Consider the following 72089-nt stretch of genomic DNA (forward strand, 5'->3'; position numbering starts at 1 on the left):
CACAGTACATCGATGTTGTCGCCAGTGGTCGGCGGAAGGTGCACGTGCCCGTCGACCTGGGACCGGACCGCAGCGACGCACGGATGCACGCCAAGACCGTAGGATCCTACGCAGTGCCGTAGGGGACCGCACCGCCACTTCCCAGCAAATTAGGGACACTGTTGCTCCTGGGGTATCGGCGAGGACCATTCGCAACCGTCTCCATGAAGCTGGGCTACGGTCCCGCACACCGTTAGGCCGTCTTCCGCTCACGCCCCAACATCGTGCAGCCCGCCTCCAGTGGTGTCGCGACAGGCGTGAATGGAGGGACGAATGGAGACGTGTCGTCTTCAGCGATGAGAGTCGCTTCTGCCTTGGTGCCAATGATGGTCGTATGCGTGTTTGGCGCCGTGCAGGTGAGCGCCACAATCAGGACTGCATACGACCGAGGCACACAGGGCCAACACCCGGCATCATGGTGTGGGGAGCGATCTCCTACACTGGCCGTACACCACTGGTGATCGTCGAGGGGACACTGAATAGTGCACGGTACATCCAAACCGTCATCGAACCCATCGTTCTACCATTCCTAGACCGGCAAGGGAACTTGCTGTTCCAACAGGACAATGCACGTCCGCATGTATCCCGTGCCACCCAACGTGCTCTAGAAGGTGTAAGTCAACTACCCTGGCCAGCAAGATCTCCGGATCTGTCCCCCATTGAGCATGTTTGGGACTGGATGAAGCGTCGTCTCACGCGGTCTGCACGTCCAGCACGAACGCTGGTCCAACTGAGGCGCCAGGTGGAAATGGCATGGCAAGCTGTTCCACAGGACTACATCCAGCATCTCTACGATCGTCTCCATGGGAGAATAGCAGCCTGCATTGCTGCGAAAGGTGGATATACACTGTACTAGTGCCGACATTGTGCATGCTCTGTTGCCTGTGTCTATGTGCCTGTGGTTCTGTCAGTGTGATCATGTGATGTATCTGACCCCAGGAATGTGTCAATAAAGTTTCCCCTTCCTGGGACAATGAATTCACGGTGTTCTTATTTCAATTTCCAGGAGTGTATTTCTTCGTTATTAGAGACTTGTAGCAATTATCAGGTTTACAGAAAGAATATATCGTCAGCAAGGCCTGTTGGGTGAAAGGTAATGTCTAACTTCTCAGCTAATAAACAACATATTAACTTAATGCAAGGGCAATAACCAACAAGAATTAACCCAGGTTATGCTTCAAGCCAGCCAATGAAAAGACGTTGCCACACTGAAACCACCACAGGCTCGTTTGTAGGAGGCTGTGGCTTAAGTACATTTCTGATAACAAAACACTGACATACTAGCAGATACACATACCAACAGTATTGAAACAAATGAGACTGTAGTAACAAGTTAACCGGTTTGGATAAACATGATAAACAATTGGACACAGTGAAAGAAACAGTAGAAAACAGAACAACTTAGGGATGACAAGAAGGAGAGTACTGACACGTTGACAGCTATACTTTTTCATTGTCGGACAAGAGGAAGACATCTGGGATAAGCAAATAAGGAATACTACATTCAAGATAACAGGAAAGGTTTGAGTTTCGTTTTGTTCCACAGGTGTACGACTGAATGGACAAGATGGAGAAAGATTTAGTATTCATCTAGATACAGCCAATATGCTGAATGTATCAAATTTGCATTGCAGTTATGTAACCAGATTAGACAGGTAGGGGTACAAGGTGAGTATTTAATAATATAATAGCATGACATTATAAATAAACGTTAACTTCCCTAACAGCTCTTGTGCTTCATGTACACATATACACTCAACATAAAATGTAATTAAGTACCTACCATAAAGTGGTATTATTTTATGCCACTTGTTGTCAGAGTTAAAAAAAGTCATGTAGTGCATAATTGTTTTGTAAAATGCTTTTTGAAAATGAATCTCAAATATTCTGAAACAATGTGAAAAAGTGTAGTAAAAAGGCATCAAAGATATATTTTTGAAATGTTATATCGTTACAAAAAATACCAAGAGTGTGGTACTTTTCACTGCTTAATATAAACATTATTTTAAACAGGATAATTTCTTGGGGCAATGTTACCCGCATTAAAATTTATTGTGTTACGATATAGGGCCATAGTAAACCACCATAAGTGTATATTTCAGGAATTAAATGGAAAGTATAATAAAAATTTACAATATTGCGACTTTTTTAACATGTGAGAAAAAAATCAAACAAAGGTAACCATGTTGGTATGTCAACATGTAAATTTGTGTAAAAATGGGTACTCATTTCACCTACAAATGCACAAATACAAATGGAAAATCTGATATTACTTTCTACAGGTAAATGCTTTAGCTAAAATACTAGTTTTGTTTAAATATAGAATATTCGTTTCATCTTAGTTGCTGACTTTTACGTTTACAATATGTAGTTTCACGAAAGACAATGCAAGGAGAAGTTTGTGAGTCAAGTCTTTGCAACTAAATACATCACATAAGTCCAATACTGCACCGTATGTTCAGAGCGTTTCCTCAGAGCTCAGTTAGATCAAAGTTCAGTGTCATCTGTTCACATCAGACACGTGTCTGCTCAAGGACTTGACATTGTGTTGTCTTCATCATTTCATCCTCTTTGACTCACAAGTAGACGAAGTGGCATCAACTAAACGACTTACACCAGGTGATTGGCCTACCTGATGGGAGACACTAGCCACACGCAATTTCATTTGCTCATCGTTTCTCTTATACACGCAGAATGTAATTTCCACTAGATTCTTCATAAATTATTGTAATGTTTAAGTGTATGATACATATGTATTTGATGTTAGACATATTTTCCTTTTCTGTATGGCAGCTTGAGTCGCAGCAGGTGTTTATGCAGTTTATATTTAACTGAAATGATTACAATGAGATAATCAAAAAATTGTTCAAATGGCTTTGAGCACTATGGGACTTAACATCTGAGGTCATCAGTCCCCTAGACCTTAGAACTACTTAAACCTGACTAATCTAAGAACATCACACATATCCATGCCCGAGGCAGGATTCGAACCTGCGACCGTAGCGGTCGTGCGGTTCCAGATTGAAGCGCCTAGAACCGCTTGGCCACACCAGCCGGCTTGAGATAATCCAGTGAATGAATTTTGGGCTAGGCATGAAACTGTTTGTTTAAAATTTTAAACATATTAATTCTTCTTTCAATATATATGAATATTCTGGCTTGTGCTAATCGTCATGTTGAAAGAGTTTTCTTTATTTTGGGAACTGCTACTCCAGAAAGTCATAATAATTTATGAACATCAAAAGGTTTTGCACATAATGCAAATTTTATGCATTTATTTGTTTTAAAGTGTTGCAAAAGGATGTTCCCCTCCATCCAGACCCCCACCTCACGACACTGTTGCTCATATCAGGAGAAAGTTGTGCAGTGTGTGTGAAGTAAATGTGCTAAACAGGAAAAAATCAAGCTTCTTCGACACCCAAACTGTCGCCACAAGCACCAGAGTAGTCATTGTAATCATATGATGAAGACCTTGCAGAAGAATAACTACATAGATGAAGAGTACTTTAATGCTTAACAGTGTGTCCAGTGTAGCCTCAAAAAAATTGTCACATCAATTCACCAAGACGACATACGACATTCTAGGACAATAAATTGTAACAAGGTGGGGCACCAGGCTTCACAAGTGACATTATATGTATGTCGACAAAATTCCATTGACTTAATGGTTAGTGAAATTATAAGTAACTGTTTAAACAACGCATTATTCCTGAACTTGAGTGCTCACATGAGAGTTCACTGGTCACTTTGAAACGTCCGCTTCAAAAAATTTATGGATTACTGTGCTGATAAACCTCTACGTTATTTGATTTTCAAACAGCTGAGCAGAACTGAACGTACTCAGACATTTCTCTCTTTACTTATTCTGATCAACACTAAACTGACACATAATATTTTTAGCATAACGCAATCTGACTTTTAAAAATCCCTACAAAAGAATGGCCCTGACTAACAATAAACTATACCTTTCATGAATCACTTACCTCACAAAAATCTTCGTTACTCGAACTACTGCAATCACAGCGAGTGCCAATACTGCCAGCTAAATAAAAGATTCTAACTACTGAAGGCACTAACTTCTGATAGGCATAGTTAGCAAATGAAAGATTTTGATAGAGAACAAACAATGTATTTACCTTAATAATATTCAAAAGTCATCATATATATATATATATATATATATATATATATATATATATATATATATTCATGTTACACAGTATTACAAACTTACACTTTTTGATGGACACATGTCCAGATCGTCCGCTCTCAAAATTCTGTCATCTCTCTCCCCACATCCACCACTGCTGGCGGCTCATCTCCAACTGTGCAACGCTACATGCTGTTCACATCGAACTGCCCAACTCTACAATAGCGACTATTCCAACAATGCCAACCAGCCACAGGCTTTATACAGCACAGTCAGTGATTTTCATGTAGAGCGCTACGTGGCGTTACCAACATAAAAACCTAAGCAGCCTACTTACAACTTAGTAATCACTTTGTATTACAGTCTAATAAGGTTCATAAGTGAGAATGCTGAAAGCCTTTTTCTCGCACAATCAAAAGTGAAAGCGAATACAGTAGATAATTATTTTTGAAGGACAGTGAACTAGATTTGAGATTAAATACATTGGTTAATATGTTGGGAGTTTCTTTTGTTTGGAAACGGAAAATTAACCACACTGTGGTTCAGGTCGAAAAAAATCGATTTTCGGTTTTCATCATATTTCGATGGATTAAGGTTTTATTTAAGTGCTCTGAAAAGGATTTTGCTGAAAAAAAATTTTCGAGCATTTAAAGAGCATTTTCCTACCATATGTGTTTATGTGCCACACCCACTTTTCTGTCACCCACTTTTCTGCACGTATTTTAGATCTCTATATCCCCTGCATTGCATGTTATAGATTTTTTTTACTCCCGAGTGTGTTGGTTATTCTTGGAATGCAACGGTCGGTATTCTTTTGTTTCTGCTATTTGTAAACAACACGCTTGAAAACACACGGTTAGTTTTGTTAAGTGTGATTGCAAGTAGTTGTTATACTTACGTTTGCAGTGTTTGTTTTCGTGTGTTTTGTTGTGTTTATTGAAGATGACGGATCATAAAAGCATTTTCAAGAAACGACAATTTAAAGGAAACAAGTTTAGAAAGCTTTCTGTACAAGAGGTTATGTCATCTGGCAACGATGTTTCTAACTGTAATTCTTCAACAAGTGCATCATCAAAGAAGCTCTCACCATTTCAAGAGAGTTACAATGAATTTACTGTACGTGACAAGGGGTGCAGTAACATTATTATAAATTTGAGAATACTATCAGATGTAATTTCTAAATTTGTACAATGTAGACAGTGTGGTAAGTTACAGAGTATGAAAATTTGTGAGAGTGTCAGTGGGAGAATAGGCCTAGCAGTTGCTTTGGATTTAATTTGCACTAAATGCTTAGCTGTGATTTCATTTATGAGTTCTTCAAAACCGGATGCAAGTGTCCCTTATGAAATCAATACTAGATTAGTTTATGCATTACGATACATTGGCAAGGGCATGGCTGCAGGGAGATCATTTTGTTCAGTGATGAACTTACATCAACCACCAAATAAATTTGAAAAACTGACTCCTATATTAGAGAAAGCTGAATGTGAGCTCATTGAGGAAAGAATGAAACTGGCTGCTTGGGCAGCAGTGGAAGAAAATGATGGATGTTTGGATATTGCAGTTGCACTTGATGGAAGTTGACAGAAAAGAGGACATACTTCTCTGAATGAAGTAGTGACTGCCACGAGTGTAGACACCGGTAAAGTGTTAAATGTGGAGATAATGTCTAAATATTGCAAATGTTGTAAAGTCAATGAATATAAAGAACACAACTGTGTGGCTAATTTTAGAGGAACAAGTGGTGGTATGGAAGTTCATGGAGTACAACAAATATTTCATCTTTCTGTATAAACAAGAGGTGTACGGTACACCAAATATTTGGCTGATGGTGACAGTAGGGCATACAACAATGTGGTGAACTCTAAGCCATATGGAGATGCCATTATTAGCAAAAGAGAATGTATAGGCCTTGTTCAAAAACGTTTGGGAACAAGACTGAGAAAACTAACTGTTGATATGAGAGGAAAAAAATTATAAGATGGAAAATTGTTGACCGGACAGGGTCGGTTAACTAAAACTGAAATAGAAAACTTGCAGGTAATTAGTAGAAATAAAGAAAATCTGGAGGCAATGACGAGAGATGTTTGGGCCATATTCTTCCATAAGTTCTCTACTGATGATAAGTCATGTCATGGATTATGTCCACCAGGAGAAAATTCGTGGTGCAAATACAATACGGTTGAGGCAACTGGAGAATCTTATTCTCACCAGCATTCTCTTCCTAGTACTGTTATTACAGCAATTAAAACTATTTTCAGAGATTTGGCTCATCCTGACCTTCTAAGGAAATCTCTGCATGGGCAGACACAGAACCCAAATGAATGTTTCAACAGCATAACTTGGAACTGCCTTGCTAAAACTGTATTTGTAGGCATGCATACAATGAAACTAGGAGTTCACGATGCTGTTATTACATTCAGTTGTGGTAATACTGGAAAGTGTTGGGTACTGAAAAAGCTGGGAATTAATCTTGGTGAAAATATGATCACTGGGCTGAACACTGCGATAAAATGAGGATAGCTGATGCAGACAGGTCTGCATCTAATATGGCCAAGAAAGCAAGACAGACACCCAGGAAGGTGAAAAAGAAGCTGGAAGACCTGCTAGAGGCCAAAGAAGTGCCATCATATGCAGCAGGACAGTTTTAATTAACTGTAAGTAACAAATTTCAAACGTTTTTTTCTTTAAAGTCAATTTCCTGCAAACTAAAATTTTCAGTACATATGCTCCATTATATCAGAAACTATCATAGATAAATGATTGAAATTTTCAGAGGCTCTGCATAACATAAAAACCCACATCTGGTACTACATTCATTAATATTCCTCCATTAGGAAGTTCGTAGAAAAATATTTTCTTCAGAAAAACCTAATATTTTTTGTTAATAAATTTAAAAAAGTATTTCTTAAAAACTATCATATGGATAAAGTAGATTTTAGTACAGTTGACTCTATTAGTATCATGTAACATACAGTAAAAATATTAAGGTCCTGCATCAAATAGTTTTTTCAGAAATAGGTCAAATACTTGCCTAAATTAACATGGGTTAGATAGGCAGGGTGTGGTCCCCTTAAATGAATATAACTGATGGCGAGAAAGAATAAACTCCACACTTGCAAGGTAACTTAATATAGTTACACTAAAGCTAAGTTACAGACATGGTGAGTTAGCGGCAAATCATATCGAGTGCATGTAGGAGAACAATAGAGTAAAGAAGTACATACATAAAGATAAAATACACTGAAACATATCACTGCAGTTTATGTCACTGATCAATATCACTTGGGGCTACACTAGCCCCCATTTCTGAAGATCTGTGCCCCAGGTATATTGGGGTAATGCTGGTGAACAGTTCCGCCTGCCCGTGTGATCACTGGAGCTATAGGTGGAGGATCTGTAGGTGGTAAGATGTGGTCTGTAGTCCAAGGTCTGTGTAGCCCTTGAAGGTCGTGGTTTGTAGCTCCAGCACTCGAAGTCTCGTTCTTATGTGCGTCGACGTAAGCGGGTATTAGCCACTCTATGGAGGCCGTTTCATGCTTTCCGTTCCAATCTATGACGGAGCTGTGTTTCTCAGATGGTAGGATTGTAGGTTTGTCGGTCAGTAGATCAGCAATTAGGCTTAACTTTTCCCCAAACACGAACTCTGCCAATGGACGACCTACATCTTCTTTCACCGCTAATCGAAGGCCAAAAAAAATCAAGGGCAAAGCTTCCGCCTTTTAGAGCTGTGTGCCATTAACGCAGCCTTCAGAGATTGCTGAAACCTTTCAGCTAACCAGTTGCTTTCTCGCGAATGTAAGTGCAGCCACATATCTGTAGCAGCTCTTCAAATAGACAAGCCTTCAAATTGTCTTCCACAGTCAGGTGTGATCATTTGCGGTATACCATAGTGAGCAAACCAGTCTGCCATTAGTTTTGTAGCCACATGTCTACCGAAATATTGGATGTAGTGAATGCTTCTGGCCAAAGGGTAAGCCTATCCACCACCATCAACACGAAGTTATAATTTTCGGAACAGAGAAGTGATCCCATGAAAACGGTATGTAGGTGCATGAAACGGGCTGTAGGCTCAGTGAACGTTCCCATAGCAGCATGCACATGTCTGCCAGACTTACTCTTCTGACATTGTAAGCAACATTGAGACCAGTGGCGGGCATCCTTTCTTATTTCGGGCCATATAACGTATTTTGCCAGCCGTTTAGTTTTAGCCCTGACTACAAGGTGTGCTAAATTATGAAAGATATAGAAAACATCTTTCCTGTATTTCAGTGGAATGTAAAACTGTGAGAATGATTAGTCAACAACGGATCCAACTCAGAGTTTTTCTATTGATCAACCACTATTTTCTCCCAGCAGACTGCCTTGACGCTGGCGCAGCTACACGATAAATACTCAGCCTCAACATGCCGCTTGTGTGTATAATGCCTGTGAAGTAGTGTGCTATCAAGTTCGCTGTGCGACATTGACAGGGTGATACTAGGTCTGTGCTCTTGGAAAAGAATGCTGTAAACGGTGCATGATCTGTATAAATTGTAAAGTGCTTGCCTTCTAGGTATTCTTCGAAGAATTTAACCGCTACGTGACTGGTTAATAATTCACAGTCCTTAACGCTCCATTTAGGCTGCGCTTGTGTCAAGAGGCGGGAAAAAACGACAAGGGTTGACAATCACATTTGATTCTCTGTTGTAATGTCGCATCGACTGCCTCCTGGCTGGCGTCGACCATAAATGCCAGTTTTGGCGTTCTGCATAGGAAGGCTAAATAGCACAGCCTCTGCCATAGTATCCTCAACATCCTTAAAGACCTCCAGTAGATTCTCATTCTAGGGTACCTTCTTGTTACCTTGGTGAACTTACCTTTCAGAAGTCCAGTCAAAGCAGTCTGTTTCACAGCTGCCTGTGGAAGATAGTGTCAGTACAAATTTATCATTCTCAAGAATCTTCGTAATTCCTTGAAAGTCCTCAGAACCGAGAAGTCACGATCGAGCTGTACTCTTTCGGGGTTTGAAGATAGACGTTTTGTGGAAACGACGAACTGGAGAAACTGTACGCTATCTTTCCAAAACAAGCACTTGTCTTTGCTGATTACCTCTAAAAAAGTTCTCAGGTTTCTGGAAACGGGTTCATAGGTGCTCCTTACGTTGTTCTATAATGCCGGAGAAGATGAGAATGTGGTCCATGAAACAAAACAGAAATGGAAGCCTTCTAAGAACCTGATGAATAAACCTTTGCCATGATTGTGAGGCATTTTTAAGAGAAAAGGGTATAAAAATGAAATGGAGCAAACCAAATGGAGTAGTGATAGTAGTCTTCTTCCTGTCGCCCTTTGTGACCGGAAACTGTACACACAACTTGCGGCAGTCGATAACGCTGAAAACTTTAGCTTCTGCTACTTCATTGTTGCAGTCTGCCACCTTAGGTAACGAATATTTATCAGGAATGGTACGGGAATTTAGGACTCTATAATCTCCACACATTGGCCAATTTCTACCCTTTTTCTTGACTAGGTGAATGGGTGACGCCCACTAACTATTTGAGGGAAACACGATGCCTTCAATAATCTGTGAGTCTGTGTCAGTTGTTCCCAACCTGTGGTTAATTACCCCCTGAAGGATAAAATCAAATTTTCTGAGGCATAAAAATTAAATGATTCCATTCTGTTTCAGTTATAAAGCTACATTATTTTCGAAAGAGCATTATTATTAACACAATTTTGCAAGACTCTCATACTGATTATATAAGTTATCAATAATTACTTTTCCTCAGTTATTAGCATTAATGTGGTGGAGGTTACAGGTTGCTCACATAGTTGTGCTTCTATCCATCGCTGATGATAAAAGTGCGACATATATGTAACAAATGCTAAATATCTCAAGAAAATGTCTTCTCCAAGTTACAGATAGAACCTGCAGTAGTCCAGAAACTGCTTCATTACTCGTTTCAGAACAGATAAAGGAATTAATTGAGAGCATGACACAGCAGTAACTACATAAGGGCTACTCTGGTGCTGTACACAGTATTATTATTATTACCATTATTATTAGAGTGTTTAGGCACAAAGAATTAACAGCCTGGAATTGTCCAATTTCTGCCAGTTCAGAAGTAAGGAGTGTAACAATGAAGTGATTTATGAACTGTAAGTATAGTGCACACATCTGAACTTCTGTTTTTTTAATTGGGTTTGCAGTGTGCAGGTCAAGCAAGTGTGGCAATGGAGAGGAGTATTGCAGGGAAACACGTTTAGTAACAAGTGTGTAACCTCACAGTGGATAGTTAGCTTTCTTTTCTAAAGAGTTGTCGGTAGCACTTGCAATGCACAACAGATTCCTTGGTCGCTCATTCAAACACACACACACACACACACACACACACACACACACACACACGCTCACACATACTAAATGTCATTCATCTTTCATCATTTTAAAAAGATAAGTGTTCCAAGAAAAGTCTTTCATTCTACAGTTTAGTTAGATGCTAAAGGTGGTGGGGGAGAGTGTAGGGTGGGCAACATATGTCAGGGGGAAGGGGGAGAATGCGGTGACTAGCTAATGTTTGATTGCACTCATGGGTAATGGTCTAAGAAAGGTTGGGCACATCAGATGTCAGATATTAAATATGTTCACCAATAGCGTGGTACTGGAACCTGAACAACAACACAAAAGATTTTTTCCTGGAAGGAAAGACACTTATATCTAACATAAATTATGAATTGTGGCATATTCATTAAATGCCAAATAAAACTATACATTTATCAAAACCGACCGTCTATTGAAATGGCGCAGAAATATCAGCACCACTGCGCTCACTTTCACAGAACCTCTTCGTCCCAACGAAGTCTCCAGCGGCGCTCCACAGATTTGGAGCCGAGTACCCTGCCGAAACTCTGTATGGCTCTGCATTCCATCACCATCGTTTTACGGAAACAAATCTGCTGAAATTCGAATAGATACCAGAGAACAAACATTTTCCGGAACCATCCAGGAACTGCAATGAGTGCCCCCCCCCCCCCCCAGTGGAATCGATACAAGCAGATCTAAACTACACAGTAAACAATTGATTTACATAGTTTGCAAGATGCTCGTAAATTCTTCAATGATCCTGAGACATTTTTCAAGTCCAACTAGAGACAGGCATCTCGTGACAGATTCCCAATTGATATTATCGGCAAATTAATTTTTTCTTTCAATTTAAATAACTCCCTTGGACTCAAAACTAACAACAAATATGAACAAATCTCCCCTTCGTTTAATTCTGTGCAGTGAAGCTGCGTGCACAAATCGTTATTCCATACAACAATAAATTATTCCCCCAAAATATTCTCAGATAAGTAGATAAACATACATCTGTCTTCACAGTTAAGCGTTATTAATTTACATTTTTCAAATTTCTCTGACCTCCATGCATCCAAATTGGCGTGACCAGAACTAATAATTTGGAAATTATAACTAACATAAAAACATCCACAAACTTAAGTCTAACACATACATACACATAAATAAATCTCTCAAATACCCCAAAAACCTAATTTATATAGATACTGTGCACTGATTTTTGACTTGGTACCATTCACCAAATAATTGAATTCTCTGACCTCCTCGCACCCAGATGTGGACTGTATAACCCATTATGACAAAAACATGATGCTAACAAATTTTAAATTCGATGGTTGGATGGCGTGAGGCTAGCTTGCAGTAGTTAAGGTGTGGGTTCGATTCCCGCTGGGAGTACCAGTTTTTAACAGCCACAAACATACCCTCTTCACCTCCATAAATGCCAAGTAAAGAACGCAGGATGGTGCCATGATTCTAAATCAACATTAAGCATGTCCACTTGGTACTGACTGGAAGAGAGTTGGATTAGATTTGGCAGAGGTGGAAGTCGCTACTTGCACAATCTCTGTCTCTAGTAAGCTTTCTTAGACTAGTAATGTTATTTTAGTTCACAAACTAATTGTCACTTAGTGTCATAGGACCTTCATTTCTTATGTTAAGTGACCTTGAGATTTTGAAAATATTATCTCTGGACTGAGATTCGAGTTCCAGTTCCAGTTTTTCTCTGGTTTTGAGCACTTCGAGATGATAATGTCCCATCATTTCATTGTTTCCTGATTATGTCAAACTCCTCCAGGTCTCTATGAATGGTGTGATCCTAACTATTAGTGAAAAGGAATTTGATAGTTGTCGCCTCTTCATGTAGAGTCAACAATGACGATGTGCACGGGCTTGGAGTCCAAGGTAGCACAGAACGATTCATTGTGTGTTACCTCTAGCCGAACATGTGCACCTTTCGCAACTGGTGAGGAAACAATAACTATTTCATGTCTCATCGTATCTTCGAGACAATCACGAAAGGTGCAGAGTTTAAATCCCTCCAAGGAAAAAATCTTTTGTGTTGTCGTTTCAGGTTCCAGTACCACGCTATTGGTGAAAATATTTAATATCTGACATCTGTTGTGCTTAGTTCACAATTCATATAGGTACTCTGTTCTACTCCCCGTCCATGACCACAACTTTAATTCATGGCGTCACTCTTGTGTGTTGCACTTCGCTATATACCTTTCGTTCTTACTTCTCAGGGAAATATAAGCTTCATGCGGTCGTGGTAAATATATTGTCATTTATTTCCAGGTTCAAACATTCGGCCTTGTAAACTTATACTGGTGTAAACTTCGATATTTTACGTCTCTTTATGCCTAGTAGAGATGGGCAAACTGAAACACGTAACTGTTTCGAAACAAATGAAACAGTACAATGTAATGTTTCGATACGCTGTTTCGAAACAGTGAAACAGTTTGTGTTTTGTAATTTAATAAACCTACACATTTTATCATCTTGAATGTCTACTGTATAAGTATGTCCATATAAACACGAATGAGGTGCGAGATCGCTAATCATATCGCAGGAAGTATGAAACTATCACTTAGGCGTCTTGGCAGTTTCGTATTTCATGCATCAAATGCGCTACATTCGTGTCGTGTGACTTTCATACTTTTCAATTGGCTGAGGACAGCCATAGCTGAAGACAGAAGAACCACCACGAACGGAACTGGAGGTGGGAGCAAACTGCAGAAACAACGGATATGCTACTGGGATTCCCACATTCCGTTAGTATCGGTAATATACCCATCCTGCTAATTTCCATGCACACAAAGGGGATCATTGTGGATAATAGGCACAGTGACTATAGCCTTACAAATCATGCCAAATAATTCGAATAAATAACAAAATATAACAGAAAAAAATTTTTGTCTTTCAAGGTGTTTCGAACCGTTACTATAAATTCACCATGCTTCCCAGCCCTTCCCGTTCACCATTACACTACCAGTGATATGTCAAACAGATTGCTTGCAATTATACCTACATCAAATTTGTATATATGTCTAACAACTGTCACTCTACGCCTTTTTTTTCACAATGTTGTAGGCTTACTTGCGCTTCTTAATATGATTACTGTACATGAACAGAGAAGCGTATGTTATAAAAAAAGTGTAATTTAACTGAATGATTTTCACATATTTATTATTTTGAATGTGAATAGTATGCATTGTTTTATTGTTTGGTTAGTGTTTATAAAGCAGATGTTACGCCATTTCGGGATAGGACAGTCAGCTAGAAACGAAGCTTTATTTTCGAATATCTTAAGCTTCATGCTATTGCTTGTCAAAAAGATTTCGACACTCTTGAAAGTGTTTCACGAAGTGTTATATTGTGTTTCAGTACCTGTGCCGAGCCCGAATCTCGTCCGACACAGAGCGGAATGAAACATCACTGTTTCGATACAATTAGTCCGTTCCAAGCACAGGTGGACTGAAACAGCCCTTATTTTGAAACAACGATACAGTTTCTGTGTCTGGCTCGAGATCGAATCTGGTCCGGTTATCCGAGACAGGGGCGGAATGAAACACCACCTTTTCGAAACAGTGAACCACAACAGTTCCGAAACACTGAAACAGTTCCACGTATCGATACACTGCATCGAAACATAGAAACAGTGGCCAAGTCTAATGCCTAGTCGACTCTCGAGCAGACACACAAGCTCTGTTTGGTTAACAGTGGGTTCAAATTCAGATCGGGAACAAAAATTAGTCACTTCTTTAATGAGCGTGATAAGACTTCTGAAGTGCCGCTTATTGTAATGAAATTTCATTTACAATCGTTATGGACTGTCTCATCTGTAATAACGTGTTTTCTGATATTGGTTATATAGTGATATTGATTTACATCTGGACTGGCTGCCATAAAGAGTAGCGTTCTCTAGTAGTCTGTTGTGGTAACCATTGTGTTTAGTCAAACGACTGTACTGCAGCGGGTTTAGAGGATTTGCAACACAACTATGCTGTGTTGTTTCCATACAGTCAGATGCAGCCTCTATTTTGGAATACAGGTATGGCATCCTTTTTTGTGCTGCACATACTATGATGCAACTGTGGGTTTAACAGAGAGGACAAGTTTCACACATGTTTTCAGGAAGAAATACTTGTTTTCTTCTCAACAAGATGGCAGATTGCCCCGCCTCCTTGCTTTAGCCAGTGACTACTCTCAGCATCGGCACAGCAAAGGAATGCAGCGATTCGTCACATGCGATATCGCCTGTAGTCTGTCACTCGTCTGTACACCCCACGCACAAGCTACATTACAAGCAATTTAAATTAGTATTTTGTGCGCCACTATGTCAAGAAGTTCTGCTCTGTAAAATGAGCTGCAATATTTAGCAGCCATTGCAGTTGCCTTTCGTATCCCCACGAATACTTGAAAAATATACATTTAAAATACACGAGAATTACAATTTATAAAACACATTTGGGAGCTCTTCTCTTGGGAGTTAACGGTTACTTTACAAAATATATTATCATACGTGTTCACTGATGCCAAGTGGGTTGTGTACATTTTTTGAGGGTGCTAATACAATAAATTTTACTTTTATACATCCTAAGTTCCTTTTTTATTCATTAGTCTTATAGTTCAATTGTAAGTATTTACACAATTTGTTTGCAACCACGATGTGTCAATAGCAGCACTGCTGATTTTCATACCTCTGGTTATCAGTTGCATGAGGGAGAGTTAGATTATATGAAATGACAAGGGACATGAGTATAGCTATATAATAGATTTGCCCTGAATATTTGAATTAAAATTTCCTCTTAACATTACACTAGCTGTTCCATTTACAAGTTAAAAACTTCAATAACGTGTGTATTTGATGCATAACTTAGAATCAGAAGATGAAGCATCTTGTACCAGGACTATTATTATGAACTTTCCACAACTCTACTTCTATAGCACAACCTTCAAAATTATGACATCTTCACAGAAAATCAATAGCCATTGGGTTCTCAGACCAGGGTATGCAGCTCCTATTGTGAAATGTTATTACTGAATAGGATGTAAAATCTACTTAATCTGAAATCAAGAGCCTGGTCAATAAGCAAAAATTGATTATTTTAGAACATTCTTCATCAAACACATAAATTGGAATGATTTAAACAGTTCTAATGGCATGAATAAAAATACAACACTTTTATTAAGAAAGTACTTATCATATTAGAAAACAGTTTGTCCCAGAAAGTAACCCACGTTAGACCAAAGTCTACAAGGAAACCATGGTAAAAAAAATCTGTGGAAAGAAATACACTCCTGGAAATTGAAATAAGAACACCGTGAATTCATTGTCCCAGGAAGGGGAAACTTTATTGACACATTCCTGGGGTCAGATACATCACATGATCACAGTGACAGAACCACAGGCACATAGACACAGGCAACAGAGCATGCACAATGTCGGCACTAGTACAGTGTATATCCACCTTTCGCAGCAATGCAGGCTGCTATTCTCCCATGGAGACGATTGTAGAGATGCTGGATGTAGTCCTGTGGAACGGCTTGCCATGCCATTTCCACCTGGCGCCTCAGTTGGACCAGCGTTCGTGCTGGACGTGCAGACCGCGTGAGACGACGCTTCATCCAGTCCCAAACATGCTCAATGGGGGACAGATCCGGAGATCTTGCTGGCCAGGGTAGTTGACTTACACCTTCTAGAGCACGTTGAGTGGCATGGGATACATGCGGACGTGCATTGTCCTGTTGGAACAGCAAGTTCCCTTGCCGGTCTAGGAATGGTAGAACGATGGGTTCGATGACGGTTTGGATGTACCGTGCACTATTCAGTGTCCCCTCGACGATCACCAGTGGTGTACGACCAGTGTAGGAGATCGCTCCCCACACCATGATGCCGGGTGTTGGCCCTGTGTGCCTCGGTCGTATGCAGTCCTGATTGTGGCGCTCACCTGCACGGCGCCAAACACGCATACGACCATCATTGGCACCAAGGCAGAAGCGACTCTCATCGCTGAAGACGACACGTCTCCATTCGTCCCTCCATTCACGCCTGTCGCGACACCACTGGAGGCGGGCTGCACGATGTTGGGGCGTGAGCGGAAGACGGCCTAACGGTGTGCGGGACCGTAGCCCAGCTTCATGGAGACGGTTGCGAATGGTCCTCGCCGATACCCCAGGAGCAACAGTGTCCCTAATTTGCTGGGAAGTGGCGGTGCGGTCCCCTACGGCACTGCGTGGGATCCTACGGTCTTGGCGTGCATCCGTGCGTCGCTGCGGTCCGGTCCCAGGTCGACGGGCACGTGCACCTTCCGCCGACCACTGGCGACAACATCGATGTACTGTGGAGACCTCACGCCGCACGTGTTGAGCAATTCGGCGGTACGTCCACCCGGCCTCCCGCATGCCCACTATACGCCCTTGCTCAAAGTCCGTCAACTGCACATACGGTTCACGTCCACGCTGTCGCGGCATGCTACCAGTGTTAAAGACTGCGATGGAGCTCCGTATGCCACGGCAAACTGGCTGACACTGACGGCGGCGGTGCACAAATGCTGCGCAGCTAGCGCCATTCGACGGCCAACACCGCGGTTCCTGGTGTGTCCGCTGTGCCGTGCGTGTGATCATTGCTTGTACAGCCCTCTCGCAGTGTCCGGAGCAAGTATGGTGGGTCTGACACACCGGTGTCAATGTGTTCTTTTTTCCATTTCCAGGAGTGTATTTTAAAAAAATTAGCAGCACACAAGACAGATACATAGACCTATGAGAGAAGAAACAGAAGACACACTTCTGTATCAAGTAATGGGATCAAAACAGCCACAAGATGAAAGAACAGAAGAGGAAACTTCACTATGCTCTGCAAAAGAAGGAAGGTGTTATCACCAGCAGCAACAGCAGCAGCAGCAGAAGAAGAAGAAGCTATGTCATCACTGGCAGAAGAAGAAATGTCATCACCAGTGACGAAGCTGTCTCATCACCTGCAGAAGAAGAAGCTGTGGCAGAGACACCACAGTCAATATTTGGGAGAAGAGAAAGAAAACGAAGCAAAAACATCTCAAGGAGCAGAACTTTTTTGCACCATCAGATAAAAAGAAAGAAGCCATAGAAACCCAGAACATTAACAAAAATATTTCTAATACATGGATCTTGCAGCAGAATGTACATCATGCATCCGGTAAATCAGAGCAGGTATAAGTACTAATGACTGTAGAGTTATCGCATATATTTATTACTTCAGAACATGGGCTAAAGGGAAATGAAATTAATGTTTGCAACATACAGCAATACACATTGAAGAGCTAAAGAAACACCTACCTAATATCGTGTAGGGCCCTCCCGAGCACGCACAAGTGCCGCAACACAACTTGGAATGGACTCGACTAATGTCTGAAGTAGTGCTAGAAGGAATTGATACCATGAATCCTGCAGGGCTATCCACAAATCCGTTAGACTACGAGCAGGTGGAGATCTCTTCTGAACAGCATGTTGCAAAGCATCCCAATTATGATCAATAATGTTCATGTCTGGGGAGTTTGTTGGCCAGCGGAAGTGTTTATACTCAAAAGAGTGTCTGTGGAGCCACTCTGCAGCAATTCTGGATGTGTGGGATGTCGTATTGTCCTGCTGGAATTGCCCAAGTTCGTCGGAGTGCACAATGTATATGAATGGATACAGGTGATCAGACAGGATGCTTACGTACGTGTCACCTGTCAGAGTCATATCTAGACATACAAGGGGTCCCATATCACTCCAGTTGCACATGCCCCACACCATAATAGATCCTCCACTATCTTGAACAGTCCCTTGCTGACATGCAGGGTTCATGGATTCATGAGGTAGTCTCCATATCTGTACACGTCCATCTGTTCGATACAATTTGAAACGAGATTCGACCGACCAGGCAACATTTTTCCAGTCATCAACAGTCCAATGTCGGTGTTGACAGGCCCAGGCGAGGGGTAAAGTTTCGTGTCGTACAGTCATCAAGGGTACACGAATGCACCTTGGGCCCAGCATTGAAACATGCAGCAATTTGTGGAAGGGTAGCACTTGTCTGACGTTGAACGATTGTCTTCAGTCGTCGTTGGTCCCATTCTTGTGTGATCTTTTCCCGGCCGCAGCGAAGTCGGAGATTTGATGTTTTACCGGATTCCTGATATTCACGGCACACTTGTGTAATAGTCGTACGGGAAAATCCCCACTTCATCGCTACCTTGGAGATGCTGTGTTCCATCGCTCGTGAGGCGACAGTAACACCATATTCAAACTCACTTAAATCTTGATAACTTGACATTGTAGCAGCAGTAACCGATATAGCAACTGCGCCAGACACTTGTTATCTTATATAGGCGGTGCCGACCACAGCGCCGTATTCTGCCTGTTTACATATCTCTGTGTCTGAATATTCATGGCTATACCACTTGCTTTCGCTTCATTGTAAAAAAGTTGTTAATTCCTTCAGATCTGAACATAAGGGCAGAATGGTGGCAATCTATGTACACAGTAAAATAGTAGGTATCGTCCCATGGTCAGTAGACAACTGTACAGAAATGCTGTTTGAAACTGCGACAATTCAGACAACATAGACTAGAGAAAAGTATGTGATAATAGGGCTCTACAGATCAACACTCAGATAAATGGATTTCTGAAATAATTAGAAGTCCTGTTAGCTAAGGCTAGCAGGGAATTTCCTTACATAATTTTAGCAGGTGATCTAAATATTAACAGACTAAAAGACAACTGTTATACAAGAAGTTTTCAAGACACAATTAAAACTTATGGACCTAATTTAGCAGTAGACAGTGCCACAAGGTGCTGTAAAAATACAGAACATTAATAGATCGTGTAATCACTAAAATACCACAGAGTAGACAGACAGTACAGGTCATATATCGAACCACTGCAGACCACTATGTGGTATTAGTTGAAGTAGCAGATTGCATAGGAAGGTCAGAGAAAATATTTAAACAGTTTAGACAAACTAAGCAAACAGACATAGAAAGGCTACAAAGGCTATTGGAAACCTTAGACTTTAGTGAACTATATTTAATAGAAAACCTAGATAACAGATGAGAACCATTCTGCAATACTTTAGGCCATTACATAGTTGTTGCATGTCCATTAGTATGCAGGAAAATAAATTAGAAGTACAATAAAAACTGAATCACAGTAGAGGTAAAATGAAAGAAGGAAGTAGTGAAAAGCATGCATGAAAATTATCAGCTAAGGCCGACTCAAGAAAATAGGGATGCATATAGGGAAAAGAAGAAATCATACAACAAAACCAATAAAAGAAACTAAATCGACATATTATGAAAACAAGGTAGCAACCTCAACAAATATCACTAAGACCATATGGTCTCTCATAAATGGAGAGAGGAACAGTGTAGGTGTGGAAACATTGATAACATAATATTTTAGGTAAACTGGAGGGAACTCAGGGATGCACAAGATGTCAGCAACACTTCAAACAAAAATTATATTGAAGTTGTGGATAAATTCATAAATAAGATTTATACTTCCAAAATAAACACAATAAACATTCAATCTGAGACAAAAATGCTTATTTCTGATTGCAACATATGAATCAGAAATTGTAAAAATACTACATAATCTACAAACAAAAAACACTGAAGGACTAGATGGTATAACTACTCAAATATTTAAATGCTGTTTGCAGTGGTTAGTGAAGCCATTAACATGTCTGATAAAACTTATCTATAGAAAAAAGAATATTTCCAATGTGCCTGAAAAAGAGTAAAGTAATCCCTATATGTAAAGGAGGCTGCAAAAAACACCCAGGCAAATACAGATCTAGAACTATTAGATCCGTACTCCCTAAAATAATAGAAACCATAATGAAAGACAGAAATACGCAATATTCTCAACGATGAACAACATCAGTTCAGAAAAGGCAAATCTACCAAAACAGCAATAGATGAATTCATAACACTTGTAACTGAAGCACTTGAACAGAAGAAAGTCTGTGGTATATTTCTTGACCTATCTAAAGCATTTGATTGTGTACACTACGACAACCTATTAGAAAAGCTTCATTGTTATGGTATTAGGGGGAAAGCAAAAGACATCATTAAAACGTTTTTTGAGAGTATAAAGCAGTGGGTAGAAATAAAGCAAAAAGTGAAAAATAATATTGGAAGTGTCTTTTTAAATTTTGAAAATGTGAAATATGTGGTTACTCAAGGGTCCATCCTTGGTCCACCACTTTTCATTATGTATGTCAATGATATGATCAAAACAGTATCTGATAGTGTAATTTTGTATGCACATCCCACTTCATTCATTATTATTAGTTCTACAACAGGTGGCTTGCAAGAGAAGGCTTCGCTAAATATCGAAAGTGAAAACAATTATTTCAGTGAAAACAATTTTTTATATATGGTAACAAAACAAAATATATGCAGATTTATGAAAACAAAAAACACACTTTGGACAACAATAGTGTCAGGCTTGGAGATCTAGAACTGAAGGAGACAGACAGCTATAAATTTCTAGGTTAACAGTTGATAGGTATATGACATGGGAGAATCACATAAATAACATTTGCACAAAAATAGGTTCAGGCATATTCTTGATAAAAAATGCCAAAGTCAGTAAATAGACACACACTAGAAACAATGTAGTATGGACTAGTCCATTTGCATCTCTCATATGGCATCCTGGTTTGGGGAATTGCTGCAAATGTGCACAAACAACGGCTATTAAGATTACAAAAGATAGCCATATAATGCAAAAGTATCATTTAGAGAATCATGCAGAAATATATTCAGGACGCAAAAATTTTTAACAGTAGCATTAGTATAAAAACTATCTGCAATGCATTGCTAAACGGAGAATATCATGAACATAATACAAAAAGAAGGAAGTAGGCTAAAATTAACAGATAAAAACCCTGTAAATGCTGGTTATGTACTGTACAACAGTTTACTGTAATGTATGAAGAAGGTAGAAAGTACACTCCTGGAAATGGAAAAAAGAACACATTGACACCGGTGTGTCAGACCCACCATACTTGCTCCGGACACTGCGAGAGGGCTGTACAAGCAATGTTCACATGCACGGCACAGCGGACACACCAGGAACCGCGGTGTTGGCCGTCGAATGGCGCTAGCTGCGCAGCATTTGTGCACCGCCGCCGTCAGTGTCAGCCAGTTTGCCGTCGCATACGGAGCTCCATCGCAGTCTTTAACACTGGTAGCATGCCGCGACAGCGTGGACGTGAACCGTATGAGCAGTTGACGGACTTTGAGCGAGGGCGTATAGTGGGCATGCGGGAGGCCGGGTGGACGTACCGCCGAATTGCTCAACACGTGGGGCGTGAGGTCTCCACAGTACATCGATGTTGTCGCCAGTGGTCGGCGGAAGGTGCACGTGCCCATCGACCTGGGACCGGACCGCAGCGACGCACGGATGCACGCCAAGACCGTAGGATCCTACACAGTGCCGTAGGGGACCGCACCGCCACTTCCCAGCAAATTAGGGACACTGTTGCTCCTGGGGTATCGGCGAGGACCATTCGCAACCGTCTCCATGAAGCTGGGCTACGGTCCCGCACACCGTTAGGCCGTCTTCCGCTCACGCCCCAACATCGTGCAGCCCGCCTCCAGTGATGTCGCGACAGCCGTGAATGGAGGGACGAATGGAGACGTGTCGTCTTCAGCGATGAGAGTCGCTTCTGCCTTGGTGCCAATGATGGTCGTATGCGTGTTTGGCGCCGTGCAGGTGAGCGCCACAATCAGGACTGCATACGACTGAGGCACACAGGGCCAACACCCGGCATCATGGTGTGGGGAGCGATCTCCTACACTGGCCGTACACCACTGGTGATCGTCGAGGGGACACTGAATAGTGCACGGTACATCCAAACCGTCATCGAACCCATCGTTCTACCATTCCTAGACCGGCAAGGGAACTTGCTGTTCCAACAGGACAATGCATGTCCGCATGTATCCCGTGCCATCCAACGTGCTCTAGAAGGTGTAAGTCAACTACCCTGGCCAGCAAGATCTCCGGATCTGTCCCCCATTGAGCATGTTTGGGACTGGATGAAGCGTCGTCTCACGCGGTCTGCACGTCCAGCACGAACGCTGGTCCAACTGAGGCGCCAGGTGGAAATGGCATGGCAAGCCGTTCCACAGGACTACATCCAGCATCTCTACAATCGTCTCCATGGGAGAATAGCAGCCTGCATTGCTGCGAAAGGTGGATATACACTGTACTAGTGCCGACATTGTGCATGCTCTGTTGCCTGTGTCTATGTGCCTGCGGTTCTGTCACTGTGATCATGTGATGTATCTGACCACAGGAATGTGTCAATAAAGTTTCCCCTTCCTGGGACAATGAATTCACGGTGTTCTTATTTCAATTTCCAGGAGTGTATGTCTTTTTTTAAAAGAAAATGAAAAAGCCAATTGATCAACATTTGCCCTTACAGTGTCAAAGAACATCTTGAAGTAAAAAATTAAATACTATGTCAGTATACATTGCAAAGGGAAACTGTAACAAATACATGTCAAAACACCGATGTTGTTGTCCTCTACTTTTTCCTTGTTTTACTGGTGGTGGTGAGTGAATACCAAGAAATTACAGAAAAATGAACTATATTATCGTTGGTGCCTTTTATAATATACTTTTAATGACTTTTTTGTGAAAATTGTGTAACATGCACTATATATTTTTTATATTTTTGTAACTAGCAGATATATGTACCTGTCAGTTCATAAATGCAATCATACATTAATTATCATATATCGCTATATTTCTCTATGTATATGGAAACTTTATGTAAACATGACATGCCCAATACGAAGTGATTCATGAACAAATAAAGAATGAAGAACGTATTACTCGAGGAATAAGGGTATCATGTAAAACAACAAGGAAACTGTTTGTGTCAATCAGAAACAGCACTGATATTGATGCTACAAAACATTGCAAGACATACAGCAAAATATTAACGACAGTAATATGGACATCAAAGCCAATACATTACGAGAAAAAGAAAATCATATCAGAATAAAGACAATATGGGATGTAGTGAAGGAAGAGACTGGTACAACCATAAATGAGTAGGGGCAAATAGTATTAAGAGTTAATGATACATTGGTAACAGATATCTGCAGTGTTGAAAAACTTTTAACAAATATTTCATCACTGTTACTGAAAAGATGGGGTTGTCAGCTTTACTAGATGCTGCAGTAGATTATCTCAGACAAGACATGAATATGACCCACACTACCCATTCAGGGGTAACGTCCATTATAAAACCTTTAAACTCAAAAAGTTATTGTGGTTATGATAAAAATATCAACACAATTAATTAAAGAGTGTGCTTCTCAGTTTAGTAACTTATTAAACTATCTGCATTACCAATCATGTATCAGTGAGACATTTCCTGAATTATTGAAATATGCTGAAGTTAAGTGTGCATTTAAGAAAAAAATTAAAGAAGTACCGCCAAATTTCTGTCCAGTTTCTCTTTCGGTAGGATTTTCAAATATTTTGGAAAAGGTAATCAGCTTCTCAAACATCTGACAACAAACAGTATACTGTCCAGGTCTCAGTTCAGATTTATAAAGGCTTCTGATACTGAGAATGCTTTCTACACATACAGTGAAAATGTACTTACTTCATTACATAATAAATTACTGGGTACTGCTATATTTTGTGGTCTATCAAAGGCATTTGACTGTGAAAATCACAATATCCATTTAAGTACATTAGAGTATTACCGTGTAACAGGAAATGATGTACAATGGTTAAATTACTGTACCTATGAGAGGAAAAAAAAGGGTTTCATTGGCCCTACATTGCTTGCACGGTTGACACTCGTCGTCCACATAATTTTCTGTTTCTATTTTGTCTGATTGAGCTGTACTGTGTTCACGTTATTTTCAATACCTTTCCGTTAACTCTCCATTACCTTCCGCCATTATAAGTTTTCAGTTCTGCAAGTTGTATTGTAAATGAATCATTATTATAGCTTGGGGGACAGAGTTGTGTACTCTAATGCTACAATCTGAAAGAAAGAAGTGTATCTTACTCTATTGTTTTACTAGACCAATCCAGTTTTATGGTGCATACTTTTAGGCATATCACATCCAATTACAGTCAAAAAATCTACAACAGGGTTCAGTGGAGCCCCTGATGTATGGCTGGAATGGTTCCATGAGCTGAGTAGTGGAGATCCTGATAGTGTTATTGCTGACTGAGAGATCGACCATTGTGTATATGAAAGTGGCCATGATCAAGGAAGTGAATAACAAGTGTCAGAAAATGATGAATTTGAATCACATGAAGAAGTAACTCAAGAAGTATGGTAATTATTTTAGGAAAGGATGGAACAACTAAGCAGAGGAAAAGTAAATATACTATTAACGTTAGAACAGAATCTTGCAATATTTTTATACATTTCACTGGTTCCAAAAATGAAGTTCGTATAACAAGGACAGAAATTGATGTTCTAAATTTATTGTTAGATGACAATATAATATCCATTTTGCCACATGTACCAATATTTACGCCACTAAAGTTTGTGATAACTTTTCTAGGGAGAGGGATGCTAAACAAACAGATATTATAGAGATCAGAGCTATCATTGGTTTGCAATATCTGTATGGATCTCTGGGACATTCTAGTAAGAAGTTATCGAAGTTATGAGATAAATCGAAGGTTAACAGACTTGAATCATGTTACATATAGAGGAGTGAAAACTGCTAAAGTTGCTCTTGAGATGTCTAAGGTGTGACAGTATTCTTGACAGAGTTGTTTTCAGGGAGACTGCCATTTTGGCTGCAATCAGAGAGGCACTGGCTCTATTTACAAACAACTGCCAGAAATATATCTCACCTAATCGATACCTTACTGTATTATGTATTAAATGTGTTATATTTACACTTAAACAAAACAGTCCTAAAAGGATTCATATTAACTGTTCAAAATGTCCAAATACATCGTTTATGTTATGGATGACACCTGCCATCCATGAGAGTGACAGTGTGGGGAATTATCGCGTGAGTAACAGAGAGTTAGAAAAGAGAGTTTGCTGATGATACAAATGTAGTTGTAACTTTTGTAAATCAAGTAGTGCTAACATCTGGAACTAGAGTTTTGAAATATTTACAAAACTGAATTGAAATGAACAAATTATCTAATATATTTAGAAAACTAATCACATCCATTGCAGGAAAACATAGTAACAAAATGACCTGGACCTCAGAATACAAAATAAAGATGTTAATAGAGTAGCTACCACAAAATTTTTAGGTGACCAAATAGATGAAAATTTAGATTGGAAAGCCCACTTACACCATCACGCTAGCATGTACAGTTCTTCTTGCTTTGCACTATATGTAATTAGTAACGTGTCTATCAAACAGTGTAGCAGAACTGTGAGCATTGCTTATATTCACACTGCTATTACCTGTGGCCTCACTTTCTGGGGTCATAAAAGAAAAAATCTAAAAACCTTCTTCACACTACAAGAACAAGCTGTCAGAATACTTACCAACAGTTCAAGGCTAACACCCTCCAAGCAGCTATTTCAACAGCTAAATATTCTAGTTTGACCATGCCTCTATAAAAAAAGTGTATTTAACAGAAAAAAGTGCAAAATTGTATAACAAACTTCCAGAACATCAAAAAACAAATGAAAAAATTGTTTGCATTTAAGGAAGCAATATTCAAGCTTTAACCACCAACTGGTATTAGAATGTAAATGAATACTTTCAACAACCCATTAGCAAGTAATTATATTCATGTACTATGTTGACACTGTATGCCATAGTCAATGCCAACAGTATTTTCAGTCAAATGTTCACCTTGATCTAAATTAGAATTTTGGATAGAAGTGTTACAGCTATTGTGTGTTTTTATTTAAATCTCAGCAAAGTACTCTAAGAGAAATATCTTTCATGCAAATTATCAAAGTTGTGTATACAATTTTAATGTAATATTGTGAAGGGCAATATGCACCTTTGTATTCGTTTGATACTGCATGTCCTTATATGTCTCTGTCTCTCTCTCTCTCTCTCTCTCTCTCTCTCTCTCTCTCTCTCTCTCTTATTTACAAGTACACTATGGAATTGCTACGTCATCTTATCATATCAGTCAGTAGATTTAATGTAAATGGTTGTAAATACATTTCAAATGAAATGATGAAATTCTTAAAAGAAAAGGGAGTGCAGCACCAGTTTATCATAAGGTACACACAACAACAAAATGGGATGGCACAATGACTAAATCGTATTATCATTGAAAAGGTTTGTCATATGGTTCTTGGGTGCAAACTTGGAAAACAATTTTGGACAGAAGCGGTATTGGCAGCTGTTTTTATCATTATCAGCAGATCTACTCCAGCTTTATGTAGAGAAATTCCAGCAACGCTATGGTATAGAAGGAAGCCAAATCTGAAGAAACTATATATGTTTATGTGTATTACATACTTGCACATTCCGAAGGATCTATTGACAAGTAAGTTTGACACTATGTCATTAAAATTTTTCATGACTGGATATTGTCATAATGATTACAGATTGTGTCCCAAACAACAAGACTGTGGGAGATATAATTTTTGAAGATGATGTGTTTCTATTTGAAGGTAAAAGTAGTGATGACTGGATCTTGAAGGAGACTCTTAAAATGGACAACATAATGCAGAACATAGCAGGAAACAAAGATACCAGAATGAAAGTAAATTTCAGGAAACTGAACAAGCTAGTATAGACTATTCATCAAGAATCCGAAACTCTACATCTGACAATTTTATGAACGAAATTGGGTTTTGAAAATCTCAAGTTGATAGATGTCTCTATGTTGAAAGCACTGATGATTATAATACTTCTTTGCTACTTATGTAGATGATATTCTAATTGCTGGGGTTGTAAAAGGAAACTCTCACTCATACTAAGAAGAAGATAAAATAAAAATTTTGAATGTGAGAACTTTGAGAATCAAACTTATTCGTTGGAATAAATATTCAGAAGACCAATGCCAAAATTTTTCTTAGTCAATGTGTCCATCCTGAAACCTTACTAAAAAGATTCAACATGAAAGACTGTAAACCCTGTAAAACACTGATGGAAGGCAAATTCAGTGAAGATGCTTGTGGTGATACATTTTCATATAAAAACTAAAGAGAATTAATAGGTTGTTTGATGTATGTAATGACTATTTTAGCAAACATCAAAATAAACCAGCAGAATTCTACTGGAATGGCTTGAAACGAATTCTGCAGGATATTAAAGGAACAGCTGATGTAGATCTGTGTTACAAAAGGGGAAATTCAAATGCTCGTCTCTGTTATGTTGATTCTGACTGGGAAAGTGAAGAAGTCAGATCTACAACAGGATACAGACTCCAGGTTTTTGGAAACATTATTCATTGGATTAAAAGGACAGAGACTTATGTTTCACTGTATATTACTTTGGCAGAAACTACAGAAGACATACTGGGACTGAAAAATTTAAAATATTTGTGAAGACTCCCCAACAGTACACAAAGTTTCACGCTTTGTCGAATCGGTACGAATTGTGACTCTTGCAGCTCCCAGCCGTTTAGTGACGAATATCTCGTTTCTTCCTCGAATCATTTGTTGACACACAAATGTTTTGTAAACGCCAGAAGTTAACTTCCAGTCGATTGGCGCCGAACATTTTCCCCGTTGGTTGATGCCGACTCCAATCCTATTGGTTGGCTGCATTGTCAAGGTTTATTTTTGGAATGGAACTTAGCGCATGTAATTTTCTTAAGTAGCCTATGTTCCTCGTCAGGGCTCAAGCTAACCCCATGCTAAACTTCGTCAAATTCGATTCAGTGGCTCAAACACGAAAAGGTGATGGGCAGCGCTACTTTGACGTTTATAATATTGGTAACCCATAGATTACTTACAGTGCCTTCCGGCAAGAAGTGAACCCCTGTATCGTGACTGAAATACAGTAGTTCCTGATAAAAGCGCCAAACAGGAAAAGGGGACATTGGTGAAATATTAAGGCACATAGAACTTAATGCACAAGATGGCGATGAAAAAAGGTACGCGAAAATCGAGTTCCGCGAAAATGTAAAAAAGAATGAGTCCGTATGTATTCAGTGCAAAAAAAATCATCGTGGTTCGACCTGGAAAATGTTACTGCTGCGAAGTTAAAGTAAAACACGCAAGCGAAGTCATTACAAGATCAAAATCGAGTGAAAACTGTGGCAAATGCGGATTCAGCGTCATCAATGTGTAAACACTGCGTCGACTTTCGTCTCGTTTTAATTAAAAAAAAAGTGAAATCGATGTGCTGAAAAGGACAGTATCCTTAATGGACAAACAGCTACAAAACCTTCGTTGTAAAACTCGACAAAAATAGAGCATCGACTCAACCACCAAGGTGTATCAGCTACCAGTGATAACCACAGTGGAAACCAGCAGAAAACTTGGAAAGATAAAAGTAAGTGCATCAAATATCTATAATGACGAAAGCGATTCTACAAACACAGTCACTCAGAAGCGAGCCCAGAAAATAATTACAATCAACAGCAGCCGATCACTGTAAATTTTTCGCTCTTGTAGCATAGTAAACAACGAAATGAGATGAAAAAATCTGTCGAATGGTCGCAACTACTGACAGCATGTTGGGGTGATAGACGTGAATGGGCCCTGAGAGACGCGGATTTGCGTCGGACTGCAGTATCTGTATGTAGTTTGGGGATGCACCACTACACAGCAGCAAAATCCTCTTCCTTCTCCCAGTTCCCGTACTGTCTTTTGTACTACGTCGTGTTGCAGGAGCAGGCTTCGTTTGGCGCTGACTTTACACATATTACACTGTTGGCGGAGCTACATCAACTTGTTCCCATTTCCACTGAATGGTCAAAACATGGTCCTGTCCCACTAAGTCAAGGTCACTCTGTTTCTATACGGGTTGCAGAAGGTGGTGGCTACAGCTCTCTCCAACTTCTGCCCAGTTCCGACTTCAACTGGAATGATCACATGTACATAGCCACAGGGAGGCTGTGCAGAGTCTGAGGGGGCAGTTGCAAGATGCATAACAACTATCTAAAATTTTACTGTACCTGAAAGGTTCGAAAAATGTGACTCGTTTCGTCATATGAGTGTGCAGGAAATGCGTTTCACTAGTGACAGTTTTCATTAAAGGATTTCTCCGTAGGATCCAATGCAAGTACGTGGTTGAATGGAAAGACTTGATTCCAAATCCCAGACATCATTTCTGCTGGAGAGTGTAACACTAGAGAGCTGAAAAGCCTGCGTACATTTCTTATGACCTCAATCAGCACACCATTTAGTGTTTGTGATCCATCTCAATTAACCTTCACCTATAGCCCAGTCGATATATCGCAGAACCTCTGACATGGCACTGAGGCAGAATGTGTTACAAATACTGAAGAAATATCTAGCGGCAACATGAGGGAGTTGCAAATACTGGTTTCATACCACATTCCTTAGCCGAATCACTTTCTAAATTCAGTGATTTTATCGTGAGGTTGCATCGTCGGCTACCTGTAGCTGCACTGTTGGTCTGATAATATACACTCCAGCGAACACCATCTATATTCAGTGTTGTGGTATTTGCCTGGAAAAACCACTTCATTTGGAGGTAATGCCAAACCTCTATTTATAAAGCTAGTATGGCTTTTAACGTAGATACGTGTGTGCACCTGTAGAACAAAGACCGATTGTGATAGTAATATGGTCGCTGTGATAGTTTTTTTTAACATATGACGGTTTGTAAGGGGATTGCGCCTCTCTTCCTAAGACACAGTGGTACCACTTGCAAGAAAAACTTATGAGACATGTCCACTGATTTTCTCTCAGTATTATTTCGTATCGCCAGCAATCAGTTATTGGCAGACTATTATACTTAGTAGTAGGAGATGCATGAGAGGTTTGCCTTGAGCATCAGGCTTATAAAGGATGTATGCATGTGTTCCGACATGTGCAAGGGGAATGACTATGTCCAGTTGTAAGGAAGGTATGGATTTGATGTGGAATACTGTGACAGCAAAGGGGAAAGTATGTCAAGTCATAAGAATGGTGCAGATATTTCTATTTCCAGAGCTACAGCCATCAGCAGGGTGTATTTCCGATACTTCGCTCATTTTCGAATGTCGTCCAATTGAGACCATGATCATAATATTTAATTGTGAGTACAATGATAAAATATATATGTGGCCAGTTTCCTAGGATGATTCTGTCTTCGCCGATGGCCTGTGGTGGGAATGGTTCACGGTTACGGCTAACGGTAGGAGCTGCCCGAATGGAGGGGATGCAGGAATGTAGCTGACTTAACTGTGTCGTCCCCTAGATGGCCGAATAGCGAACTAATATTTAGTATGTGTTGGATAGCTATCATAATCGCATGGGAATTTGAGAAGATTCAATGTGGATACGTGTTTGGGCTGGACCATTATTCCCTCCCGTGTAAATTTTCTGGTTGACTGCTGCTACACTTTTTGCGCCTTTATTTAGTTGAAGGGACATCGATTGTGGTGTGTGCATCTAGCAGGTGAAAGACGGGTGGTAGACACGATTGCTGGTTCTCTAGACATGAGAAACACCTTGGTTGACTGTGTAAATTATAAGAATGATTTGGAATCTGTTACATCAGCGACATCAGTATTTGCAGTTGGAAATATCAGTTTCCTCTACTTTTTCGAGTTCTCACGTAAAGGTCTTCACAGATGGGATAAAGTTCTAGTTATTCAGTGGTGTAGAGCACGCTCCACCTCGCTAAAGTTTCGGGTTTCTAGAGAAATAGTTTCCAGTCTGTTTCTTTGGAATTATACTGTGTGAGTGATACTACTGCTACGCAAGCAATATTGCCGTGTGCTTGATATCGAGAAGTATCGCATAAATGGTATGGTATTCTAGCAGACCATGTGAGATTAAATATGTTCTTGTAATCTCAGAGTCTGGAGATGGGTGTAGAAAGGAAGCAACCTAGCACGTCAGGGCCAGAAACATTAACGCCTTTGTGCCGAGGGAAAATGAGCCTGTCTTTGTATAAAAGTTCATAGAGTGACCTCTGTCCTCTGAGGGCGCTCAAGTCACATGTAGGGAGTGAATGACTTGTGACCATCGAGGCTGTGGTGGCTGACCGCCTGACCTTGTGGGAAAATATCTGGTGCTGTGAGGAGTACATATGGTGAATGTGCCTATGCTGTCTGTCTTCGCAGTATATGTACGAGTGTCTGGCAGTTGATAGCTATATGAATGATGCAAAAGCGGCGATTTTGTTTGGCACAGGATACGAATTGTATGTTTACTACATCAACACAGTATATTGTGACATATTGTCGGATTGGACATCGGTTTCACGCTCTAATATTCAATCTTCTATCATCAGTGGCAGAGGAGTGTAATTGATGAAGAGTCTTTCCATATTTGACAATCTGTAGCACACTTTTGCAGGGTTTAACTGTCAGTGCAATATGGCGATCTGTAAAAAATAGTTTTGCCACTGAAAGTGTAGTCTGCAGAAAGAAAAAGGCAGCATCAGTAATTTGGCAGGTAAATTCAGTAAGAGCCAATAATAATGCTCCATTCATTCACAATACATCCTTTGTGCCAGGACGTAAGAGCCTCTACATAGTGGTCAGAGCGATTGCGTTTTTGAGATGTTTGTTGATAGCAGTACTTAACGATTTCCAGGAAGGGTAACACTTGATGGACGGGGTGCCATGCTAGGACCATCAGGAGGAATGCATTTGGAGTTATTCTGGGCTATTTTCGTAAACAGGTTCTATTAGGACAAGAATTACCATAGGGACAAGCTGAGATATCACGAAAGCTCCTACAAAAGCGACCATTAACTATTTCTGCAACACTTTACAATTTCCGAGAGGTTGACTTGGCTCTTATTTACATAGCCGTATGACATCAGTATAACATTGAGAACCTTTTAGACGCATCTGCAATTGTGAACATTTTGTAGTGATGCATCACACACGCTGGGTAGGTAAATGCGTGCACGGCTAGATGCAGTTCGCATGCCCCATTAGGATCGCTAGGAACAATGCACCCTGTGCTATTCTGGGAAACATTGGCACAGAGTTCCATAGTGCAACCTGTGACATCAGAATAACACTGAAAACCTGTTAACTGCGTCTGCGAGGGTGAGTCTCTCAGCAATTAGGTCCTCGCTGAGAGGCATTGCGCCAGCAACGGTAAAATGTGCGCGTCCAGAGGGTGACTTGGTTCTTATTTGCATAGACATGTGATGTCAGCATAACACTCGAAGAATTCTAGCTGTATACTCGAAAATAGACTCGACTTCCACCTGCTGGCTGTAGGTGAAAGCAGCCTGAGAGGAAAGGCTCGTGCCCCTGCGTTCGTCTGTCCAGTGGTGGCTTGTGGCGGCATTGGCGCGTGCGCGCGTTGTAGCCTCTGAAACGTTGTGGTTGACGACAGTTCGAAAGTGTTTTTTATGTGTAATGAGTGTTTGTGCACTGCATTATTTTCATCTGTTAAAGCGTTGTGAGCGTGTTTGCAGTGCCTTTTACATGAATTATTGTTTCACAATTTACAAGTTGTTTGCATGTCTATACATCAGTGTACTGCGTTATTTCGGTGATGTACGAGTAGTTTGCAGGTCTGTAGGCTGTGTATTGTGACCCAAAGCACGTCACAGCGAGATTTTTTGTATTATTGTATCGAGATGACTGGGTGTTGTTGTGTCTTCATCATCATCATTCATCCCCATTACGGTCAGAGGAAGGCAACAGCAAACCACCTCCATTAGGACCTTGCCTAGTAAGGCGGTGCGGGTCTCCCGCATCGTTCCCCTACGCTCTGTAAAGAAGCATGGGACTTCATTTCATTTTTTTTTTTGTAATAAATGAACTACGAGAAAATCGTCCTTAATAAATTGTTCCAATATAAAGTGCACTGCTTTCTATCTCCATCAGCCCAGCACAGGCTGAGTCTTTTCCCCACCAATACATAAGAAGAGGTGGCGGTCGGATGACTTACGTTAGTGAAGGTAGCTCAAGTGACATTTTTTCTGCCAAAATTTGAACTTCGCGCCATGTTCTTGGGGGGGGGGGGAGGGGGAGGGGATGGGAGGGAATTAGGATAGTGGAGGTAGCCCAATTGTCCTCTTTTCCCGCCAAAATTTGAACTTCCCGCTATGTCCGCCATCTTGAATAAATTTGGCAACAAAGCAACCTGAGGTGGTGTCTTTTGTCCCACTACTCATTCATACTACACTGGCATGAAAAACTTAAGGATGAGATTAACTGCATTATGTGTACTCCCAAGTAACATAGCTCACTCAAACTCAGACCATACATAGTATTAACTACTACAGTATAGTACAAAAGATAACTGTAAAAAATACGCAATGGGATGAACAGAAATCATGATTTCATTCATAGACAATAGTTACACAGAAATCAATGTGATTTATAATGGTCTCCTGGACATTAGAAAAGGTAGGACATGGTTCTTAACAGGGTGTGTGATCACCATATATGGTGATGCATGCTCTGCAATTTGCTCCCATTTTGGTCACAAAGTTGGCAACGAATTCTTGTGGTAAAGTATTCCATCCCTCCACAAGTGCGGTTGACAACTATTTGATGGTTGTTTGTGCATGCCGATGCACTGCAATACGTCGCCCCACCACATCCAACATGTTCTTGATGCAATTTAAGCCAAGGGAATGGGCAGGCTAATCCATTCCCCAAATGTCTGCTTATTCTGAGAGCTCCTGCACCTGCAATGTTTGTTGCAGTCACGCTTCCTCATTTATGAATATGAAAGCAAGGATGAATACTCAACTGAAAAGACAAATGTCGGGATGGAGTAGAGTGTCACAGTGATGTTGACTGGTAAGTGCACTGTGTTCAAAGACTTGGAGGCGCCACACCCATGCAACATTATGCCTCCCCTCCCCCACACCATAACATCTCGGCCACCAAAATAATCCTGTTTCACACTGTTCCTGGGTACATTACATATGGCCTCATATAGCAGTAATACTCTATTCCTTCCCAACTTTTGTCATCTCAGGACTGCATTCAGCCCTGACTTCATTTTCATGGATGAAAATGTATCACTGCATCGAACAGTACAGGTGCAGGGAGTCCTTGGAATGAGAAAATATTTGGTGAATGGACAGACTGCCCATTCCCCTGCCTTAATTCCCATTTAGTAAGTTTGGGATGTGTTAGGGAGACATACTGCAGCACATCCACATCCACCAATGACCATCCTGCAACTGACAACTGTGCTGTTGAAGAAATGGAACGTCCTACCAGAAGAACTCCATACCAAACTTGTGGCCAGCCTGGGAGCACACTGCAGAGCATGCATTGCTATCTATGGTGATCACACCCTATTAAGAGACATCTGATACCTTTATGATGTCCAGATTTCTGCTTGAAACTCAGAACACACAAGCATCAATTATGATAATTTAATGGTCACTTAACAATTTTCTAAAATTGTCTTTTTCAAGAAAATACATTTGACTCTGAGCTAAAATCAGTCTAACTGGATCAAGACTTTTCACCATAACGAGAATGTCTGTTTGATTCTTCAACTTAACAACGTTTCCTAAATCATGACTCTTTTTTTAGAGAGAGGGAGGAGTGTCAGTATCACACCAGCCCGCAAATGGGTAAAAAACAATTTACAAGACTAAAGACTGTTACCAATGAAACAAGCCACTTGTAAGCAGACAAACAGTTAACTGTTGGCATCTACAAATTCAGTTTCTGTCTTTCTTTTAGCCTATAAAAGATGACTAAGGGTGTGATACTGCCCCAACCCCACCCTGAGTATTGCTCGAATATGCCACACATATCGGAAAATAGAATATTTTCTTTTGGTTCGCTCTGGCAAAAGAATTCCTTAAAGAATTGTATCTCGCATATTTGTCAGCCACCAAATTAATGAAATGGAATATCTTAACTTAGTCTCATAATTGGCATTCTCAATAAACCAATTTTTACAATGAATTTGTAGACCTAAATAATTTGTTTTTCAAATGAAAATGAAATTTCTGGCAATAAAAGAAAAAAAGGAAACAGGGAACAATGGGAGAAACCATAAGGAAGAAGAACTGAAACAGTGGGGAAACTTATGTTAACGGTAAAGGAAAGACTGTCCCAGGAAAGACATTTGTTGGTATTAATTGTTCATGTAGAAAAAAATGCTGGCAAAAAATAAATTGTGAGGAGAAAAGAAAGTTTTTTGACACACTTTAAGAAAGTGGGTCTTGGGATGTGCAGACATCAATAACATATGGTTCAGTTAAGTCCTAATAAAGTATTAATTATGCATTATGACTGTTGCTAAAAGTATTATTAGGTTTCACTATGGAACAACCCACCAAAAGGAAGCGTTCTAAAACCGACAAGAAGAAGTTTTGTAGTAACTATTGTATTCCTAGTGTGGATGGAAATTATGTGAAGGTAAGCAAAGAAACTTCTCTAAAGACACTGCAGATTTCTGGCAACAGGGTGCATCGAGCCATAGCCAAAGCAAAGATAAGTATTTAAGTGACCAGATTGGAAACACATACCACATAATAAAAGTGATGACTCAATGATCACTCACATCCATAATCATATTAACAGTTTTCCCACTACATCGAGTCACTACAGCAGAAGAGATTCGTCAAAAAAGTACTTGGACAGTAGATTTAATCTTACTTTGGTGTATAGATTATTCACTGATAAGCTGAAACAAGAAGATCCCAATATTAAACCTCCCAGCCAATCACTATACGAAAAAGTATTTGAGACTTCAGTCTCAGTTTCAAACCACCTCAAAAGGATAGATGTCAAACATGCAACAGGCTAAATATGCTAATTACAACAGAGGAGACACTTAGGCCTGGTGAAGTTATGAAGATTACAAAAGGAACAGGAATTGCACCACAGGAAGGCTGAAGCTGCAACAGGTTGTCTGAAAAGGGATATGGAGAATTCCAAGATGGAAGATAATCTTACAGTTTTTCAATTGTTTTGCAAAAAGCATTACTGCTTCCAAAATTGACAACAGGTGTTTCATACTATAAATGTCAACTCTCCTGCTTTAATCTAGGAATTCATGACTTCAAAAGTGGAAAGGCAGCAATGCATTGCTGGAATGAAAGTATTGCTTCAGGAGGAGCTCAAGAGGGGAGCTCTTGTGTATTGAAGCACGCACATTGAATCTCATGATATTGGTCCAAGGATGTTAGTATGGTTAGATTCATGTGTATGTGTGAGGAATTTAAAATTATGGCAATTTGAATGTATTTGGTTCAGAGTGACAAAAATATCATTGAGGAGATTACCACAAATTTACTGAACCTGGCCACTGACATCTTCCAAATGACAGTGGTTTTGGGAATTTAGAGAGGAAACTATGGCGTTATCCAAAAACATTTGCCCCACAAAAGCTTCATTGTATTGTTAAGAATGCCAGACTGAAGAAAGGTAAATTTTAAGTTCTAAAAATTGATTGTAGTGAATTCGAAAGTACTATGGTACTGGAAAAAGCAATGACTAACAGAAAAGTAAGTCTTTGTGGAGAAAAGATTGAGTGGCTTAGGATTAAGGAAGTGAGATTTTCAGAAGAGAAGCAGGAGGTAATAGGGTACAAAAATGGTTCAAATGGCTCTGAGCACTATGGGACTTAACATCTGATGTCATCAGTCCCCTAGAACTTAGACCTACTTAAACCTAACTAACCTAAGGACATCACACACATCCATGCCCGAGGCAGGATTCGAACCTGCAGTCGTAGCAGTCGCATGGTTCCAGACTGAAGCGCCTAGTACTGTTCGGCCACCGTGGCTGGAGGAGTACAAATACAGCCACAATTAAACACTCACCACTGTTCTCTCAGTCAAATTGCACTGTCTACACTGTAAAATTCTCTTTATTGCATTGCCTGTTCAGATGAACCCCAGAATGCAAAGTTTGTGTAGACTTGAAAAAACTTTTTCAGAACTGAGGAATCATTTACTCACATTGACACAATTTAGACAGTTTGTTAAGGAATAACTATGCCATATTTAGTAAAACTTTCATATGAAGCATTTTTCTGCTGCTCCTTTTTTGTTTCAGTGGTTTGATTGCACCAAGGAACCATAATTATTTGCGAGAACCTGGCCAAAATTGACACCTAGGTCTTCATCTCTGTAAAAAAATGCAATATTTCATAAAATTTGATTGATTACATATGTAAAGTACACAAATGGTACAGAACAAATGCTCCAAGCATACATTTGCATGAACAGTACCATAAGTATAATAAACTATTCCTTGTGAGGTGTTTCATTGAACAGTAGATGATATTGTGGATCCAGTTGTCACTGTCAGCTGACAATTTTGTCAGAGTCCTAATGCAAATAGAGGAAAAGAAGTTATTTTACACTGATATGGGACATAATGTCTAAGAATCTCAAGATCGAGTTTTCTACCAATCATGTCTAGAGCAAATCGTGGCATCAGGTTTAGGTGACAGCTTTACATTATTTCTTTTACAATTAGTGCTACACAATGAGGACAAATTATGTCTGCATCAATTTCCACCTGTTTAAAGTTTATGCCCACAGCACAGACATATTACAACAAATAGACTATAAGCAAAACCCTACACTGTAATCTATAAATACTTAAATTACATAGTAGGGTATTTCAGAAGAATAATATTACCATACTAAGCATCAAACATGGTATGAGCTCATCTTTTATGGTTTAAAACAACACCCATAAGGCTTATGGCATCTAGTAGAGATTCATTGTTGCTTCCAAAGCAATGTTTAAATGGCAAGATCTTCAGTCATTGCAAAACTCTGTGTCATCGGTAAACGAATTTTGGTACAGTATGTGACCTATGGTTAGCAAGCTCTCCATTTCAACTGACAAAACAACTATACGTTACATGGTCTTTCCAGTGGAGCCACATGGGAACAACCAAACATAATGGAAAAGTGCTGACAGCCTACAATTGGATAAGATCTTGCAGCTTCATGCACCTTCTGGCACATTTGAACCTCCATAGGTTTTCTTCCACGCCAATTTTTGTCCTACATATGAATCTGGTATCAACTGATGCCTCACTCCCAACAGAAAATACAGTGCCTCAAATATTTGGAAGCAAACATCATATCTGCATCACCTCTACCCGCACTTGCCACCAACACATAGTTATTCTTCCAGGCACATGTCATGGTTGTTAATTTTTGGTCTGTTATCTAAATGTGCGACCAATTCCATACAAAGTACAAGAAGCTGGCACCAAAAACAAAAATGATCACAGAGAATTACTCATCTGTAGCTGATACATGGTACAAATGTATACATAAGAAAGATCTGATATATCAAGTTTTCGAGCTATAGATATTTTTGTAGGTGCTAGGTGATATTTGCACATGCACACCTAGATTGAAACACGAAAGTATCTATTTTGTATGCCAAAGGGACTAAGATCAGAGGCTCTGAGAAGACAGCACTGAAGCGCTAACTGAAGTCATCTGTGCCCCAAGTACTGCAAAATTAGTTTTTCTTTTTCTTTCTTTACAATACACCTCAGAGTAGGTGATTGAGAGTGTAATCCACAAAAGACAGTAATCCACACACTTCACTTCAGAAGATTCAGGCAGTTCTAAAGAAGGTAATATAACACAGCAAAGACAAAGAGATCCGAAACAGAATGACAATGACTGTGACAGGCGTCTAGGGACAACGGAAATGAGGACGCTCGGCTACTGAGCAATGCAACAGATGTCTCTGTCGCTGTTCAGCGGAGGATGCTAAGTTCACCGGACTTGGATACGACGTGACGTCATTATGACGTATACACGCTACATCGAAAACGATAGAAACCGTATATCGACTATTCGACTTTTGTGAACTTTCGAGAGGTTATGACAGGGTAGCGCTGTGCTCTGCACCATTCGTTGAAATGTGTTTTGCGTTCCTTGCGTTTAAATCGTGTATTGTACTGTGTTTATGTCCTGTGCGTTGTTTTTCGTTTGCTCGTCTCTAATTATGTGTTCAGCATTCGAGAGACCAACGAGAGAAAATCTGAAAGAGTTAAGCATCGATGACGACGGGCAATTGCGTGGTTATTGTGAATCTCAAGCAGAAATTGATGTACTTCTGACCCAGCTGAAGTGCGTCGGTTATTTGTACTCGGTGAGAGGAAGCACTCAGCAGCCAGAATCTTTAGATGCGTCAAGACACTAACCTTTCGTTAAGATTACATTGAGAAATCCACTTCCCCTCGTATTTCATCTCCGGTCGACGATTTTTCTTCAACAATGCCTCATATTTTTCTTTTTAAGTTCGAAATTCAATCATTCTACACAACAGTCATTACTGGACACTAAGGTACCTGTCTCTGCGGTCCGAGTGTAAAATTACCTGGAATTATGGTTGATAAAAGACTATCTTGGGATGGACATATAAATTACTTAGCTAACAAACTTGCACGAGTTCTCTTTCAGCTATATAAATTAAGAAAAAAAAGTCAGCAAGAGTATGCTGCTACAATCTAATATGTACTGACAAGACCAATTGTATGAAACCACACTAAAATATTGATAATAAATAAATATTATTTTCGGCGTAAGCGTTCAATACAACAATCACACAATCTAATCTGGTCAGGACACAAGAAGACTTCACCTTTTTACGAAACGTGTTGTCCGTGGTGTTTTCAAGGCCACGGTCAGGAATATTTCTATTAATATCCAGCTCTTTTACTTTTATTTTGGCGAAATACATATATGCTGCCACACTGAGCTGTTATCAGAATCGCACGTGTCAAAACAAACCACTAGCTGACGACAGTTTAGAATCTCGAACGTTCGTAAAAGTCGATAGGTGTGTTAATCGACTAAAGCGTGTTACGTCATAATGACGTCACATCATATCCAGGTTGGGTGAACTTAGCATCCTCCCTGTTCATCTCGGGAAGTCGAGCAGTCAACTCAAAACAACCGTCCACTGAAGATTTGTTACAAACGCGTCACTCTTTTTTACGATTTCTTATGATTAAATGTCAGTTAATGACCTATCTGTATTAAAAACCCTACATTTCGTCACATTGTAGTTGTCACCTCGCTTGCTGTAGTGCCTATAAAATGACGTCGAAGCATATTTGGTGCGTGGCTACCACCACAGGGATCGTTTCAAAGTATCAAAAATATGAAATTCTTCACAATACAAAGTAAGCATTACAAAGACCACAATCGGTGATTGGAATATTGTAAAGAAATAGCTGTAACAATCAGCTGTGTTATAAGTGACTGTGCAGTGGATGATTTAAGGAAGAAATTAAATGGACTATAAGGAGTGTATAGAGATGCTGAATAAATTGTAGGCTACATAAGTGAATGAACTGTATTTATTTGTACTCTATGTAACCTAATCTAACCTTCATAAAATCCTCCTTAAGTGAATTACGTTTTGGTTCCCAGATTTCTGGAAGAATACGTGAAATGGTACACTGTGGGGTTAGATTTCTATATTGCAAGCTGGAACAACTTTCGCCTGTTACTAAAATTCTTAAACAAACCACACGACGGTTTTCGGCAGAAATGGCGTTTGTGGTTTAAACAGGGAAACAAGTTACCAGCTACGTATTTTTTCATGCTTAGCACGACGCATTTGAAGCGTTTATTCTCATAATAAAATAAAAAGTTATAAATATGTCCCGTTTTCCGATTCCAGTAAACTGCAAAAAGACAACTGCAGGGACGAGAAGCAGAACAACACACATATAAACACACAAAACACGCAACATACCTATGTAAATATTTGCTTTTGATAATGAGAATAATTTCTCGAAACACGTCGTGTAAAGCAACAAATAATACGTAAATAGTGCAGTCTTTCATTATTTAAATTATGAATGACAGTTACAGGCCTTCCAGAAACTTCGATTATGATGAATGAAATTAAAAAATGGCATTTCTCAAATGGGTATCTTGCTTGGAAATATGGGGGCTACTTTCATTAGGGCAAATTGAAATCTTTATGTCCCCATTCTTAAATGAATTCGTAGTTCTGTATGTCCTGGAACTCATGGAGCTAATTCTGGTGTACATTTTTAGCTCTTCTTGCTGTCCATGGTTTCATCCAGAATTGTTTCCATTTCTCTTCCTTTTCAAGCAATGTACTCGCCATCAACATTAAATTAACTGCTGTTGTCCAGACGATAGTCTATTCGGCAGTCCGAGCAACTATGATGTTTACGATAGTATCACACTAAGTGGAGTAGTTTGGGAAACTATTTTGTCAAAATCTTTGACAAAATGTTTGTGACAAATCTTCGATGCGCTCTTGTTTTCAGTTGGCTTCTCCCACCTTCGCGAGCTGAACAGCAGAAATGAGCACCCTGAACTCGCAAAGGATCATTGTAGCGTGACCGTTTAGACATCTATTGGACTGATCGGTAGTCGAGCGCCCCCATTTCTGTTAGCCCTAGACGCCTGTATCACTGTGGAACCGGGATTATAGGCCTTTCAGGGATATAATTAGTACAGTAACTTGTAGTGACTGTTGCCTTCACTTAGTTACAAGTGCAGAAACAGGTTAGCCCTATAAATCAAAAGAACACACTAATCTAAACTCTTACATTCATTGACTGCTATCTTTCAGAGACAATTTTTGTTTTGCACACTATAGCCAAGGCTAGAGGTCCTGTTATTGAATAAAGCTATAAAACAGCAAGAGCAATACAGGTGACTGAAACAACACAGTATATGAATGATAGGTACTGCTACAGAGAGTCCCACAACTTTAGCAAGGAAACAGAACTACATAAGTAACTCCTCTGGTGCCCAAAATGCTAAATAAAATCTTTATAAATGTATTTCTTTTAAATCAGAAATACATCAGTATAATGAGTAGATAGTACACATGTTGAAATAATGATAATTTAATAATTATGCTTGAATTTATTTTCTCTTTTTTTTTATACGTACTTTTCTCTGTGATTTATTCTTCTGTCTGGATCTTGTCTTCATGGTTTTAAGGTACTGTGGTTGTATTTGTAATTGTGATAAGTAATAAATCTGAATACCTGGTAGTTTCTATCATTAAAAACAGGCTATGGACCCTGTTGCTAGGTTTCACAGTATACTAAATAAAGGTGGAAAAACTAATTAAAGGATTCAATGAGCCAAGACAACGAAAAAAACAAGGAAAACAGAAAGTGTCTTCATTCATCGTCAGAGGATGAAGATGCATACTCAGTGCAGGACAGTAATGAAGATTTGATTTCGCCCTCTTCAAATTCTTCAGATCAAGATGAAAATAGTGGTATCTCCATAAGCCAAGGTGACTGTATGGTGGACAAAGTATATGGTAAAACATCATCTTTTTGATGTAATGTTTGCAAAGTCAATTATGTTATTGACAATGGTTTTGTAGGAACATTTTTAATAAGAGTTCCTCAAACTAAAGAGTTCACAATCACTGAAGAAGAATCTTTTGTATCAAGAAATGATGATGTCCTAAAAATGTCGTCGCCAGTTCTCATTTCAAGTGCTTGTTTCAAAGACATGCTATGTTTTGAAGTGATCTGTTTGATTTAACAATTTATTAATAATACAGTACCAGGCTCATGATAAACAGCTATGTTCTGTTTGTTCATCTTAAGTTTGAATAGTTTAGCCATGTGACACAAACACTTTTGTATATTTTACTTACTTTTAAAATTAATAAACCATTATCTTTTGAAATAAATGTTTTTCTGTTTATTTTATAATAGAAAATATATATCTCATAGCTTTTATCAACCTGTCTTTGCTTTTAAATGAAACAATGATAGTTTTATAAGACAGTTTCTAATCACCACTATCTGCAGGGTGATTAGAAGCACCATGTTTAATTTTTTTAATTTATTGAAAAAAAATAATTTGATATTAATATCATCAGCTGATAAGAGTTTTGGGTAGTATTCTTTTGTTTGAACTTGACAAACAATAAGTAAATTTTTCAGCCAGAGTTCACATTTGTTGCTATTCACACCGTTTTACAGTACGGGTAGTGAACTCATCACTGTTTTTGAAAGTGCACTACTCAAATTAGGCGACACAAATGTAGCTGTTGTAAATCAACCACAAAGATATGATCTAACTCATTGGTCATGTGTAAATGAACTAATAGGAAGAGTAAACAAAGAGGTAGATAAAGTATGCAAAAAATTTCTGTTTGTGAACTTAATAAAGGTAAGCATGTTAGACACATCCATGCATACCAGCCAAAGCCTTCATTTAAATCACAATGGGGAATCAATATCTGGCTGAAAAAATATCTCACTGAGTAAACTAGAGTCACAAGAGGCATGGTATAGGAACAATTCAAAGTATTTTGGTCAAATGGATCACAAAGAGAGATGCAATGTCTTACAAAATCAGCAAAAGACATTTTTTATGGAAACAGGCTGTATCATAAAATTTTTTATACAGAACTAATTTGCAAATGCGCATTAAAGATTGTATACCAGAATGTACAGTAATTAACAAACAAAGTTGATGAAATAAGTGTACTCCTTAATTGTGAATGGAAAGATATTTCAGTTTTATATTTTTGTGACTTTGGTTACAAAATGAGTATTTTCATCACTTAAAAATTGTTAAAACGTCAAGTTGAACACATATATTTCAAAACGACACAACACATGTAAGTCACTGAGCAAGTTGACAAAGCAAGACATGTGAACACGGTAACATTCAAATGAGCACTGAACCCAAGTCTAGCGGCCGCTGGCTGGCTGGCCGCTTAGGTGGCGCGGCTGCTGCTTGGCTGGCAGACAGCGCCGCATGTAGACGCGCGTAATTGCGCGGCGGCACTTTGAATGATCGGCGAGTCACAACAAAAATATTGCTTAAACTGCATTTGTAGAATGGAATCAAACATGGGGGAACTTGTATGTGTGTAAAAGAAAATGTAGATTATAAGAGTATAGTCTCTGTGTGAAAACTAGGTAGTGTAAGAAACTTTGAAATCTCAGGTGTAGAGTCAGTGTCTGAAAAAAAAACTATTATTTTGTGTGTGTTTAGAGCTACTGTTAAAAAATTTTTATTTTTATTTATTTATTTTTTAACTGGACCTTCCTGTAGGCAAACTCAAGACAACTGGCAAAACAGTAGTACTGTGTGGTGATTTTAATATTGATTTTCTGAGCCATAGCCCCCACAGAGAAACATTCTTAAATATTATAAAAGCCTACAGTCTATGCCTGACTGTTAGCTCTTCAACACATGTAAGAAAACGTAATGTCACTCACCTTGATCAGGTATGTGTAAACATAGACAAGTGTACATCAAAAAACTTTGATACTAACTATAGTGATCACCTTTCGCTATTACTAACCATACTTGTAAATCACATTTCAACCGGTGTACAAAATATTATGCCTAAAAGGACTTCTAGCCAGAAAAAATTGAACACTTCCAGTATCTACTCAGCAAATAACCTTGGAGATAAGTGGACAACACTTCTATTACCAATGAAAAGATGGAAAATTTTTGGTCATTCTTAAGGATAATTTTGACATAGCTTTTTCACAAAGAAGTGATTTTCAGAAGTGCAGACAGATTTGAAAACTGGATTATGTTGGGCATTACAGTATCCTGTAAAAAGAAGCAAGAACTTTTTCTGCACTCAAAAACACACAACAGTCCAGAATTTCTTAGTTATTTCAAAAAATACAAGTTAGTTTTGAAATGCATCATAAAAGAAGCAAAAATTAAGGAAAATGAGAAATATATTATGAAGTCAGCCAATAAAACTAGGCCCATGTGGAAAGCTGTACAGGACCTTATAGGGAGAAAGACAACTCAGAAAAATATTGTGATATCACACAGTGGTGAGAATGTCACTGATCCTAATGCAATTGCAAACAACTTCAATACTTATTCTGCAACTGTTGCTGGAAAATTAGTGAAGGATAAATTTGGTAATCCACCTAATACAACATTGAAAGAACTTTCTTCTTTTGAAAAAAATAATAAACCAATGTTCCTCAGTCCAGTAGGCTCAACTGAACTCCTAAATACCGTTAATTCACTGAAGATTAATTATTCAGCTAGTATTGATGATATTCCAGATTATACCATAAAAATAACATCAAGACACATATTCTCTCCTTTTTTAGACATACGCAATTCATCTTCATCAAGTGGTATCTTCTCACAGCAACTGAAAATGGGGAAAGCAATACCCCTATATATAAAAAACGTTATCAGCAATGTATGGGTAATTATAGGCCTGTGCCACTACTGTCTGGGTTTTCGAAAATTATTGGAAAAGAAGTCTCTGGTAGAGGTGCATAAAAGAACTTTTACCCAGTAATATAAAGTGTCTGACAGACAGCAAAGTGAAATTTGCTAACCAAACTGAGAAAGTTTCTGCTTGACAACTCCCTCTATTCTGTAGAAGAATTTCTATTATTGTAAAGTGTAAAAGGTGGTGGGTAGGAATTACTAACTCACATCTGTATATACTTTTTCCTTATTGTAAAAAAATAAAAAAATAGGAATGTTTTGTTTATGTCCAAATTAATCTGCAGTGTGAATGTGTAATGACTAGTTTCACATCATTATGATCTATCATGCGAAGTGATCCATGAAACATGTTACTGACTAACTAACAGCACTATCAAATGTCAGAGTTTTGTGTCAGTTGTTGTACACATTACTTGTAACAACCAGCACTGCTGGAAAATATTTCCCAACCCTCCCCAACTGAAGACATAGCTTCACAGTAGAATGACAGAAGATCGTTTAAATAGACTGGCGCTGAAGCATATCCATCAAGATATTGCATATTTGATGAACACTGAGAAAATGTTGGATATCTTCTGTAGAAAACCACAGGAAACTTCCATTTTATCATGTGTAATGATGATTGTGATAAAATTATGACTGTAGGACAATGATATTTCTAATAAATATATTGTACACAATAATGACTGTAATAAAATTAGTTGTATTATATAATATACAATCTATATACATGGAGATTCAGTTGCTCCTACAGCCGGCTTTTATGCATCTGTAATTCCTTCAGATATGACACGAAAGGTTTTCATATTCTCTCACTCACTATGTGCGAACTAGTTGTCCTATAGAAAAAATGAACAGGACGTTCATGCAGAAAATTTAATGTAGTTAAGTTCTATACTGAGATACATTTTTGGTGGAAGCCACTGTTTTCAAGTTATTAAAAAAAACGCGTTTAAAGGTCACTTTTGTATGTTTTTCCTAAATAATTCGAAAACTATGCCCCTTAGCGGAAACATATCTCAGTGCATTAAATTTCCTACAAAAAGGTAAGCTCATTTTTTCTGTAGGACTTACAGTTTGCGTGTAGCAAGTGAATCTTGCACATGGTATTTGGAGGCATTAGCGTTTGCATAAAAGCCATGGTTAAGGGCAGCCAAAAATATATATAAGTTTTTGTTTTAAAATTAAACTCACAAAGCCAATAAGGACATGTTGACCCTTCTAATCCATGCCCTCTACCCCCCCCCCCCCTCCCAGAAAAAGTTCCGACTCTCAGCATCATGGTCACTTAGCTAATGGAATCTTGAAAACCACCCCTGTATTTCAGACTCCTTTCTATCTAGCTTGTTTAAATATAATAGCAAATATCTTACAACAATACTAATTTGGTCCTTTATTAGTGCAGTGGGGGTTGTGTCTACGGTAAGTGTAAATAATGGCTGCTGTCTAATTTCAACGATGATCCACTCTGCAATAAAATCATTCAATAGGTCTATCATCTTATGTGAATTTGTGAGCTCATTTTATTTTATTTATTTATTTTTAGTTTTTCCATTTGCATGATGTGCCCTCATAGGATGATCATACCTGGATAGAAGGTCTATTATTTTTAAGAAATGTCCCTATTTCAGATTTATGATGGCCACAGAAAGAAACTTGAAATAGAGCAAATGTCCTTCTTACATCCACACTGTAAGTAATTCACGAATTTTAATGTGTAATATAGGTTTTATGTACTTTTATTTTCTTACTCTGACCTTGCCAACAATTAAATTGTCCACCATGTCATTCATTTTCTCTTTCTCTGTATAATGAGCATGCTACACAATATACTGGATTTAAAGTAGGGATCAGCACAGCCAAAATTGTCCAATTTTCTGATATGTTTCAGTAAAATTGTACTAACAATTACAGCAAAATGATTTTTGGTATTAGTGTCTCTAGGGGAAGGACCCTGAGGCTTGCATGGCCTGCTGTCCATAACTTTTAGTTTAGCCTCTTCATTCAGTTTACCTTAGAATAACGCTCTATTAGTGATAAAAGGTGCATTTTGTTTATTATTTTGAAGTTTAGAAGAAGGATCTGTTGGTGTGGACTGGTGCCTAATGTGGTGGTCCATTTTCAAATTGTGCATCACCAGAATTTACACATTATTGATTTTCACAGCTTGTATCATGTCCTCTGTGAAGGTGCAAAATTTCAGAATCTTGTCTCCTTTCATTTCTGCAACTGTATTGACTTTCACTTTCAACTTTTAAATCATGATACATTTCTTCAATTTCACTCTCATTACTAATTTTAGTACATGTCTGTTCTGGGCCTGCAGGGTTGTCATTTATGCCATTGGGTCTACTAGGTACATACAGGGACTGGACAAAATCATGAAAACACAAAAAAAAACACAACACACCACCATGTCTAATACGGTGTAGGAAACACATTGGCATTCAAAACAGCTTCCAGTCATCTCAGAATGGATAAATAAATGTCCTGTAGGGTTTTCAAGCAAAATGATAGCATGTTCAGGTAACAATGACAGAGGAGGATCGCAATTACGCATCCTTGTCTCCAAAGTAGACCACAAAGTCTCAATTACATTGAGATTTGGTGACTGGGGTAACCAGGAGAGATGTGACAGTTCATACTTGTGCTCAGAAAACCAGCCCTTGATCTACATCTACATCTACATTTATACTCCGCAAGCCACCCAACGGTGTGTGGCGGAGGGCACTTTACGTGCCACTGTCATTACCTCCCTTTCCTGTTCCAGTCCCGTATGGTTCGTGGGAAGAACGACGGTCTGAAAGCCTCCGTGCGCGCTCTAATCTCTCTAATTTTACATTCGTGATCTCCTCGGGAGGTATAAGTAGGGGGAAGCAATATATTCGATACCTCATCCAGAAACGCACCCTCTCGAAACCTGACGAGCAAGCTACACCGCGATGCAGAGCGCCTCTCTTGCAGAATCTGCCACTGGAGTTTATTAAACATCTCCGTAACGCTATCACGGTTACCAAATAACCCTGTGACGAAACGCGCTGCTCTTCTTTGGATCTTCTCTATCTCCTCCGTCAAACCGATCTGGCACGGATCCCACACTGATGAGCAATACTCAAGTATAGGTCGAACGAGTGTTTTGTAAGCCACCTCCTTTGTTGATGGACTACACTTTCTAAGCACTCGCCCAATGAATCTCAACCTGGTACCCGCCTTACCAACAATTAATTTTATATGATCATTCCACTTCAAATCGTTCCGCACGCATACTCCCAGATATTTTACAGAAGTAACTGCTACCAGTGTTTGTTCTGCTATCATATAATCATACACTAAAGGATCCTTCTTTCTATGTATTCGCAATACATTACATTTGTCTATGTTAAGGGACAGTTGCCACTCCCTGCACCAAGTGCCTATCCGCTGCAGATCTTCCTGCATTTCGCTACAATTTTCTAATGCTGCAACTTCTCTGTATACTACAGCATCATCCGCGAAAAGCCGCATGGAACTTCCGACACTATCTACTAGGTCATTTATATATATTGTGCAAAGCAATGGTCCCATAACACTCCCCTGTGGCACGCCAGAGGTTAGTTTAACGTATGTAGACGTCTCTCCATTGATAACAACATGCTGTGTTCTGTTTGCTAAAAACTCTTCAATCCAGCCACACAACTGGTCTGATATTCCGTAGGCTCTTACTTTGTTTATCAGGCGACAGTGCGGAACTGTATCGAACGCCTTCCGGAAGTCAAGAAAAATAGCATCCACCTGGGAGCCTGTATCTAATATTTTCTGGGTCTCATGAACAAATAAAGCGAGTTGGGTCTCACACGATCGCTGTTTCCGGAATCCATGTTGATTCCTACATAGTAGATTCTGGGTTTCCAAAAACGACATGATACTCGAGCAAAAAACATGTTCTAAAATTCTACAACAGATCGACGTCAGAGATATAGGTCTATAGTTTTGCGCATCTGCTCGACGACCCTTCTTGAAGACTGGGACTACCTGTGCTCTTTTCCAATCATTTGGAACCCTCCGTTCCTCTAGAGACTTGCGGTACACGGCTGTTAGAAGGGGGGCAAGTTCTTTCGCGTACTCTGTGTAGAATCGAACTGGTATCCCGTCAGGTCCAGTGGACTTTCCTCTATTGAGTGATTCCAGTTGCTTTTCTATTCCTTGGACACTTATTTCGATGTCAGCCATTTTTTCGTTTGTGCTAGGATTTAGAGAAGGAACTGCAGTGCGGTCTTCCTCTGTGAAACAGCTTTGGAAAAAGGTGTTTAGTATTTCAGCTTTATGCGTGTCATCCTCTGTTTCAATGCCATCATCATCCCAGAGTGTCTGGATATGCTGTTTCGAGCCACTTACTGATTTAACGTAAGACCACAACTTCCTAGGATTTTCTGGCAAGTCGGTACATAGAATTTTACTTTCGAATTCACTGAACGCTTCACGCATAGCCCTCCTTACGCTAACTTTGACATCGTTTAGTTTCTGTTTGTCTGAGAGGTTTTGGCTGCGTTTAAACTTGGAGTGAAGCTCTCTTTGCTTTCGCAATAGTTTCCTAACTTTGTTGTTGTACCACGGTGGGTTTTTCCCATCCCTCACAGTTTTACTCGGCACGTACCTGTCTAAAACGCATTTTACGATTGCCTTGAACTTTTTCCATAAACACTCAACATTGTCAGTGTTGGAACAGAAATTTTCGTTTTGATCTGTTAGGTAGTCTGAAATCTGCCTTCTATTACTCTTGCTAAACAGATAAACCTTCCTCCCTTTTTTTATATTCCTACTAACTTCCATATTCAGGGATGCTGCAACGGCCTTATGATCACTGATTCCCTGTTCTGCACTTAAAGAGTCGAAAAGTTCGGGTCTGTTTGTTATCAGTAGGTCCAAGATGTTATCTCCACGAGTCGGTTCTCTGTTTAATTGCTCGAGGTAATTTTCGGATAGTGCACTCAGTATAATGTCACTCGATGCTCTGTCCCTACCACCCGTCCTAAACATCTGAGTGTCCCAGTCTGTATCTGGTAAATTGAAATCTCCACCTAAGACTATAACATGCTGAGAAAATTTATGTGAAATGTATTCCAAATTTTCTCTCAGTTGTTCTGCCACTAATGCTGCTGAGTCGGGAGGTCGGTAAAAGGAGCCAATTATTAACCTAGCTCGGTTGTTGAGTGTAACCTCCACCCATAATAATTCACAGGAACTATCCACTTCTACTTCACTACAGGATAAACTACTACTAACAGCGACGAACACTCCACCACCGGTTCCATGCAATCTATCCTTTCTAAACACCATCTGTACCTTTGTAAAAATTTTGGCAGAATTTATCTCTGGCTTAAGCCAGCTTTCTGTACCTATAACGATTTCAGCTTCGGTGCTTTCTATCAGCGCTTGAAGTTCTGGTACTTTACCAACGCAGCTTCGACAGTTGACAATTACAATACTGATTGCTGCTTGGTCCCCGCATGTCCTGGCTTTGCCCCACACCCGTTGAGGCTGTTGCCCTTTCTGTACTTGCCCAAGGCCATCTAACCTAAAAAACCGCCCAGCCCACGCCACACAACCCCTGCTACCCGTGTAGCCGCTTGTTGCGTGTAGTGGACTCCTGACTTATCCAGCGGAACCCAAAACCCCACCACCCTATGGCGCAAGTCGAGGAATCTGCAGCCCACACGGTCGCAGAACCGTCTCAGCCTCTGATTCAGACCCTCCACTCGGCTCTGTACCAAAGGTCCACAGTCAGTCCTGTCGACGATGCTGCAGATGGTGAGCTCTGCTTTCATCCCGCTAGCGAGACTGGCAGTCTTCACCAAATCAGATAGCCGCCGGAAGCCAGAGAGGATTTCCTCCGATCCATAGCGACACACATCATTGGTGCCGACATGAGCGACCACCTGCAGATGGGTGCACCCTGTACCCTTCATGGCATCTGGAAGGACCCTTTCCACATCTGGAATGACTCCCCCCGGTATGCACACGGAGTGCACATTGGTTTTCTTCCCCTCTCTTGCTGCCATTTCCCTAAGGGGCTCCATTACGCGCCTGACGTTGGAGCTCCCAACTACCAGTAAGCCCACCCTCTGCGACCGCCCGGATCTTGCAGACTGAGGGGCAACCTCTGGAACAGGACTAGCAGCCATGTCAGGCCAAAGATCAGTATCAGCCTGAGACAGAGCCTGAAACCGGTTCGTCAGACAAACTGGAGAGGCCTTCCGTTCAGCCCTCCGGAATGTCTTTCGCCCCCTGCCACACCTTGAGACGACCTCCCACTCTACCACAGGTGAGGGATCAGCCTCAATGCGGGCAGTATCCCGGGCAACCACAGTCGTAGTCCGATCGGGGGATGCGTGAGACGAGCTGGTCGTCCCCGACAAACCCCCATCCGGACCCCCACAGTGATGCCCATTGGCAACAGCCTCAAGCTGTGTGACCGAAGCCAACACTGCCTGAAGCTGGGAGCGAAGGGATGCCAACTCAGCCTGCATCCGAACACAGCAGTTGCAGTCCCTATCCATGCTAAAAACTGTTTTGCAAAGAACGTCTGAACTAATCTACAGAGAGTGCAAACAAATCGACAAAATTTAAACGGTTATTAAAGTACAAGATTGCCTAGTAAATGCAGTAATGCTGCTACTTGCGCACTGCTGACACTGCTCGGCGGCGGAAGGAGACTATGCGAATTTACACTATTCAGGTACTAAAACGCGATGCTACAACTCTCAAATACTATAATACGCCAGAAATTTATGAATTAAACAATGCAAGTACCAAAAACACGCAAAGAAATTAAGAATTAAACTATGTAACAAATGAGTGAGCTAGGAGTATACGACTTGCTGCTGCAGCTGCTTATCCAACGGCGGGAGGGAGCACACTGACTGTGACCAACCAACACTGGCCGTTCAAAACAAAAACAGAAGACAAACGACTACGCGAATTTACACTATTCAGGTACTAAAACGCGATGCTACAACCCTCAAATACTATAATACACCCGAAATTTATGAATTAAACAATGCAAGTACCAACAGCACGCAAAGAAATTAAGAATTAAACTATGTAACAAATGAGTGAGCTAGGAGTATACGACTTGCTGCTGCAGCTGCTTATCCAACGGCGGCGAGCTGTGTGAACAATGGCCCTGTCATCTTGGAACACAGTATGACCATTTGGCAACTAACATTATACCATGGGATGGACCGCATTAGCCAAAATGGTTTCATAATCCTTGGCAGTAGTGCGATCTAGCAGATTAACCATGAGATACATGGAATATCACGATATTGTTGCCAAATCACTGAACCCCCGCCATGTTTCACCCTTGGGACCTAAAATCAGCAGAAGTCGGAAACAGAGAAAAGCAAACTTGTCCAACCAAATGACATTCTTCCATTGCTCCATAATCCAGGTTTTATGGCTTAAGCAACAGGTTTTCCTGCCACAGGTACTTGCATCAAGTTTTGGAATTCCAGCTCATTCTGCAATTCCCTGCTTATGGAGCTCCATTCATGATGTTTTAATGCTGACAGGGTTCATGAGTGCAACACTCAGTTCTGCAATAGCTTTTGCAGCTGTTGTCCTGAAGTATGGACGTGCACAATCGACACTTATGGTCCTAGATGTGCAGTGAAGCAGCTTTACTGTTGCACCCATGCACTGTGTCCAAGGAAGAGGTTTGGTGATGGAAATGTGACTGGAATTGATGAGAGTTGTTTTGACAATGGCTTACATTTAATTTCCATACCTTGCTAGATATTACAAACAAACTCTTATATCTAATGTCCGTACTGGCACGTTACACTGGTGGTGCGGCTCGATCACTGGTCCTGGAAGGCACACAATCCAGTGATAAGCAGTTTGTGTGACTGTATGAACCATGTGGAACACAGGTTGTGTCTCTGAATGGTCAGTTTCTGGCACGACCTTTAGAGTGGCATGCCTTTCCTGCACAGATGAAAGACACCGTGAAACGAACAAATGAGTAAAACCTTGCATACACATTTGTGAGCGGTCATGTTAACTCGACCCACATGGTCTTCTGTGAGAAAGATTGGAGGCGTAAGTCATGTAGCGCTGTCCAGCTTGCACTGACTGCCTGGTTTGTGTTGTGCAGGTCTGTGCACGTTGCTCCATTACCAAAATTTGGAGTAACGGTAAATCTGCATGCAGCCTAGTGAATTCTAGGCACTGTTTGTTTGTGTCAGCTGTGACTGCAGTTCTGCTGTTCATGTCCCCCTGAATAGGTCAGGCGTGCACTACACGCTGGAAGCGGCTACAAGGGTAGCGGAGTACGTGTGGAGTGCACATGGTTTTTTTTTTAGGTTAGAGAATTCCCTCCCTAGGCCCGAAAAGACGCCTCCTGAGACGCAGCAAGGTAGGAGTAGGAAAAATGCAACAGGGAATAACAATATTAATGTGCTAATAGTAAACTGCAGGGCCGACTATAAAAAGGTCCCAGAACTTCTCTCATTAATAAATGGTCACAACGCCCATATAGTACTAGGGACAGAAAGTTGGCTGAAACCAGACGTAAACACTAATGAAATCCTAAACTCAGATTGGAACGTATACTGCAGAGACAGGCTGGACAGTGATGGGGGAGGCGTGTTTATAGTGATGAGAAGTGCAATACTATCGAAGGAAATTGACGGAGATCCGAAATGTGAAATAATTTGGGTGAAGGTCACGGTTAAAGCAGGCTCAGACATGGTAATTGGATGTCTCTATAGGCCCCCTGGCTCAGCAACTGTTGTGGCTGAGCACCTGAAGGATAATTTGGAAAATATTTCGAGTAGATTTCCCGACCATGTTATAGTTCTGGGTGGAGATTTTAATTTGCCGGATATAGACTGGGAGACTCAAACGTTCATAACGGGTGGCAGGGACAAAGAATCCAGTGAAATTTTCTTAAGTACTTTATCTGAAAACTACCTTGAGCAGTTAAACAGAGAACCGACTCGTGGCGATAACATATTAGACCTTCTGGTGACAAACAGACCCGAACTATTTGAAACAGTTAACGCAGAACAGGGAATCAGCGATCATAAAGCGGTGACTGCATCGATGATTTCAGCCGTAAATAGAAATATTAAAAAAGGTAGGAAGATTTTTCTGTTTAGCAAAAGTGACAAGAAGCAGATTACAAAGTACCTGATAGCTCAACACAAAAGTTTTGTCTCAAGTACAGATAGTGTTGAGGATCAGTGGACAAAGTACAAAACCATCGTACAGTATGCGTCAAATGAGTATGTGCCAAGCAATATCGTAAGAGATGGAAAAGAGCCACCGTGGTACAACAACCGAGTTAGAAAACTGCTGCGGAAGCAAAGGGAACTTCACAGCAAACATAAACATAGCCAAAGCCTCGCAGACAAACAAAAATTACGCGAAGCGAAATGTAGTGTGAGGAGGGCTATGCGAGAGGCATTCAATGAATTCGAAAGTAAAGTTCTATGTACTGACTTGGCAGAAAATCCTAAGAAATTTTGATCTTATGTCAAAGCGGTAGGTGGATCAAAACAAAATGTCCAGACACTCTGTGACCAAAATGGTACTGAAACAGAGAATGACAGACTAAAGGCCGAAATACTAAATGTCTTTTTCCAAAGCTGTTTCACAGAGGAAGACTGCACTGTAGTTCCTTCTCTAGATTGTCGCACAGATGACAACATGGTAGATATCAAAATAGACGACAGAGGGATAGAGAAACAATTAAAATTGCTCAAAAGAGGAAAGGCCGCTGGACCTGATGGGATACCAGTTCGATTTTACACAGAGTACGCGAAGGAACTTGCCCCCCTTCTTGCAGCGGTGTACCGTAGGTCTCTAGAAGAGCATAGTGTTCCAAAGGATTGGAAAAAAGGCACAGGTCATCCCCGTTTTCAAGAAGGGACGCCGAACAGATGTGCAGAACTATAGACCTATATCTCTAACGTCGATCAGTTGTAGAATTTTGGAACACGTATTATGTTCGAGTATAATGACTTTTCTGGAGACTAGAAATCTACTCTGTAGGAATAAGCATGGGATTCGAAAAAGACGGTCGTGTGAAACCCAGCTCGCGCTATTCGTCCACGAGACTCAGAGGGCCATAGACACAGGTTCACAGGTAGATGCCGTGTTTCTTGACTTCTGCAAGGCGTTCGATACAGTTCCCCACAGTCGTTTAATGAACAAAGTAGGAGCATATGGACTATCAGACCAATTGTGTGACTGGATTGAAGAGTTCCTAGATAACAGAACGCAGCATGTCATTCTCAATGGAGAGAAGTCTTCCGAAGTAAGAGTGATTTCAGGTGTGCCGCAGGGGAGTGTCATAGGACCGTTGCTATTCACAATATACATAAATGATCTTGTGGATGACATCAGAAGTTCACTGAGGCTTTTTGCAGATGATGCTGTGGGGTATCGAGAGGTTGTAACAATGGAAAATTGTACTGAAATGCAGGAGGATCTGCAGCGAATTGACGCATGGTGCAAGGATTGGCAATTGAATCTCAATGTAGACAATTGTAATGTGCTGTGTATACATAGAAAGATAGATCCCTTATCATTTAGCTACAAAATAGCAGGTCAGCAACTGGAAGCAGTTAATTCCATAAATTATCTGGGAGTACGCATTAGGAGTGATTTAAAATGGAATGATCATATAAAGTTGATCGTCAGTAAAGCAGATGCCAGACTGAGATGCATTGGAAGAATCCTAAGGAAATGCAATCCGAAAACAAAGGAAGTAGGTTACAGTACGCTTGTTTGCCCACTGCTTGAATACTGCTCAGCAGTGTGGGATCTGTACTGGATAGGGTTGATAGAAGAGATAGAGAAGATCCTACGGAGAGCAGCACGCTTCGTTACAGGATCATGTAGTAATCGCAAAAGCATTACGGAGATGACAGATAAACTCCAGTGGAAGACTCTGCAGGAGAGACGCTCAGTAGCTCGGTACGTGCTTTTGTTAAAGTTTCGAGAACATACCTTCACCGAAGAGTCAAGCAGTATATTGCTCCCTCCTACGTATATCTCGCGAAGAGACCATGAGGATAAAATCAGAGAGATTAGAGCCCACACAGAAGCATACCGACAATCCTTCTTTCCACGAACAATACGAGACTGGAATAGAAGGGAGAACCGATAGAGGTACTCAGGGTACTCTCCGCCACACACCGTCAGGTGGCTTGCGGAGTATGGATGTAGATGTAGATGTTTCTGTGGTACCACCACCACATAGATCCCGCTTTGGAGAGCAAAGCACTGTGGCTGCAAGAAAGTAGAGTGATCAGTCTGTGGTGCATATGTGTTTAGAGCTTGTGCACTGCGCGATGACATCAGGTAGGTCAATGGTGGAAGGGCGGCGGTTCGTGGCGTCAGCATGTGGCACTGGCAAATGTGCGGTTGGTGTGTCTCCATGTGGTTAGCTTGTGACAGCATCAGCAGCCAGTGCTGGCTACAAACTGTCTGTATCAATGTCCAATGTAGTCATGCAGCTGTGAGTCACTTGGAAAGACATCTCAAAGATTGATGCAGTGATAATTTAATAATGACACAGAGTGTTCACTAGTGTTACAGTTAATACACTACAGCAGAATGAGTTTCAGTATTTTAATTGTTCAGAATACATCCAGAATGACAAATCTAAGGTTCTTCAGTAACAGTGTCCCACAAGTTTGCCGAAGGACTCGGTCATGGAAGCATGGCACGGTACTTGATCTGGCCTCAATGCTCAAGACAGGAGGGATACTGAGATTGCATGCTAAGTATAAACTTGTGCCAGTATGGAGTCACCATGACTCGAACACGGGTCTCGGAGCTGCAACGGGCAAATCCGGTGGCACAGAGGGTGATGTCCAGAGCTCAACACGAACACAAGTACAAAAGCCAATGTGGACCGAACTGGATTCAACACCCAATGCAGTGAAGGCACAGGGATGTGAGCGTGAGTCCATGAGATATGAGAGAGAAGCAGACATTGAAGTGGGAGGTGGTGTCCGGAGCCCAACAGGAAATACTGGCTGCGTGTGCAGCCAGCTGGTGACAGGGACTCTATAGCAGATGGTGGCGGGGGGGGGGGGGGGGCGCCAGATTCTAACAATGTATGGCAGCTTGGGGCACATGCATGCTGCGTAGTGTGTCATGTTGGTTTGATGACACAGCACAGGCGTTTGAAGCATTTGCAGTGGCTGGCACACATTACATAGTCTGCTGCCAGCTGTGTTGGTGGTGACCTGTACACCTGTGGTGGGCACAGTCTGGGCAACAGTGCCGGCTGCCATGGTGAGGTGGTGGGAGCCACACATGACAGTGTGATGACAACTGGATGCAGCTGTGCATCACTGGCAGCTACAGGGGTGGGCACTAGCTGACCACTGGTTTAGGGAGTATCGTCTGTTGTCAGATCCTCCACCAGATCAAAGAAATGAGTGGTTGCTGAAGTGGGCAAGATGCCCCCAGATGGCTTCATGTTGCACTAAATGTCCAGAGTTTTTTCTGCATGTGCGATCACATGGTGCAGTCCGGAGTAGGGCAGCTGGAGCGGTGGCTGTACTGTGTCAATACACAACATGACCTGAGTGCAGCACTGCTGATTGGAATGCACAAATAATGTCCTGGTGCTGTGCCATGTCGGTGCTGTGCCGCGTCACTGCATGTGCTCAGAGGCCGGCTATGTGAGTACGCAAATTTTCCACCAGGGTGAGGGCTGCGGAATTGTGTGGGAGTGGTACTTCCTCTACAAAATCACCTGGGATTATCAGAGGTTGTCCATAAATGAGGTCGGCATGTGATGTGTCAATCTTCTCTTTGGCGTTACTCGCAGGCCCAGCAGCACCAATGGAAGTGCCTCTGTCCAGGCAGTGTCATGGCACGTGAGGGCTGGTTTTAGAGTCCTATGAGGCTGTTTGACCATGCCAGCAAATGCCAGATCGTAGCTTGTGGTTCTGTGTTATCGGATGCCACATAGTCTGGTGACATGCGTGAACAATGCACAGTCAAACTGGTGACCGCAGTCAGTTGTCACGTGATTGGGGCATCTGAAATGTGCCACCCAGGTGTCAATGAAGACAGCAGCGAAGGACTCGGCAGTGATTTCCACTATGTGCGTCACCTCCAGTCAGTGAATGAAGGGATCAACCGTAGTATATACCACTTGCCTTGGGAGAGAGGGAGGCAGGTGATGATGTCCATGTGGATGTGCCCAAATTGGCTTGTTGCGTTGGGACTGTACCAACAGGTGCGTGGTTTGCCCCCCAGCTTTGGTGCGCTAGCATGTGGAGCAAGAGTGTGTCCATTCAGGGCAGTCCTTCCAAAGTCTGGACCAAATGAAATGCGCAGCCGTGAGCATTGCAGTGGTGTTGGTCCCAGGGTCTGATAGTCCGTGGACTCAGTTAAAGGTACTTGAGCAGAATTTCTCTGGAAGTAATTGTCAGTGTGTCCCAGTGGAAATGTCGGACCAAATGTTCCATGTAGAGTTGGGTACAGACACTAGCTCCAGTTGCAGGCTGCTGGAGGTATCATCTGGCTTCTACTGATGGGCAGAGTATTTCACTTTCACATATACCACAAGAAATTCCTGATCATTAGCACTTGAAGCGTGTTGTGATCCCAATAACTTCTTTGAGAAAAAACGAAGCAGCTGCCAGTTCCCACCGACATGATGTTTTAGTGCCATGCTGAAGGTGGTATGGCTGGCGTTCATCACTATGGCCAAGTCTATATCATGTACCATGTGCACAAGCAGTGTCGCTTCTACAATATTCCATTTTGATTCCGTGAAGCTCTGCTCCAGTGCAACTATCCAATTCATCAGTCTACCCTTTTGAGCTGGGACAGGGTAGTGTTTTAGGCATAGGTTCTTGCTTTGTGGCAGCGTTGGGCAGGTGATGGTGATAAAAGTTCAACATTCTGAGGTAACGGCATAATTCTTTATGCATCTGTGGATGCAGCACATTCAGAATCGCTTGTACTTTCTCCGGTAGTGGCATCTATCCAGTGGGGGTGATTAAATGACCAAGGAACTCGATTTCTGTCACCCTGAATGGGCACTTCAGCAGGTTGATATCAATTCTGGCTTCACTCAGGCGCTCAAAGATAGTGGCAGCGGTGGAGTTCAGGTGACTTTGAGAACAACAGGATCTCATGGAGGTAGGCGAAACAACATGGCAAGCCTTGCAACACGCCATCCAGGAACCAATGCCAGGTCTGGACTGCATTCCAAAGGCTGAACGTCATAAACAGAGTTTCAAAGAGCATGACGACAGCTGTTTTCTGAATTTGGATGCCACTGGAATTTGTGTGTACATCTTTGGACAATTTATAATACTAAATATAAGGCATATCTAAACGTGTTGTTCTGTATATCGATCTGGCACTGTTTGTGAATTAAGGGCGGGATAGTCCAGACGCAGGTGACACTAATTGTCCTTTTTTGGGACTAAATGAAATGCAGACAACCTTGGGCTGCTTGATGGCTGAACAATGCCTTGCTACAACATGGTCTCGAACTCGGCCTTTGGTGCCATGAGTCTATTTGTCATGAGTCGATGTGGGCAGCAAGATGTGGTGCACCATTGAATACTTGATGCCCTTCAGTGTGCCAGCTGGATGGGTGAGTTCAGGAAATTTCTCCAGAATGTCAGCATAATGTTCAGGGCACATCACAGACTGTATGCTATAGAATGCTACCTGCCGGTGTCATCCCACTATCTTTAAAGTTGTTGTCACATCAATAAGCTTACCGTTTGCATTGTCAGCTAGCAGCCTGTAGTGGCCGAGAAAGTCCGCTTCCAGGATCGGCTCATTGACGTCGGCCATAGTAAGTGTAGATGGGAATGTGCAGTGTAGTCTGAAACCTAAATTGGAATTGTGTGTGCCATAACTTTTAATGGCCAAATTGTCCACTGCAGTGAGAGAGTGCCTCAGCCCACCTATGGTATCTTAGCATAGAACAGGGAAATATCAAGAATCCGAACCCACAGCAACAAGGTACATCATGCCAACCACCTGTTCTGCTATGAAGAGACACCCGGATACTGGATTGCAGCTGAGTGTGTCCAGGGCTGTCTGCAGCTGGCGCTTGGATGTGAGCAGGGAGGACAACACTTTGCCACTTCATTGTCAAAGCATGTGCAGTATGAGCAGAAGTCTCTCAATGGCTGCTGTGCTGTCAGTGGAGTATCAGTGGAACAGCTGGAGCTAGACTGCCAGTTGTGCTAGCAAATTCGGCAGTGGCTGGATCGATTACCACTGTGGTGCCTACTGCTATCTGCCTGTGAATGTGCCAACCAGTTGACCTGCATGGTGTGAGCTGTCACCTGTGCAGCCAAGTTGTGAACTAGCTGGTGCAGGTCAGTGACCACGGCAGAGACTGTGGGAGGTGTGTGCCACTGCGGAGGTGGCAGAATGTCATCATAAGCTGCTGCGGCCATGGTGCTAAGTGCTGTACCCAGTGCATCATGCACCTGGTCAGTCTAGTATGCAATGGCGCCCAGTTCCATCTCTGTCTGTGCTGCTATTACCACCTGCACCTGAGTGGGGCGGCTGCACACCCACGTAGTGGATAACAGCATGTCTGGTATCATGTCAGACTGAGTGAGGCTCCACAAGTGGTGCAGAAACTGAGAAGGTCTCTGGTCACCACATTCCTCTTGACAGAGCAGGTGGTGCACTCGCTGTTCCTCAGGTAATGAGATCAGATGGGTTATTTCTTCCTTCAATCATTTGTAAGAGGACTGTGTTGGCAGGGTAGTGATTATGTCCCATGCTTCGGCCACGTAATTTTGGTCAAATTGGCTCACTACGTGCCCAAATTTAGCGATGTCACGGGCTACATTGTTACTCGTGAAGATCACCTCCACTTGGCTGAACCACGTGTCCCAGCCATGTGGCCAAAAGGGAGGCAGCCTGACCAACACTGCTCCAGTGCTTGCCACTGCTCCTGCAACAGTAGGTGGTGGTGCTGTGGCAGGGCTTTGCGTACTGAAATTTTCCTGAGCTTTCTGTGGGTGACAAGAGTCCGTGCATGCAGGGCACACCTGTAACTAACTCCCCAGTCTCTGGTTGTGCATGAGCAGATCTTCTAAAGCCTTTTGTAGGTCTCCTAAATTCGCCATCTTGGCTTAGAGTTAAGTTCTTGTATAAGGGGAAAGCACAGCATGGAAATAACACAACACATGACAAAAAAGCACTAGAAGGTTAATGAGAAAAGCATACACCCGTGTGTGTGTGTGTGTGTGTGTGTGTGTGTGTGTGTGTGTGTGTGTGTGTGTGTGTGTATTTGCCCAAAAAAGTTGATAGTTTGTCTCTACAAATCACTGTATGAATGCGGGAGTGTAAATACCAGTCCACTTGCTGTTCCATGTCACTCGTAACCATAAATATTCGTCACCACGTGTTAGCCCCAGATCACTTTGGCATCACCAGTGAAGCATGGACATGTGTTATTGAAGCTTACAGTCCTATAAATGCAGTGAACTTGCTTTACTGCCACATTATGTACAAGAAAGAATGACAAGAATTCATGCGAATTGGTTTGTCAGTGGCATACATTTAATTTGTCATACCTTGCTAGATGTTAAACACAAACAAATTTCAGTACTGGCATCTTGCACTGGTGGTATAGTTTGATCACCGATCCTGGAGGGTACACACACTGGTGATAACCACATTGTGTGACCATGTAAACTGCATGAAACAAAGGCCACATCTCCGATGGTCAGTTTCTGATGCTACCCAGAGTGTGGCATGTCTTTTGCGGATGGATGAAAGACACCGCAAAATGAACAAATGAGCAAAACTTCACATACACATTTGTGGAGAGCCACATTAACTCGACCCACATGGTCCATGGCAAGAAAGATCGGGGTCATGAGTCACATTGAATTGTCCAGCTTGCACTGACTGCCTACTTTGTCATGTGCAGGCTGGTGTGCATTGCAGCACTGCCAAAATTTTGGGTAATAGTAAATCAGTGCATGCAGATCAGCAAATGCCAGGCACTGTTTGCTTGTGTCAGCTGTGACCACAGTTCCGCTGTTTACGTGTTTCTGTGGTACGGCCGCCAAAGTCCTCTTATTTTACGTCACAGTCCTCTTCAATAACTGTCTGTCATGATTACTCAACATACACTTTCAACCGCTTTGTGACTTAGTGAATGATATTTTTCCACTTTCTCTGTGAGCAGCATAAATCTCCAATATGACACCTCTTGAAACCAGAGACTTCCACTCCCTTGGTTATGGATGCACCCACCATATGATCATCAACCAGTTGCCAATGTTCAAATTCACTTAGCTCTTACATAATGCACTCACAACCACATAGAACACTGTTCTGACCACAGCTGATATTTGTAGAGTATTGAGGACATTGCACTAGTGCTGTTCATACTCAAATACAACAGTGCTACCTGCAGGCTTGGCTAGCATCTGCATTTATGTCCAAGCATGCACTTCTTGCGGTTTTTCCATATGTTTGTCCAACCCCTGAATTTATTCAGTTCTTGGCCAACTGTTCCTCTACACACTTATTACCCAGAGTAAATGTTTCAAGTTCCTTCTTGAGATAAAACATTCCTTAATGTAGTGCTTCTGAGTATTAAGCCAAGTTACTGTTCATTTTATGCACAATATTTTGATGACTGATGCAGTCATTATTTTCAGGTGCTGTGAGTTTTGCTGTTACATGTACTTTCTGCCTGGACTCCACACAAACTGTCAACTATTGCTGCCCCTGCATCACTATTTATAGTTGTATTTGACTCATGCTGCATACCATGTCCTTTGATGCTCTGTTGCTTTACAGAGCCTGCACTGATATTACATGAACTGCTTATTCCCTTAGTGTTTCCCAGTTATGGTGCACGGTATGGTGGGTGAGATCTTAATGAACTGAATGCCTCACCCCAAGCTCTGTTAAAACTGACACCTCCAGACTAGTTTCTTAGGTTTTATGATATCTTTATTTCAATATACTACTTCATTATGCTGTCCGAGAAACTTGGCATTTACACGTTGATATTGGTCTCATCGTATTTAATTTCAAGATTATGTTTGAGACAATGCTCAGTGACATCTGATATGAGTGGTTGTTCTAGCTGGGTGTGTTGATGATGTTCCTTACATGACCCCTCGATTTTTCTAATAGTCTGCCTCAGTCAAGACATGCCATATTGATATGGAATGCAGTAGACATCTGGCTTTTGAAGACACAAATAGACTTTAGACAAAGAAGACTTTTTATCTTTTGCTGGCCTAACAGTTTGAAAGATTGGTAAACTCCTGTGGAAACATACCATCTAGTGTATTTCGCTCCTGTCAACAAAGATAAAGTCTTCTTTGTAAAATTAAAGATGATCCAAGTCTGTTTGATGTATCAACTCAAAAAGTTTTATTCTGGATCTTTAATCACATTCTACTTGTGCTCCCCTTGTGTCACATACAGTACCTAGCTGATATTCCAAGTCAGTCCAAAAGTCAGGATCTATCACATTCTACACAAATGTAATATGTCTTACTTGGGGCAGACTATCAGAACAGTCAAGGAGAGACACAAGGAGCATGAGCGACACACCAGAATGAAACATCCAAGCACATAAACTGTAACTGAGCACTGCCTCAAATATAATCATGAAATGAAATAAAGGATGTCCCAGGTGGTATGTTACAGCTTCAGTGTTTTATCATTTGACTTGTAACTAACTTAGAGAAAAAAAGTAAAGTATGTTTGATGTATCAACTCAAAAAGTTTTATTCTGGATCTTTAATCACATTCTACTTGTGCTCCCCTTGTGTCACATACAGTACCTAGCTGATATTCCAAGTCAGTCCAAACCCATTCTAACAATGTCAACTATCTCAATAGCTGCCATTATTCTTGCCTTCAAATCGCAAACTGTTGGCCTGTCATTAGGTTTGATTTGTAGTAAAATTGTAGTCTGATCAGGTTCGATTCCATGGGGAAACAGTTGTGCCCAGTGACTGTATTCATATGAAGTAGTTCTCTGTAATATGTAATAAAATTGTCAGAATTTGATTTGTAGTGCCAAAGCTCCTCCAATACTAAAGCAGCTGCAGCATCATTGATTTTATTGCCGTAAAACGTTAAAGCTAATTCATCAACATATGCTGGTGAATCAAGAATGCAAGGCAAAGACTGTCGCCATAATATCAGATGAATTCTCAGTAGGCATAAGAACTCCAATGCAGACATGAGCTGTAAACAAAGGTCTTTATTTAAAATGTTATTGGCCCCTTTCTTTTACAGAATGTTAGATAAACAACATTCTTTACCATATATGAAACATTTCATCACAGTTTGAATATTATCATTATCTTTAGCTTCACTACCACTGACAAGAACACCAATATAAAAGGAATTATCAGAAAATACAGTACTTTTAGCTTTGCTTGCTTCCTTGCTTGACTTGTCCCATTTACTGCTTGTGTCAACTTATATGCATTCTTTCCAGTACACCAGCGCCAAGGCACACCTGCCAAATCAAATCCTTACAAACTAAATTTGCCAAGTTTATTAGAAATGCATATGCGCACCTGCTCCACACCCCAACTTTCTTCAAACACCTTCTTTGATACCTGATTATCATTAGTATCTCCTCCAATCTTCACATTAATTCTGTATTCATATGTAACTACTTTACCAATTAGTGCATTAGTTTGTTTATTTTTGAGAAACATTGTCTCATCTTTTATATCATAGTGCCAGAAAACTGTCATTTGCTTCGCATATGAATCAAAGTTTCTGGCTATAATGCACTCTTTGTCCTTGGTGGCACCTCTGTAATTAAATTCCCTGTTGAACGACTCGATCAACTGCATTCTCCATTTATACATTTTATCATGATGAATAGCTATAGCTCATAGTCTATGGTGACTCCATCACTTCCAGTGATGACACATCATTCCTATCTTCCTCTTTTGACAAAATATCTCATAGCACCATTTTGTCAACATTAGCTGCCTGTGAGGTGTCCATATCCTCCTTAGTATTTAAACAATGACAAAAATGGCAGTCAGCATGAACAACCAATAGGCATGACATAAAAGCCTCATACCTTATAGCCACTTCATAAGAAACAAATGACAATGCCTTATGTGCAATTGTCATGAGTGGCTTATGAGGTTAGGCAGTGGCAGTTTTCATATGTATTGAAATGCATAGTTGAAGGCCATGCCATCTCCATCAATGTAAAGAATAAGCCAGGCATGACAACTGCACATAGGGGTCTTGTCATATTCATGTCTAACGAAATGGTTATAGGTAATGAGGCTTTAAGGCCAATAGACACTGGCGGTCATGTTGCATCATGTCATGACAAATTCCCGTCCCGTCAAAACATTGTGCAATGCATTTCCAATGACAGCATCCACATTGGCTGTCCTGTTCCATCACACCATGTCATGCCACTGCCAAGGTTTCTCGGGAAGAGAGTTTTGACGGTTGACATCGTCCATCTGTTGTTGATCATATGACCCCCAAGCTCATTCCCTTCTGATACACAGCCATATGCAGATGTCCATATTTCATTTCATCGTGATTTTCGTAGTTGATATCAGTTGTTTGTTATTTGTTAAAAATAGTTTCCTTTCGTTATTTCTTTTGTTAAAATTTATAAGAAATGATGAAAGGGTAATTGAAGCAGTTAGGTAGCATTCTGAATTGTATGACATGAGCATACTACATTACTTGATCTCTACTACATCTCTACTACATAAAGTGAATGTTTATACATACTGGTACCACATTGAACATTTTACAATGAAATAGATTACCATATGGCTACAACTTGCATTTAATTTTTGCTATAATTATGCTATTACTGTTAAGTAGCTCTCTGGATTGTGTGTGAAACAGTTTTGCAAGCATCAGTGGTCAATATTGACGTGGCTTCACTAGCTAAACCCAGTACAAATAAGGCACTGGTATTATTACAGGCCAAATACAAGATGCAAAGAAAATCAATGAATCTTGAAGGAAAGGTACTGAGAGAGATATGGCTATTGCACAAAAATTTGCAATGGGCTACCAATTAAAATTAACCTTAAACAAACCTATTTTTTACAAGATGTGATCCTTTTAATAATTCTGGGTGCAATTTGACATAAAAATGAAAAAACATAGGCTTCAAGTTTCTAAAATATAAAATGCACATTCCTCTTCCTCAGGTTCCTTGTACAGCGTGTGAAATTCCCCTTCTGTACCACATTTTTTGGACCCACACTCTTCTTTGTGTTATTTTGCACTTCTGTCTTCCCTTTGTAATATACAAGCTAGCTCTACAACCTGCAAACCATTTGAGCCCAATAAATGGCATTTTTGGACAAATGTGCACTCCAGCATCCATGTATATACCCTGCCGCACTATGTATATGCACTTTGCTCTTAAAACAGTTGAAAATCATGTTGCAAAGATTTCAGGTCTTGCAAAAAAAGTTGAGGACAATCATGCGAGTTGAGATCAAGTGACTTGAATGAACTTGATGGGACATGACACGATGGACAGTGCGAATACACCTTGACATGGTGGTACCGTGACTTGATGGTGCCATGATTGCTAGAGTCAATTGGCCTATAATGTCACACCTATTGGTTGTTCATGCTGATTGCCATATTTGTCATTGTTTAAATATTGAGGAGGAGATAGACACCTCGGAGGTGGCTAATGATGGTGAAACGCCAGAGTGGATATTTTGTCAGAAGAGGAAAATAGGGACAGCAATCATCCACAATCATACCATGTACATTGAAAAAAGCTGTTTTGTAATTGTAAACAGCAGCTTCAGTGTGAACTCAACCTCTGTTTTCAATATTTTAACTTACATTTACTGGTACATATTTTATGACTGACTTACATTTAAAGCTTATGCAACTGTACATTTAATAAGGCACACACATTATCTAATTGTAACTCATTCTTCACACTTTTGTTACCAATGAAGATGGCCACATAGTGACTGAAATCTAGATATACAATACACATCATTGCAACTGAGTGCTGTACCCTTTACTACTTGAAAAGCAGTCTGTATGGAAACAGATGAAGACACTTTCAGAGCACCCAGTGCTCTGTCATACAAGGGATTCACAATTCTTTTGATGCCTTACAGACAGACTTCTGTGGAGAATGCTGGAAAACCAGCTGAATTCTTGTCATATCTTTGTGACTTCTCTTTGGCCCGCCTACATTGTGTTTCAAATCCATACTGCCATTTCCATAAAGTTCATGTGCCATTTTCTTATGGATGGTTGAGAGAGTGGTGGTTTCCCATTTCACATTCTGAAATTTCTCTGAACTTGGGTGTCTGACTTCTTTTCAATAAACCAAATCACACACATGTGCCTTTCCTGGTGCAGACTCCATTGTTCAATTCATTTATGGTGCTCCTACACCCTGTGACAAAAGGAAAAACCTTTTTTTAGTTCTGTTGCCCTTGTCACCTGGAAAGGCAAAACATTTATTCATTACCTTACAAAAAAAATTTTTTAAACACTTAATTTTGTTTCTCTAAGATTGCCAAAACAGTCAAGGAGAGCTGCAGGGTACATCAATGACACACCTGACTAAAACATCTGAGCACTTCAGCTCTCACTGAGCAGTGCCTTGAATTACGAGTTGAGTTTTATGACATTGAAATTGTAATGTACCTTTTGGGATACACTGTAAAATGATACTGATATCACGGTGCAAATGCCAAGTTTATGTGACAGCTTAATTAAGGAGTATATAAGAATAAAATTTTTAGAAAACCTAATAAAAGGGACAGAGATTTTGTGTGCTTCACAAATGGTCAGATATCTGGGTAGTGGCCTCTGACATGTAGTGAACCCCTGGAGGAACATGACAATTCTCAACCCTATGGTGCATGTCTAAGGTGATACAGCTTAGCTTGTCAGAGAGCCTTTGAAGACCTCAGTTTAAACCAATGGCTTGACTAAGAAACAGAGTGCTCCAATCAGTTGTGAGGATAATGCCACGGATTATAGCTTCTTTGAAATTCAGTCTTGCCTGCTTGTAATTTTTCCTCCTATCTATGTAATTATGTAGTTCTCAATTCGTTCGCACAATCAATCATTCATAAGAGGAAAAACAGTCATAACTCAGTCACTCAACATGATTCAGAAATTTTACTTGTTAGAATGAAATCAGGCGATGATTCTTCTTCTCTGCAGGCTCGTGCTTTGCGGCAGTCTGCTAATCTGTACAAATAAAATGCCTTGTATTTTTGGGAGCGTTGTATAATCAGTCAGGAAACCTCAGATCAAGTGGATATTTGGCTTTGATGAAGTTTAACCTTCTGAAGAAGTAATGGAGCTCTTGGATTATTAAATGCAGGTTCGTATCCAGTCTTTTGGAAGTTCCCTTCTGACTAACAGCTACGCAATATATCGATGAATATCATTAATTGTCAAATGTCAAATAATGTAAATTGTTACACACCTTTTGTATGAAGTATATATATATATACCTTTTAATCGTACAATTTCGTATCAGTTATCTTTTGTCATAAATCTCAATATTCAGATTACAATTCTTCAAACAATGCTCAGGCTAATTGGCACGAAGACAATCTCGTTAGCTTTTTTCTAACAACCACCAGAGAGAGTCCTACAAAGAATAATTATGCGCTCATGGCATAGCTATTGTATGAAACTACTTTGCGCATGAATTCTGTGAGTATGAAGATAGAAAATTAGTAAACCTCATTCAAGGGTAGAATTCATAATTCATCAAATATAAAGAGATATTACATGCTAATACCTGAAATGATTCAAATATAACCTTGGATGTGCACCATGAACTGCAGCCTGTGGAAACCTATTTCTGCAATGGCTACTAGAACAGCTTTTCAGCATTCTGAATGAGGCCTCCAGGGATACATACTGAATCCTTCTTACCCAACACTGGCATTTCCCCGAAGGATACCATTAATTACCATATGTTTGAACTGCCAACAGGACTCTACAGCTTTGCATTTGTTTTCTGGGAAAATGGGACACAGCAGGTTTCTTAACAAGGGAACTGTGTTGCACTGGCTCAGTTTCACTTTCAGGGGAGATAACACCTCAGACTTATTAGTCATTGAGGGGGTGTAGAGCCCCTTCTCCCTGGTCCCTGACCACACAAGTAGATAAACAGTTGCAGGTACTGTATTTCCTGTAGAGCAGACTGAATCCATGGGAGAGGATAGTAGCTGGGGTACCTGCAGTGTTATTCATATGTGTCTCTTGGTGTCCCATCCACAAACTGATTCACAGCTGCTTCCAGTTTCTTGACAGCAGTCGAGGTGATTTCAGGTTGCTTATGAACACAAATTAATTCATCCCAAACCCTGGAACAGCACTCATGAAGGTCAGCCTGTTTAGCCAGGTGGTACCGCACTAGCCTCACAAGCGGGCCCAGGTTGGAGATTTTCTCTGCTCGGGGACTGGGTCTTGTGTTATCCTCATGGTCATTTCATCCTCATCACTGGTGCGAAAGTCACCCAATGTGGTGTCAACTGAAATTAGACTTGGATATGGCAGCCGAACTTCCCCGTTGGGGCCTCCCAGCCAAAGATGCCATATGCTCATTTCATATTTAGCATTGATAAAGAGGTTGAATTGTGGCAGGTGCAATGTTGTTCTAAACAGCATGGAAATAACTGAAAAATAAGCTTGCTGGCTCTCATGTAATTTTTGCTATAATTTGTCTGTGGTAGTTCTGGCAGTAAAAAGAAACTGAAGAAAGTGCATAATTAGAGTTATGTCACATCTGTATTTTTTTGCCACAGCAACCAACATAATGTTCAGTTTTCTTTTTGTAAATGTACTGTTTTGTATACCTGGAAGAATCCTGGAGATACTAAGAGGTATCAGATAGATTACATAATGGTAAGACAGAGATTCAGGAACCAGGTTTTAAATTGTAAGACATTTCCAGGGGCAGATGTGGATTCTGACCACAATCTATTGGTTATGAACTGCAGACTGTAACTAAAGAAACTGCAAAAAGGTGGGAATTTAAGGAGATGGGACCTGGATAAACTGAAAGAACCAGAGGTTGTAGAGAGTTTCAGGGAGAGCATAAGGGAACAATTGACAGGAATGGGCGAAAGAAATACAGTAGAAGAAGAATGGGTAGCTCTGAGGGATGAAGTAGTGAAGGCAGCAGACGATCAAGTAGGTAAAAAGATGAGGGCTAATAGAAATCCTTGGGTAACAGAAGAAATATTGAATTTAATTGATGAAAGGAGAAAATATAAAAATGCAGTAAATGAAGCAGGCAAAAAGGAATACAAACGTCTCAAAAATAAGATCGACAGGAAGTGCGAAATGGCTAAGCAGGGGTGGCTAGAGGACAAATGTAAGGATGTAGAGGCTTGTCTCACTAGGGGTAAGATAGATACTGCCGACAGGAAAATAAAAGAGACCTTTGGAGAGAAGAGAACCACTGGTATGAATATCAAGAACTCAGATGGCAACCCAGTTCTAAGCAAAGAAGGGAAGGCAGAAAGGTGGAAGGAGTATAAAGAGGGTTTATACAAGGGCAATGTGCTTGAGGACAATATTATGGAAATGGAAGAGGATGTAGATGAAGACGAAATGGGAGATAAGATACTGCATGAAGAGTTTGACAGAGCACTGAAAGACCTGAGTCGAAACAAGGCCCCGGGAGTAGACAACATTCCATTAGATCTACTGATGGCCTTGGGAGAGCCAGTCGTGACAAAACTCTACCATCTGGTGAGCAAGATGTACGAGACAGGCGAAATACCCTCAGACTTCAAGAAGAATATAATAATTCCAATCCCAAAGAAAGCAGGTGTTGACAGATGTGAAAATTACCGAACTATCAGTTTAATAAGTCACAGCTGCAAAATACTAACATGAATTCTTTACAGACGAATGGAAAAACTGGTAGAAGCGGACCTCGGGGAAGATCAGTTTGGATTCCGTAGAAAGGTTGGAACACGTGAGGCAATACTAACCTTACGACTTATCTTAGACTCTAGATTAAGAAGAGGCAAACCTACATTTCTAGCATTTGTAGACTTAGAGAAAGCTTTCCACAATGTTAACTGGAATACTCTCTTTCAAATTCTGAAGGTGGCAGGGGTAAAATACAGGGAGCGAAAGGCTATTTACAATTTGTACAGAAACCAGATGGCAGTTATAAGAGTCGAGGGACATGAAAGGGAAGCTGTTGTTGGGAAAGGAGTGAGACAGGGTTGTAGCCTCTCCCCGATGTTATTCAATCTGTATATTGAGCAAGCAGTAAAGGAAACAAAAGAAA

The sequence above is a fragment of the Schistocerca piceifrons genome, chromosome X (genome assembly GCF_021461385.2).
Source record: "Schistocerca piceifrons isolate TAMUIC-IGC-003096 chromosome X, iqSchPice1.1, whole genome shotgun sequence".
NCBI lineage: Eukaryota > Metazoa > Arthropoda > Insecta > Orthoptera > Acrididae > Schistocerca > Schistocerca piceifrons.